The 72,089-nt window shown below is 41.6% G+C and overlaps 1 protein-coding gene across 1 annotated transcript; it reads left to right on the top strand.

Annotated features, from left to right (window-relative positions):
• Positions 1-40,631: 40,631 nt before the first annotated feature.
• ZDBF2 (zinc finger DBF-type containing 2) lies at positions 40,632-60,517 on the top strand. Its single transcript, XM_028112176.2, has 3 exons — positions 40,632-40,691; positions 47,193-47,320; positions 53,260-60,517. The coding sequence occupies exons 1-3, from the start codon at positions 40,632-40,634 to the stop codon at positions 60,515-60,517; spliced, it is 7,446 nt and encodes a 2,481-aa protein (XP_027967977.2).
• Positions 60,518-72,089: the final 11,572 nt, after the last annotated feature.

Raw genomic sequence — 72,089 nt, 5'->3', positions numbered from 1 at the left:
ATTCTTTACCTCAGTATACTTTATTCAGGTTTCTAAAACCTCACTAGGGCTCATGTGTGCACTTGTTTGTAAATCGAGTATGAGAGAACCCTGATATATGATTTTCTTCCAAACGTCCTATCTGAGCACCCTGGGTATGCAATCAGGATCCTCATTTCTCCCCATGTCCTAGGTGACATTTGGTCACCCCCTTCTGTCTTCAGCAAGACTCACGTTAGATGGGTTTAGCCAGAAACCCCCTTACCCTGATGTTCCCTCTTAGTAATATCCATGCACAGTCCACACGGCTCCTTGTCTCCAAATGCACACTTGCCCTGCTGTATCCGGAGGTGGGCCAGTCATTCCCGCACTGAGAAGCGCCAGTTGGAGGGGTCCCTGTACGTAGTGCCAAGGTCCTGAAGAAAGCCTGCATTCCCTTGTTTAACAAGGTCAAGGAATACTCCTTTCCTTTACCAGGGTCAATGTGATGCGCTGCTGCTAGACTCCAGGGCGATGTCGCTCCTCCGAAACTCTGTGCGACTTCGTGGGCAGCATGATACGCAGCCCTACATGTGCGCCCCTAAGTGGTTCTGAGGCGGCATCGTACCTCGGGACCAGAAGTCAGTACCCTGCCTCAGGATCTTACTGCAGCTGTACCTCTGCCCGATACCTCTCACCGCACTTCCAGGCCTTTCCAGGTGCTGTTTGGTGAGGACAATTCTTGGTTCACCCTACTGGGTCAGGCAACTGAACCATCTCTTAGACTCTGTGCACTTCCTTGTCAAATCGAGTTTAAACTCTCACCTTGCTAAGTCTGTTGAGCCAGAACCAGCACCCTCCACTTCTGATCACTTGGATATGTGATTGGGTTTGTCAATCTTACCATCTGCCACTCTTACCTAATCACCTGGACCTGTCTTCCACAAGAATCCTCAGTGGAGGCTCATCCAGAACCCTCTTTTTTTTTCTGATATTTTTTTTAGGATTTGATTTATTTGACAGAGCGAGAGAGAGGGAACAAAAGCAGGGGGACCTGTAGAGGGAGAAGGAGAAGCAGGCTCCCCACTGAGTAGGGAGCCTGATGCAGGACTTGATCCCAGGACCCTGAGATCATGACCTGAGCTGAAGGCAGGTGCTCAAAGACTGAGCCACTCAGGTGCCCCATCCAAACCCTTTTTATCCTTGATGTTTCCTGTTAGGATATTCGATCAACCCACTACCTCTAGTCCTCTCTCCTGCCCCTGGCTACAATTGCACACAAAGGCAATAAAAAAAAAAAATCACTGAAACAATTGCACATTTGTTCTTGCTATAGTCAGAGTGAGTCCTGCCTCTCCCTGCATGTAAAGTCCCATCGCAGAGGTCCCTATACTATTGCAGTGCTCCTGAGTGAAAGCTGCATTACCATTTTTAACAAGTGTCATGAATGTATTTTCTCTTTAACCATGGCACCGTATGGGAAACCGCATCGCGGTACCACCGTACCGTGGCGCTCCTCCCTACACTGGCCAAGTTACCAGTAGTACCATTGTTTAAAAGAAGTGGGGCAAACAGATTTATCCCTCTTGTGACTGTGTTGTTTTATTGAATGAAATATCCTTGATGTGCATTCATGCCATAGTATCTGAAAAGTTTGTTGTTGTTGTTGTTGTTTTCCTGAAGGCAGCAGAATATTGCTTTGTATGTATGCACCCCATTTTCTCTCTACATTCTTCTGGCGATTTCTTTTGGGATACTCCATCTCTTGCCTATTTGAACAATTTTGAAATGTACATGGGGGTCCAAATGTGTTTCTAACACTACTTTCAGTAGTTCTGGTTATTACCACAAGTGGGATTCCTGTATCATGTGATAATCTCAATTTTCATAATCTTGAGTAACCTCTATACTGTTTTTATCAAGGGGGGGTATACAATTCACGTTCACACATAGAGCATCTTGTGTTCTTAACTCAATTCCATCCCCCCCAGCAATAGTCATTTTTTTTTGTTCTTTTGATAGTGGCCATCCCGATACTGAACGATAAGATATCATTGTGGTTTTGATATGCATTTCCCTGATGATTAGTGATGCTGGGTGTCATTCATATGCTAGTTGACAATTTGTATACCTTCTTTAGAGAAATGTCTATTGAATCTTCTGCCCATATCAATGGGGCTATTTTTTTTATTCTTGTTGAGTTGCATAAGTTCCTGCCTTATGCTGGATAGGAAACTGTTTTCCAGATATTTGATTTGTAATTATGTTCTACTTTCCTCTAATTTGCCACACACTCCGTTGATGCTTACACTCGAGTGCAAAAGTCTTAAAGGTTGATATAGTATCCTAGGTCAATTTTTAAAAATTTCTAAGGGCAATATTTGTTTATTGCTTGTGTAATAAATATAACAATTGATTTCTAATTGATTACTGTAATTTTTTTATTACTCTGTTGTGGCACAAACTCACTGGCTAAAGGAAACTCATGTAACTTGATGTATCAAGTTCTGTAGTCACAATTGCCCAGGCTGTATTTAGAACTGAGCCAGTCCCTCCCCAAATCAGGAATCCCAAAGTAAGAGTTCCCTATATAGTGCTGAGGTCCCTTATAAAGCCTGTGTCACTATCTGAATGAGTGTCAGTGACTATTTGTTCTCTATAAGTGGCACTGTGTGCGACACAGTACCGCCGCTGTGCACGGTCACTAACTTTTGCATAGTGCGCACAATACAGGGGACCATGTGCCACTCTGTACGTGGTGTCCTACGTGCACAGCGACCCTTAGCTCCCTGAAACTTTGTGCTGTGCACCGTACGTGGGTCTCCTCTGTGACAACGTTTTTGCTTTCCCATACCTCAGTCAGGCTCCTGAACTTTATCCGAGGGTCATCTGTGCACTTCCTTGTAAACTGAGCTTTAGGAAGAACTCTGCTAGGTGAGCTTTGGCCAGAACCCCGTCTTTCCATCTCGGTACACCCTAGATATCTCCTCAGGATGGCCATCCTTCCCCAGATGCTGCCAGATCCCTCTGGGCTGTCCTTAGCAAGAACCCTGTGTGGCCGCCTTAACCAGAACTCCCGTTCATTTCCTCTCAGTATTTTTGATCCACTGTCAACTTTAGAAATTATTCCCACTTGCCCGTGTTGTAGTTGGAGTGCAGGGCACTCTCTCCCTGAAGTGAATCCCAGTAGGAGGGTTCCCTCTATCTATTGCTATGATGAGAGTCATACCTGCCTTACCATCCTAACAGGCGTCATGGAATATTCTTTATCCCTGTGGACTTTTTCTTGGCAACAGCGAACCACTGGAGTGCACTGAGATGCGGTGCTCAGCCCCATCAGCGCTCCTCGGTGGCCCCCTCGTGGCACCGCACACAGCCGAGTTAGGGGCTCGTCTGGGTCCCCTGCGGGGCTCTGCAGGGGTTGGTGCTCCTCACCGCACTCTTTGAGGTCGCTTAGGGGGACCCCACTTTCTAGGGACCTGCTGCTGTTGAGTCCCTTCCATGAGCCCAGCCGTCCAGGGTGTGTGTCCTCGGCTCTGTGTGGGCATCCCCGTGCCTACAGCCCCCTTGTCCGACCTACATGGCCTGTCGTTGTTTTGGGCAGAAAGAGAGAGGAACACAGGCAGGAAAACGATTGCCCTGAAGGAAGAGGTTCGTATTCTGTTCACGGTCCCCTAAAACAGGTGGCAGGGTGGGCAGGGACAGCGGGGAAGCAGCGTGCAAGGTCAGCGGGCAGAGGAGGACAGGGCACTGCGGGACCGAGCCTGGAGGGAGGATTTGTCGGGAAGGAGTGAGCAAAGCAAGGTCAAGGAGACGCACCAACTGAGGATCTAACTGCTTCTTCCAGGCTGTCCTGTTGTGGGCATGGAATTGTCGTACTAACCCTAACTTTGTCCTTCTCTGAGAGGAGGTGAAGTGTCCCCTCTTCGTTCCACATTGTACTAATTGGAGTCCTCCCTCGTTTTGTCTTCGTCAGTCTAACAGAAATTGTGAATTTCGTTTATCTTTGGTCAAGGCAGCCCTTATCCGTTGGTCTTTCTATTGTGCTTCTATCTATACATCCTCGAATTTTGCTCCGTCCATATTATTTCCTTCCTAAGGCTAATTGTTTTTTAAGATTTTGTTTATTTATTCATGAGAGACAAAGAGAGAGAGAGAGAGAGAGAGAGGCAGAGGGAGAAGCAGGCTCCCAAGGAGCAGGGAGCCCGATGCGGGACTCGATTCCAGGACCCTGGGATCATGACCTGAGCCGAAAACAGACGCTTAACCATCTGAGCCACCCAGGCGCCCAAGGCTAATTTTTAATTTAGTAGTTGTTCTCACTAATCTTCACAGAGACTAAAGTTAGGTTGTTTCTTGGGGGATTTTTTTATTCTTAGCATAGTAGTTTTCAGTACAAATGTCCTCTGAGAATTGCTTTTGATGATCTCAAAACTGTTATAATGCGTTTTCATTTAGTGTGTTTGTGTGTGTTCATGAGTGATTGTGTCAAGATAAATTGTGTTCCATTTGGTTAACAAGTTTCATCTGTTGGTTGTACTGGAGTTGTACAATTTCCATGAGTTTGTGAAGTTTTCCCTTTTTGTCCCCATGGGAATTTGTCCCTTCAGACCAGTGTGGCCAGAAAAGAACGCAATATGATTCCAGATGTGTCTCTGTAGCCTACCGGGTACCGTTGGGGGCTCTCTGTGTGGCATGGGAGGAGTCACTGTTCTGGGATCCTCGCGTGTGGCTCTCTGTATGACTATATGACCGCTCAGCAAACACTGGACTTTTCAGTCTCCCCATTTTTAGGCTGAGGAATCACGGCGATACCTGGGAAAAAGCAAGAGAACGCAACTGCCAACAGGCAGCCAGCCCGCCAACCAGCAGCGGCACCCCTCAGGTGGTGGCCGTGGTGTTGGGTCAGTGAGGAGCACCAGCCAGCAGCGGCACCCCTCAGGTGGTGGCCGTGGTGTTGTGTCAGTGAGGAGCACCAGCCGCCCATGGGTGTAGCCCGTGCAGCCGGCGTCAACCAAGCTGCTCATCGCACCAAATGCTCTGAAAATGTACCCTGGACTTGTTTGTGCAGATACAAAGATAGAGACACAAACATGCTGCCATGAGGCACAAACTTTTTGAAAACTCAAAGCCCCCACACCCATTGGCCGCAGAGCCCAGAAATGTCACTGGGGAAGGGGCTGCATGGTCAGTGGGACAGGGCAAGTGTGCGAAACAATGGGCAGCAGTCTTATGTTACTAAGCAGGATCCACACCCAACGTGAGCCTTCAACTCATGGAAATAACGCTGTGATGAAGATGGGGGTCCACGTATCTCTTTAGGATCCTACTTTGAGTAGTGTTGGATGAACACCGCTGGTGGAATTGCAGAATCTTTGGCATGCTCTCTTTTTATATCTTTCAGTCACCCCCATCCTGGGGGTGTTTTCCATCCTGGGGCACTGTTTACACCCACAGCAAGGGCTCTGGTGTTGCACTTTCTCCATTTCCCCCCAACACTTGTCAGTTTCAGCTCCTTGATAATGGCCATTGTCATCCACGTGAGGCATTCGTTCATTGCGGTTTTGATGTGCATTTCCCTGTGGATCAGGGAAGTTGACCATCTTTTTATCCATGTGTTGGCCATATTTATACCCTTTTTGGAGAAATGGTTACCCAGTTTGCTGCCCATATTTTACTCAGGTGATTTGTTTCCTTCTGGTGGAGCAGTGGATGATCCTGACATGTGCTGGATGGGCAACCGCCCATCAGCTGCCTGAGCAGCAATTATTACCTCCTATTCTGTGGGTCACTTTTACTCAGGTGATTGCTTCCTTGGACATGCAGATGTTTAAAATTTGTTGTGGTCACAATTGTCTATTTTTCAAATTTTATAATTTCAAATTTATGTATTGCTTGTGTAATGAATATACTAATTGATTTCACGTTGATTACTGTAAATGATTTCTATTACTGGGTAACAAATTGCCACACACTCAGTGGTGAACAAACCTATGTATTTGTTCAAGATATGTGGTCAGAAAAGCAGGATCTATTTGGAAGTGACCCCAGTCTCCTCCCCAGTTTCAAATCCCACTGGCACAGGTCCCTATATATATTGCAAAGGACCTGAACAAAGTTTTTCTTACCATCTTAACGTGTGCCATTACATTTTTTGTTTCTCATTGAGTTCCGTGCATAACAAGTAGCTCTTTAATGCACTGCAGCTCTGAAACCACGCTCTTGACCAGGCATTACCTGGGTGCCTTATCTGGCTCCATCCCTAAGCTCTGCACTGTCCCCTACTCAGCACCACACCTCAGTTCCATAGGTCCCACAAAATCCAGATGGTTTCCTTACCATACCGTAGCTCTATACCAGGTAGTCTTTGGTGACAGAGATTCCTTACCTCAGTACACTTTATTCATATATCTAAATCCTCACAAGGCTCATGTGTGTACTGTTTGTAATTTGAGTATAAGAGAACCCTGATATATGATTTTCTCCAAAACATCCATATCTGAGCACCCTGGGTATGCAATCAGGATCCTCATTTCTCCTTACCTCTTAGGTGACATTTTGTCACCCCCTTCTGTCTTCAGCAAGACTCATGTTGGATGGGTTTAGCCAGAAACACCCTTACCGTGACGTTCCATCTTAATAATATCCATGCACAGTCCACACGGGCTCCTTGTCTCCAAATGCGCACTTGCCCTGCTGTATTCGGAGGTGGGCCAGTCATTCCCGCACTGAGAAGCGCCAGTTGGAGGGGTCCCTGTACCTAGTGCCAAGGTCCTGAAGGAAGCCTGCAATTCCCTTGTTTAACAAGGTCATTGAATACTCCTTTCCTTTACCAGGGTCAATGTGATGCGCTGCTGCTGAACTCTGGGGTGACGTCTCTCCTCTGAAACTCTGTGCAACTTCGTGAGCAGCATGGTATGCAGCCCGGCACGTGCGCCCCTAAGTGGTTCTGAGGCGGCATCGTACCTCGGGACCAGAAGTCAGTACCCTGCCTCGGCACCTTACTGCAGCTGTACCTCTGCCCGATACCTCTCACCGCACTTCCAGGCCTTTCCAGGTGCTGTTTGGTGAGGACAATTCTTGATTCACCCTACTGGGTCAGGCAACTGAACCATCTCTTAGACTCTGTGCACTTCCTTGTCAAATCGAGTTTAAACTCCCACCTTGCTAAGTCTGTTGAGCCAGAACCAGCACCCTCCACTTCTGATCACTTGGATATGTGATCGGGTTTGTCATCCTTATCATTGCCACTGATGTCTCATCACCTTGACCTGTCTTCTTCAAGAATGCACCGGGGAGGCTCATCCAGAACCCTCTTTATCCTCAACATTTCCTGTTAGGATTTTGATCAACCTACTACCTCTAGTCTCTCCTGTGTTTGGGTAAAATTGCTCACATGGTCAAATAAAAAATCACTGAAACAATTGCACATTTGTTCTTGCTATATTCAGAGAAAGTCCTGTCTCTCCCCCAGGGTAAAGCCCAATTGCAGAGGTCCCCATACGAATTGCAGTTCTCCTATGTGAAAGCTGCATTACCATTTTTAACAAGTGTCATGAATGTATTTTTTAAAGATTTTATTTATTTATTTGACAGAGGGAGACACAGCAAGAGAGGGAACACAAACAGGGGGAAGTGGTAGAGGGAGAAGAAGGCTTCCCGTGGAACAGGGAGCCTGGTGCAGGGCTGACCTGAGCCGAAGGCAGATGCTGGACGATTGAGCCACCCAGGCGCCTCAGCATTACCATTTTTAACAAGTGTCAAGAACGTACTTTCACTTTAACTCTGGCATCATATAGGAAACCGCATCGCGGTACCACCGTACCGTGGCGCTCCACCCCACACTGGCCAAGTTACCAGTAGCACCATGCTTTAAGGAAGTGGGGCGAACAGATTTATCTTTCTTGTGACTGCGTTATTTTACTGAATGAAATGTCCTTGATTTGCATTCATGCCGTAGTGTCCGAAAGGTTTTTGTTGTTGTTGTTTTCCTGAAGGCCACAGAGTATTGCATTGTACGTATGCACCCCATTTTCTCTCTTCCTTCTTCTAGCGATTGACTTTTGGGATAGCTCCATCTCTTGGCAACTTTGAACAATTTTGCGATGAATGTGGAGGTCCAAATGTGTTTCAAACACGGCATTGAGGAGTTCTGGTTAATACCACAAGTGGGATTCCTGGATCATGTGATATTCTCTCTTTTCATATTTTTGAGTAACCTCTATACTGTTTTTATCAAGGAGGGGTTACACAATTCACATTCACACATAGAGCGTCTTGTGTTCTTAACTCTCAATTCCATCCCCCCCCCAGCAATAGTCATTTTTTGGTTCTTTTGATAGTGGCCATATAGATACGGTATGATAAGATATCACTGTAGTTTTGATATGCATTTCCCTGATGATTAGTGATGTTGAGTGTCATTCATATGCTAGTTGACAATTTGTCTTCTTTAGAGAAATGTCTATTGAATCTTCTGCGCATATCAATGGGGCTATTTGTTTTGATCTTGTTGAGTTGTAGAAGTTCCGGCAATATGCTGGATTAGGAAGTCTTTACATATATTTGATTTGCAATTATCATCTTTTTTTGTACGTTGCCCCTTACTCTGTTGATTCTTGCAATGAAGTGCAAAAGTATTAAAGGTTGATATAGTATCATAGGTCAATTTTTAAAAAAAATTTGTAAGGGCAATATTTGTGTATTGCTTGTGTTTTAATATAACGATTGATATCAAATCGATTACTGTAATTTTTTTATTGCTGTGATAGAAATTGGCACAAACTCAGCGGCTAAAGGAAACTCATGTATTAGTTCAAGTTTTGTAGTCACATCTGCCCATGTTGTATTTAGAGCTGAGCCAGTGTCTCCCCAAATCAGGAATCCCAAAGTCAGAGTTTCCTATACTTATTGCCGAGGTCCCTGATAAAACTTGTCTCACCATAAAATAGTATCAGTGACTATTTGTTTTCTGTAAAGTGGCACTGTATGAGACACAGTACCGCCGCTGTGCACGCGTCACTAACTTGTGCATTGTGCACAGAGTACAGGGGACATGAACTTTCTCCGAGAATCATCTGTGCACCTCCTTGTAAACTGAGGTTTAGGAAGAACTCTGCTAGGTGAGCTTTGGCTAGAACCCCATCTTTCCATCTCAGTACACCCTAGATATCTCCTTAGGATGGCCATCCGTCCCCAGATGCTGTTTGATCCATCTGGGCTGTCCTCAGCAAGAATCCTGTGTGGTCGCCTTAACCAGAATCCCCATTCGTTTCCTCTGACTTTTTTTGATCCACTGTCCACTTTAGAAATTATTCCCCTTGCCTGTGCTGTAGTTGGAGTGCAGGGCGTTCTCTCCCCAAAGTGAAGTCTTAGTTGGAGGAGTCCCTGTATCTATTGGTATGATCTGAGTCATACCTGCCTTACCATCCTAACAGGCGTCATGGAATATTCTTTATCCCTGCGGAGGCTCATCTTGGCAACAGCGAGCCGCCCGAGTGCATCCCGATGCTGTGCTCAGCCCCATCAGCGCTCCTCAGCAGTCCCTGTTAGGACTAGATGTACCTCTAGTCCTCTCTCCTGCTCTTTGTCTACAATTGCACACATTGCAAAAAAAAAAAAAAATCACCGAAACAATTGCACACATGGTCTTGCTATATTCAGTGAGTCCTGTCTCTCCCCACATGTAAAGCCCAATTGCAGAGGTTCCTATAGCTATTGCAGTGCTCCTGACTGAACATTGCATTACCATTTTTAACAAGTGTCATGGAATGTACTTTGGTTTTTACCATGGTGCCCTGTAGGAAACCACATCGCGGTACCAACCGTACTGTGGCGCCATTGTCCGCACTGGCGAATCTACGAGTAGTACCATGCTTTAAGGAAGTGGGGCAAACAGATTTATCTTTCTTGTGCCTGGGTTATTTTACTGAATAAAATGTCCTTGATGTGCATTCATGTCATAGTATCTGAAAAGGTTTGAGGTTGTTTTTCTGAAGCCGGCAGATTATTGCATTGTACAATGCACCGCATTTGGTCTCTCCATTCTTCTAGCGATTGACTTTTGGGATAGCTCCATCTCTTGTCTATTTTGAATAATTTCACGATGAACATGAGGGTCCAAATGTGTTTCTAACACTACTTCCTGTCTTCTCAGTGACAAAGTTTTCTGGTTTGCCATACCCTAATCAGGCTCCTGTACTTTCCTTAGGTTCATCTGTGCACCTCCTTGTAAAATCCAGTTTTAACAAGAACCAGGCTATGTCAGCTTTTACCAGAACCCACACGTTTCACAACTGATCTCCCTGTCCTATTTCTAGCAAGAGTCCTTTTCAGTTGCTTTAAACAGAATCCTGCTTAAATACCTCTTAGTATTTTTCATCAACTGTCCCTGACCTTCCTCTTTAGCCATAATTCTCATTTGCCCCTGCTGTAGTTAGAGTGAAGGGCGCTGTCTCCAAAGTGAGGTCCCAGTTGGAGGGGTCTCTGTACCTCTTGCTATGATCCCAGTCATACCTGCCTTACCATCCTAACAGGCATCATGGAATATTCTTTATCCCTGTGGAGGCTCGTCTTGGCAACAGTGACCGCCTGAGGACGCCACAATGTTGTGCTCAGCCCCATTAGCACTCCTCAACCACACTGCATGTGGCCACTTTAGGGGCTCATCTCGGTCCCCTTCAGGGCTCTGTGGGGCTTGGCGCTCCTCACCGCACTCTTTGAGGCAGCTTAGGGGAACCCCACTTTCTAGGAGGTGCCCGCCTCCTTTGGGTCCCGTCTGTGAGCCCAGCCATCCAGGGTGTGTGTCCTCGGCTCTGTGTGGGCATCCCTGTGCCTGCAGACCCCTTGTCCGACCTACATGGCCTGCTGTTGTTTTGGGCAGGAAGAGAGAGAGAACACAGGCAGGAAAACGATTGCCCTGAAGGAAGAGGTTCGTATTCTGCTCGCGGTCCCCTAAAACAGGAGAGGCGGCAGGGCGGGCTGGGCCAGCGGGGAAGCAGCCTGCAAGGTCAGCGGGCAGAGGAGGGGACAGGGCACTGCGGGACCGAGCCTGGAGGGAGGATTTGTCGGGAAGGAGTGAGCAAAGCAAGGTCAAGGAGACGCACCAACTGAGGATCTAACTGCTTCTTCCAGGCTGTCCTGTTGTGGGCATGGAATTGTCGTACTAACCCTAAATTTGTCCTTCTCTGGGAAGAGTAGAAGTGTGCCCTCTTCGTTCCACATTGTACTAATTGGAGTCCTCCCTCATTTTGTCTTGGTCAGTCTAATGGAAATTGTGAATTTCGTTTATCTTTGTTCAAGGAACTCATCCGTTGGTCTTTCTATTGTGCTTCTATCTATACATCCTCGAATTTTCTCCATCCATATTATTTCCTTCCTAAGGCTAATTTTTGATTAGGTTGTTTTTGCTATTCACGGAGACTAAAGTTAGGTTGTTTTTTTGAGGGATTTCTTCATTCTTAGCATAGTAGTTTTCAGTACAAATGTCCTCTGAGAATTGCCTTTGCTGATCTCAAAACGGTTATGATGCATTTTCATTTAGTGTGTGTGTATATGTTAATGAGTGATTGTGTCAAGATAAATTGTGTTCCATTTGATTAACAAGTTTCATCCATTGGTTGTACTGGAGTTGTACAATTTCCATGAGTATGTGAAGTTTTCCCTTTTTCTCCCCATAGGAATTTGTCCCTTCAGACCAGTGTGGCCAGAAAAGAACACGATGTGATTCCAGACATGTCCCTCTAGCCTACAGGGTACCTTTGGGGGCTCTCTGTATGGCGCGGGAGGCGTCACTGTTCTGGGGTCTTCGCGTGTGGCTCTCTGTATGACTATATGACCGCTCAGCAAACACTGGACATTTCAAGCTCCCCATTTTTAGGCTGAGGAATCACGGCAATACCTGGGAAAAAGCAACAGAATGCAGCTGCCATCAGACAGCCAGCCCGCCAGCCAGCAGCGGCGCCCCTCAGGTGGTGGCCGTGGTGTTGGGTCAGTGAGGAGCACCAGCCGCCCATGGGTGTAGCCCGTGCAGCCGGCGTCAACCAAGCTGCTCATCACACCAAATGCTCTGAAAATGTACCCTGGACTTGTTTGTGCAGATACAAAAATAAAAATGGACAGAAACATGTTGCCCTGAGGGGTAACTTTTGAAAACTCAAAGCCCCCCAGAAACATTGGCTGCAGAGCCCAGAAACATCACTGGGAAAGGGGCTGCATGGTCAGCGGGACAGGGGAAGTGTGGGAAACAATGGGCAACAATCTTATTTTACTAAATAGGATCCACACCCAACATGGGGCTTCCATTCATGGAAATAATGCTGTGATGAAGATGGGGGTCCACGTATCTCTTTAGGATCTTCTTTGAGTAGTGCTGGGTGAACACCGCTGGTGGAATTTCAAGATCTTAGGGCATGCTTTTTTTATATCTTTCAGTCACCCCCATACTGTTTTCCATCCTGGGGCACTGTTTACACCCACAGCAAGGGCTCTGGTGTTGCACTTTCTCCATTTCCCCCCAACACTTGCCAGTTTCTGCTCCTTTGGTAAGGGCCATTGTCATCCACGTGAGGGGCATTGCGGTTTTGATGTGCATTTCCCTGAGGGTCGGGGAAGTTGACCATCTTTTTATCCATGTGTTGGCCATATTTATACCCTTTTTAGAGAAATGGTTACCCAGTTTGCTGCCCATATTTTACTCAGGTGATTTGTTTCCTTCTGGTGGAGCAGTGGATGATCCTGACATGTGCTGGATGGGCAACCGCCCATCAGCTGCCTGAGCAGCAATTATTACATCCTATTCTGTGGGTGGCCTTTACTTAGGTGATTGCTTCTTTGGACATGCAGATGTTTAAAATTTGTTGTGGTCAGGGCGCCTGGATGGCTCAGTCGTTAAGCGTCTGCCTTTGGCTCAGGTCATGATCCCAGGGTCAAGGGATTGAGCCCTGCATCGGGCTCCCTGCTCTGTTGGAAACCTGCTTCTCCCTCTTCCACTCCCCTTGCTTGTGCTCCCTCTCTCGCTGTGTCTCTCTCTGTCAAATAAATAAATAAAATCTTTAAAAAATTGTTGCGGTCACATTTGTCTATTTTTTAAAATTCGTAAGTGCAGTATTTGTGTATTGCTTGTGTAATGAATATATTAATTGATTTCACATTGATTACTGTAAATGATTTCTATTACTGGGTTACAAATTGCCACACACTCAGTGGCCTCAATGAAACCCTTGTATTTGTTCACGGTATGTGGTCAGAAAAGCAGGATGTATTTGGAGGTGAGCCCAGTCTCTTCCCCAGTTTCAAATCCCAGTGGCACAGGTTCCTATATGTTTTGCAAAGGACCTGAACAAAGCCTTTCTTACCATCTTAACATGTGTCACTACACTTTTTTTTTTTCCTCATCGAGTGGTCTGCATGAGGAAAAGCTCTTTAGTGCACTGCAGCTCTGAAACCAGGCTCTTGACCTGGCATTACCTGGGCACCTTATCTGGCTCCATCCCTCAGGTCTGCACTGTCCCCTACTCAGCACCACACCTCGGTTCCATAGGACACATGAATCTGCGTGGTTTTCCTTACCATATCGCAGCTCTATACCAAGGTAGTCTTTGGTGAAAGAGATTCTTTACCTCAGTACACTTTATTCAGGTTTCTAAATCCTCACTAGGGCTCATGTGTGCACTTGTTTGTAATTCGAGTATAAGAGAACCCTGATACACGATTTTTTCCAGAACATCCATATCTGAGCACCCTGGGTATGCAATCGGGATCCTCATTTCTCCTTACCTCTTAGGTGACATTTGGTCACCCCCTTCTGTCTTCAGCAAGACTCATGTTAGATGGGTTTAGCCAGAAACCCCCTTACCGTGACGTTCCATCTTAATAATATCCACGCACAGTCCACACGGGCTCCTTGTCTCCAAATGCACACTCGCCCTGCTGTATTCGGAGGTGGGCCAGTCATTCCCGCACTGAGAAGCGCCAGTTGGAGGGGTCCCTGTACGTAGTGCCAAGGTCCTGAAGGAAGCCTGCAATTCCCTTGTTTAACAAGGTCATTGAATACTCCTTTCCTTTACCAGGGTCAATGTGATGTGCTGCTGCTGAACTCTGGGGTGACGTCTCTCCTCTGAAACTCTGTGCAACTTCGTGAGCAGCATGGTACGCAGCCCGGCACGTGCGCCCCTAAGTGGTTCTGAGGCGGCATCGTACCTCGGGACCAGAAGTCAGTACCCTGCCTCTGCACCTTACTGCAGCTGTACCTCTGCCCGATACCTCTCACCGCACTTCCAGGCCTTTCCAGGTGCTGTTTGGTTCTTGATTCACCCTACTGGGTCAGGCAACTGAACTATCTCTTAGACTCTGTGCACTTCCCTTGTCAAATCGAGTTTAAACTCCCACCTTGCTAAGTCTGTTGAGCCAGAACCAGCACCCTCCACTTCTGATCACTTGGATATGTGATCGGGTTTGTCATCCTTATCATTGCCACTGATGTCTCATCACCTTGACCTGTCTTCTTTTTTTTTTTTTTTAAGATTTTATTTATTTATTTGGCAGAGAGAGACACAGGGAGAGAGGGAACACAAGCAGGGGGGAGTGGGAGAGGGAGAAGCGGCTTCCCGCAGAGCAGGGAGCCCGATGCGGGGCTCGATCCCAGGACCGCGGAATCATGAACTGAGCTGAAAGCAGACGCTTAACACTGAGCCATCCAGGCGCCCCTTGACTGTCTTCTTCAGGAATGCACCAGGGAGGGTCATCCAGAACCGTCTTTATCCTCGACATTTCCTGTTAGGATTTTTGATCAACCCACTACCTCTAGTCCTCTCTCTTGGTCTTCGGCTACAATCGCACACTTGGTCAAATTAAAAAAATCACCAAAACAATTACACGTTTGTTCTTGCTATATTCAGAGTGAGTCCTGTCTCTCCCCCAGTGTAAAGCCCAATAGCAGAGGTCCCTATATGTATTGCAGTGTCCTGAGTGAAAGCTGCATTACCATTTTTAACAGGCGTCATCGAATATACATTGGTTTTTACCATGGTGTGGTGTAGGAAAGCACATCCTACCATAGTGCCATTCCCTGCACTGGCGAACCTACCAGTAGTAGTATACTTCAACGAAGTGGGGCAAACAGATTTATCTTTCTTGTGACTGGGTTATTTTACTGAATGAAATATCCTTTTTTTTTTTAAAGATTTTATTTATTTATATTTGACAGGGAGAGACACAACGAAAGAGGGAACACAAGCAGGGGGAGTGGGAGAGGGAGAAGCAGGCTTCCTGCGGAGCAGGGAGCCCGATGTGGAGCTCGATCCCAGGACCCCGGGATCATGACCTGAGCCAAATGCAGATGCTTAACGACTGAGCCACCCAGGAGCCCCTGAATGAAATATCCTTGATGTGCATTCATGCCATAGTATCTGAAAAGTTTGTTGTTGTTGTTGTTTTCCTGAAGGCAGCAGAATATTGCTTTGTACGTGTGCACTCCATTTTCTCTCTACATTCTTCTGGCGATTTCTTTTGGGATACTCAATCTATTGCCTTTTTAAACAATTTTGAAATGTACATGGGGGTCCAAATGTGTTTCTAACACTATTTTCAGTAGTTCTGGTTAATACCACAAGTGGGATTCCTGGATCATGTGATAATCTCAATTTTTATATTCTTGAGTAACCTCTATACTGTTTTTATCAAGGAGGGGTACAGAATTCACATTCACACCAGCAGCATCTTGTGTTTTTAGCTCTCAATTCATCCCTCCTAGCAATAGTCATTTTTTGTTCTTTTGATAGTGGCCATCCAGATACTGAACGATAAGATATCATTGTGGTTTTGATATGCATTTCCCTGATGATTAGTGATGTTGGGTGTCATTCATATGCTAGTTGGCAATTTGTATACCTTCTTTAGAGAAATGTCTATTGAATCTGCTGCCTATATTAATGGGGCTATTTCTTTTGATCTTGTTGAGTTGCATAAGTTCTTGCAATATGCTGGATAGGAAACTGTTTTCCAGATATTTGATTTGTAATTATGTTCTACTGTCCTCTAATTTCCCCCTTACTCTGTTGATTCTTGCAATGAATTGCAAAAGTCTTAAAGGTTGATATCGTATCCTAGGTCAATTTTTTAAAAAATTGTGAGGGCAATATTTGTGTATTTCTTGTGTTATAAATATAACAATTGATTTTGAATTGATTACTCTAATTTTTTTTATTGCTTTGATAGAAATTGGCACAAACTCACTGGCTAAAGGAAACTCATGTTTTAGTGCCCAGGTTGTATTTAGAGCTGAGCCAGTCTCTCCCCAAATCAGGAATCACAAAGTCAGAGTTCCCTATACTTATTGCCGAAATTCCTTATAAAGCCTGTGTCATTATCTGAATGAGTGTCAGTGACTATTTGTTCTCCGTAAGTGGCACTGTGTGCGACATAGTACCGCCGCTGTGCACGGTCACTAACTTTTGCATAGTGCGCACAGTACAGGGGACATATGCTACTCTGTACGTGGTGTCCTACGTGCACAGCGACCCTTAGCTCCCTGAAACTTTGTGCTGTGCACCGTACGTGGGTCTCCTCCGTGACAATGTTTTTGCTTTCCTATACCTCAGTCAGGCTCCTGAACTTTCTCCGAGGGTCATCTGTGCACCTCCTTGTAAATTGAGCTTTAGGAAGAACTCTGCTAGGTGAGCTGTGGCCAGAACCCCATCTTTCCATCTCGGTACACCCTAGATATCTCCTCAGGATGGCCATCCTTCCCCAGATGCTGCCAGATCCCTCTGAGCTGTCCTCAGCAAGAACCCTGTGTGCTCGCCTTAACCAGAACCCCTGTTCGTTTCTTCTGAGTATTTTTGATCCACTGTCCGCTTTGGAAATTCTTCCCACTTGCCTGTGCTGTAGTTGGAGTGCAGGGCGCTCTCTCCCCGAAGTGAATCCCAGTAGGAGGGGTCCCTCTGTCTATTGCTCTGATGAGAGTCAAGCCTGCCTTCCCATCCTAACAGGCGTCATGGAATATTCTTTATCTCTGCGAACGTTTGTCTTGGCAAAAGAGAGCCACCTGAGCGCACCGCGACGCTGTGCTCAGCCCCATCAGCGCTCCTCGGCGGTCCCCTCGGGGCACGGGCACCGCACACGGCCGAGTTAGGGGCTCGTCTGGGTCCCCTGCGGGGCTCTGCGGGGCTTGGTGCTCCTCACCGCACTCTTTGAGGCAGCTTAGGGGGGCCCCACTTTCTAGGGACGTGCTGCTGTTGAGTCCCTTCTGTGAGCCCAGCCATCCAGGGTGTGTGTCCTTGGCTCTGTGGGGGGATCCACGTGCCTGCAGGCCCCTTGTCTGACCTACATGGCCTGCCGTTGTTTTGGGCAGAAAGAGAGAGGAACACAGGCAGGAAAACGATTGCCCTGAAGGAAGAGGTTTGTATTCTGCTCGCGGTCCCCTAAAACAGGAGAGTCGGCAGGGTGGGCAGGGCCAGCGGGATATTTGTATGGTCAGAGTTGTAATGTCTCTTCTTTTGTTTCTGATCTTGTTAATTGGATTCCTCCCTCTTTCTGTGTGTTTAGTCTAAACAAAACATGTCAATTTTGTTTGTCTTTAAAAAAGGGAAGTCTTATTTTGTGGTGCCTTCGTGGCATAGTCCAGTAAGCGATCTCCTCTTGGTTTTTCACCATCTCATGAGATGGTGGTGAGATCTGTCTTTGCACTCATCGCGAGGTTTCCTTAGGACTCTTTTCCCCTCTGGGTCTGTCCCTTCCCTTGCTCGGGCTCTTTCTGTAAAATAAATAAATCTTAAGAAAATAAAGAAATAAAACAGATCTCTTATTTCATTGATCTTTCTTTTTTTTAAGATTTTATTTATTGATTTGACAAAGACACAGCGAGAGAGGGAACACAAGCAGGGGGAGTGGGAGAGGGAGAAGCAGGCTTCCCGTGGAGCAGGGAGCCCAATGCGGGGCTCGATCCCAGGACCCTGGGATCATGACTGGAGCTGAAGGCAGATGCTTAACAACTGAGCCACCCAGGCGCCCCTTTTGTTAATCTTTCTATTGTCCTTCTATCTATTGTTCATTTCTGCTCCATCCATATTATTTCCTCCTACAGCTAATTTTTGATTTAGTAGCTTGTTCTCACTCTTCTTCCCTGAGGTTAAAATTAGGTTGTTATTTGAGATCTTTCTCTATACTTCATGTAATGTGCTTAGTATAAATGTCCTCTGATAACTGACTTTGCTGCATCTCAAACTTTCTTATATATTGTTTTCACTTTTTTCTGTTCAAGATTATTTTTTAGTTCCCTTCGATTTCCTTGGTTGACACATTGATTGTTCTTGTGTTGTGTTTCAATTTCCACAGGTTTGTGAATTTTTCTCTATTTCTCTTGCTATCCATTTCCCTGTTTACCCTAGTGTGGGCCAAAAAGAACTTGATCAGATTCCAGCCTTGACAGTCTAACATGCCAGGCACCCTTGGGGCACTCTGTGTGGGGTAGTCCGTTAAAAGCTCTTACAGAGGCGTGGGGCTTGGCTCTGAAGGCTGCCCTGTGTATGACTGTTCTTGCAGGGAGCACAGATTTTAGGCTGAGAAATCTTGGCCGTATTGTACAAAAACAACAGAATGAAGTAGCAGTCAAGCAGCAAGCGTGCCAACACGCAGCAGTGTCCCTTAGGTGGTTGCCATGTTTGCTGGGTCTGGTTGATGAGCGCAAGCAGCGTCTTCTTGGGAATCATCCCTGCTGTCTGCACCAATTGTTCTAATAAGATACCCTGGACTTAGTTTTGCAGATACTTACACGCACAGACACAAAAATGATTGTTATAAAGAAAAATACTTTTTCATACTCAAGGTGTCCTAGAATCATTTGACACAGGTAACCAGAAGGGCCCCTGTGGTAACAATGTGTATGATCAACAGGTGCTCTGGGTCAGGGGAGTGAAGGTGGGCAGAAAGTGTGGGCGAGAGTATAATTGGATGTTTCCTCAGGCAGAATGGGTTAAACAAGGGGGTGCCTGGCTGGCTCCATTGGTAGAGCATGCGACTCTTGATTTCGGGGTACTGAGTTCAAGCCTCACGTTGGTGTAGAGCTTACCTAAAAGACCAAAAAAAAAAAAAAGTGGGCTAAGCAAGGTAACCAAGGGGGTACAAACTATGGTGAGTTTGAACAGTGTGGACACTCAGCAGGGTAGAGCGATGGTTCCCAGCCATGGTCTCCAAGAGTGTAAGGATCTTTTAGTCAGTCCTGAATCTTAGGACAGCGAGCTATTTGCTTAATTGTTGCTTCTCCCAGACGATGAACCAAGGCTCAGAGCTCAACATACAGACCCTTCAAGTTACTTTTCCCTCTGACCTGTATCATTTATGCCATTAAGGGTGTAAAAAATATTTTCCTAACGATTATCTTAGCCGTTTTTGAGTGTATAATTAGTGTTCAGTGTGTTCACTTTGTGTTGAACATTTCCTTAAGTCTTTTTTATCTTACAGTTTTGAAATTGTATAACCAATACACTAATGTCTCCTTTCTCTTTCCCCTAGCCTTTGGGAACTGTGATTCTACTTTTGTTTCTATGACTTTTGAGTAATTTAGATAGTTCAAACAAGCGGGATCATATAGTATTTGTCATTTTTGAGATTGGCCTATTTCTCTTAGTACAATATTATTGAGGTCCATTCATGCAGTCACATGTGAAAGGATTTTTTTTTTCTTAAGGCTGTGGAGTATTCCATTGTATGTATATACCCTATTTTCTCCATCCATTCATCTAGCAGTGAACATGTGGATTAGTTCTACCACAGGGCAACAGTGAATAATGTTGTGATGAAAATGGGGGTCCAACTATCTCTTTAAGATTCTCCTCTGAGTAATTTTGGATGAATATCACAAGTGGGATTACTGGATCATATGGTATCCTCTTTTTATATTTTTGAGTAATTCCTTACTGTTTTCTATTTGCATGGGTAAAGTATTTGGGTGTACTATTTACATTCACACCAATAGCTTTCGTGTTCCAACTGCTTGATCTCCCCCCACTCCTGCCCTGCAGCGAATTGTCATTTTCTGTTCCTTTGCTGAGAGCCATTAGATATGTGTGAGGCATTATATCATCGTGGTGGTGATATACATTTCCCTGATGATTAGTGATGTGGAACATTTTTCATATACTTGTTAATCATATTTATTCCCTTTTTGGAGAGCTGTGTGTTGAATTCTGTGCCCTTATTTAATTGGGTTATTTGTTTTTCTCTTGTTGAGTTGTAGAATTTCCTGAAATATGCTGGATAGAAATTCCCTAATCAGTGTATGATTTGCAATTTTGTCTCTTTCTATAAGTTGCCTTTTACTCTGTGGATTTCTGCATTGAGTTATAGAAGTTTTAAAGTTTGATGTAGTCCCATAGATCACTTTTTCAAATATTTATAATGACCATATATTTCTGTATTTTATGCAATAAATATAATAATTGATTTCACATTGATTACTGTATTAGTTTTCATTGCTGTGTGTGTAACAAATTGCCACAATCTCAGCTGCTAAAGGAAACTAATTTACTAGTTCCAATTCTGTAGTCACAATTGCTGAGATTCGATTTTGAGCTGAGCCCAGTCTCTCCTCCAGTCACAAATCCCAGTGGCAGAGGTCCTGAATAACATCTTCTTATGGTCTTAACAAGTTTCATTACATTTTTTTTACAGTGGTCTGTGCCTGATACTATACCCTGTATCCCACTGCAGCCCTGAACTGGGGCTCCTGACCTCGCAGTACCTGGGCGCCTTACCTGGCTCCATCCCTCAGCTCTGCACTGTCCCCTACTGTCCCCTACTCTGCACCACACCTCGGTTGTGTAGTTCTGTAGGGATGCTTCTCCTTACCATACCGTAGCCTTGTATCGAGGTAGTCCTTGGTGACAAAGATTCTTTACCTCTCTACAATTTATTCAGCTTCCTAAAACTTCAACTAGGGCTCATCTGTGCACTTCTTTATAAATTGAGTATGTGGGAACCCTGCTAAATGATTTTCACCAAAATGTCCATATCTGAGCCCCTGGGTATGCAGTCCAGATCCTCATGCCTCCCACCTCTCAGGTGATATTTGGGCATCCCCTTCTGTCTTCTGCAGGGCTAGAGTTAGATGGGTTTAGCTGAAACCCCTCTTACCCTGATGTTCCCTCTTAGTAATTTCCATGCATGGTCCGCATGGGCTTCTTGTCTCCAAATGTGCACTTGCCATGTTGTATTTGGAGTTGGTCCCAGGCTGTTCCCCACTGGGAAGTCCCAGTCGGAGGGGTCCCTGTACCTAGTGCTGAGGTCCTGAAGAAAGACTGCATTCCCTTGTTTAACAAGGTCATTGAATACTCCTTTCCTTTACCAGGGTCAATGTGATGCGCTGCTGCTGGACACTGTGGGCGACGTCGTCCCTCCCATACTCTGCGTGCCTTCGTGAGCAGCATGGTACGCAGGCCCACACGTGCGCCCCTAAGCGGTTCTGAGGCGGCATCGTACCTCGGGACCAGAAGTCAGTACCCTGCCTCGGCACCTTACTGCCGCTGTACCTCTGCCCGGTACCTCTCACCGCACTTCCAGGCCTTTCCAGGCGCTGTTTGGTGAGGACAATTCTTTCTTCACCATACTAGGTCAGGCTCCTGAACGGCCTCTTAGACTCTGTGCACTTCCTTGTCAAATCGAGTTTAAACTCCCACCTTGCTAAGTCTATTGGCCCAGAACCAGCACCCTCCACTTCTGATCACTTGGATATGTGATCGGGTTTGTCATCCTTATCATTGTCACTGATGCCTCCTCACCTCGAGAATCCTGAGAGGAGACTTATCTGGAACCCTCTTTATCCTTGACATTTCCTTGTAGGATTTTCCTTTTTTTCTTTTAAGATTTTATTTATTAATTGTCAGCGGGAATGAGTGATTGAGCACAAGCAGGGGGAGGGGCAGCAGGAGAGGGAGAAGCAGGCTCCCCGCTGAGCAAGGAGTCCGATGCAGGACTCGATCCCAGGACCCTGGGGTCAGGACCTGAGCCAAAGGCAAACACCTAACCAACTGAGCCACCCGGGCGTCCCTCCCTGTAGGATTTTGGATCGATCCAGTCCCATACTGCTCCTTAGCTATAATTGCACACTTGCTCTTGCTATATTTAGAATGAGTCCTGTCTCTCTCCCAGTGTAAATAAAGCCCAATAGCAGAGGTCCTACTACCTACAGCAGTGCTCCTGAGTGAAAGCTGAATTACCATCTTTAATAAGTGTCATTGAATTAACTTCCCCTTTAACACTGGCTCCCTGTGGGAAATCATACCGAGGTACCACCATACCTTGGCGCTGTTCCCTGCACTGGCGAGCCTACCAATAGCACGATACTTTATAGAAGTGGGACAAACAGATTTATCTTTCTTGTGACTGCGTTATTTTGCTGAGCATAATGTCCTTGATGTGCATTCATGCCATAGTATCTGAAAAGGTTGCTTTTCCTGAAGTTGCATAGTATTGTATTGTATGTATACACCCCATTTTCTCTCTCCTTTCACCTAGTGATAGACATTTGGGATAGCTCCATCTCTTGGCGATTGTGAACAATGTTGCAATGAACATGGGGGTCGAAAGATGTTTTAGACACTGCTTTTAGGAGTTCTGGATAATACTACAGGTGGGATTCCTGGATGATGTGATATTCTCTGTTTTCATATTTTTGAGTAATTTTTATACTGTGTTCTATCAGGGAGGGGTACAAAGTTCACACACCAACAGTGGTCTTGCGTTCTTAGGTCTCAATTCCACCCCCCCAACAATTGTCATTTTTTTGTTCTTTTGATAGTGGCCATCCTGATACTGTACGATATCATTGTGGTTTTGATATGCATTTCCCTTTTGATTAGTGATGTTAGGCGTCATTCATATGCTTGTTGGCAATTTGTGTACCTTTTTTAGAGAAATGTATTTTGAACCTTCTGCCCATATTAATGGGGTTATTTGTTTATCTTGTTGTAGAAGTTCCTGCAATATGCTGGATAGGAAACTCTTTACAGATAGAGGATTTTTAATTATGTTCTCCTTTTCTGTAAGTTGCCCTTTACTCTGTTGATTCTTGCATTGAAGTGCCGAAGTTTTAAAGTTTGATATAATATCATATGTCAATTTTTAAAAATTTGTAAAGACAACATTTTTGTATTGCTTGTGTAATAAATATAATAATTGATTTCATATTGATTACCGTAATTTGTTTATCGCTGTGTTAGAAATTTCTATGAACTCAGTGGTTAAAGGAATATCATTTTTTAAAAAAGATTTTGTTTATTCATTTGACAGAGAGAGAGAGAGAGAGAACAAGCAGTGGGAGCGGCAGGCAGAGGGAGAGGGAGAAGCAGGCTCCCCACTGAGCAGGGAGCCTGAGGTGGGTCTCAGGGCTCGGGACTTGATCCCCGGACCCTGGGATCATGACCTGAGCTGAAGGCAGACGCTTAACTGATGGAGCCACCCAGGCGTCCCAGGAATATCATTTTTAGTTCATGTTCTGTAGACACACCGGCTAGACTGTATTTGAAGCTGAGCCAGTCTATCCCCCAATCATGAATGCCAATGGCAGAGAGGTCCCTATACCTATTGCTGAGGTCCCAGTAATCTGTCTCACCATCTGAATGAGTGTCAGTATTTTTTTCTATAATGTGGCATCGTATGCGACACTGTACCTCTGCTCCGCACGCAGCACCTACCTCTGCATGGTATTCAGGAGTAGTGGGGGACCATGCGCCACACTGACTGTGGTGTCCTACCTGCTCAGCGGCCCTTAGCCCCTTGGCGCACCATTCTGTGCACCTTACCTCTGCCTCCTCGGTGACAAAGTTTTCTGGTTTGCCATACCCTAATCAGGCTCCTGTATTTTCCTTAGGTTCATCTGTGCACCTCCTTGTAAAATCCAGTTTTAACAAGAACCCTGCTGGGTCAGCTTTAACCAGAACCCACACGTTTCACAACTGATCTTCCTGTCCTATTTCTAGCAAGAGTCCTTTTCGGTTGCTTTAACCAGAATCCTGCTAAGTTACCTCTTAGTATTTTTCATCAACTGTCCCTGACCATCCTCTTTAGCCATAATTCTCACTTGACCCTGCTGTAGTTGGAGTGAAGGGCGCTCTCTCCAAAGTGAAGTCCCAGTTGGAGGGGTCTCTGTATCTACTATTGCTATGATCCCAGTCATACCTGCCTTACCATCCTAACAGGCATCATGGAATATTCTTTATCCCTGCGGAGGCTCGTCTTGGCAAAAGCGAGCCGCCCGAGGGCACCGCAGCGCGGTGCTCAGCCGCATCAGCGCTCCTCGGCGGTCCCCTCGCGGCACCGCATGCGGCCGAGTTAGGGGCTCATCTGGGTCCCCTGCGGGGCTCTGTGGGGCTTGGCGCTCCTCACCGCATTCTTTGAGGCAGCTTAGGGGGACCCCACTTTCTAGGAGGTGCCCGCTGCCGTTGGGTTCCGTCTGTGAGCCCAGCCGTCCAGGGTGTGTGTCCTCAGCTCTGTGTGGGAATCCCCGTGCCTGCAGACCCCTTGTCCGACCTACATGGCCTGTCGTTGTTTTGGGCAGGAAGAGAGAGAGAACACAGGCAGGAAAACGATTGCCCTGAAGGAAGAGGTTCGTATTCTGCTCGCGGTCCCCTAAAACAGGAGAGGCGGCAGGGCGGGCTGGGCCGGCGGGGAAGCAGCCTGCAAGGTCAGCGGGCGGGCGGGGGTGGGGGGGTGGCAGGGGGGCAGGGCATTGCGGGACCGAGTCTGGAGGGAGGATTTGTCCGGAAGGAGTGAGCAAAGCAAGGTCAAGGAGACGCACCAACTGAGGATCTAACTGCTTCTTCCAGGCTGTCCTGTTGTGGGCATGGAATTGATAGAGTCGTCTCTTCTGCCGCTTTGTCCTTCTGTGGTGGGAGTTGCAGTGTCCCTCTTTCGTTCCTGATGGTACTAATTGGAGTCCTCCCTCATTTTGTCTTGGTCAGTCTATTAAAACTTGTCAATTTTCTTTATCTTTATTAAAGGGAACCCTTTATCACTGATCTTTTCTTTTGTCTTTCCATTGTGTATTTCTTTGATTTCTGCTGGCTTTACTATTTTCTACCTACCTGTTAATTTTCGGTGACGGTGGTCGTTCTCTCTATTGTTCCCTGTGGTTCATGTTCGATTGTTATATGAGATCTTTCTGCATTCTTAGTGTAATTTTTCAGTGAAACATTACTCTGAGCACCGCTTTTGCTTTACCTTATAACTTTGTTGTGTTTGTTTCAAGGGACTTTTTGGTTTCCATTTTGATTTCCTCTTCCATTCATTAGTTGTTCTGGTGTTGTGGTTTGATTCCACATGTTTGTGAATTTTCCAAAATTCTCCTGCTAATGAGTTTTATGTTCATACCACTGTGGTCAGAACAAAGAACATGATACGATTTCAGACCTGTCAGCCTAGTCTAATGGGTACTCTCAGGGGTGCTCTGTGTGGAGCGGTAGGAGATGCTCTGCGGCAGAGGCTTCGTGAGCACCTGTGCAAATGACTCTCGACATGATAGCTCAGGGAGCACTCAGCTCTTTGAGCTCTCCAGTTTTAGGCTGGGAAATCATGGCAATACCCGATAAAAAGAACACAGTTCAATAGCCATCAAGCAGCAAGTGTGTCAACAGCCGGCGGTGCCCTTTAGGCAGTGAGCGTGGCTGCTGAGTTTAGTTAGTGAGCCCAAGCAGTTCAGGAGGATAGCATCTCTTTCTGGTGTGAAACGATGCTGCTGTCTGCACCAATTGTTCTAATAATGTTCACTGGACTTGTTTTGAGGAGAAACTCTAAGAGACAGGGACATGAAAGTGATTGCCATGAATGAAAATATTTTCATTATACTGACGATCCCTTAGAAACAGTTGGCAGGTCTGCTAGGAAGGCCACTGGGGAAGGAGTTTGCCTGATTAGCAGAGAGAGGGGGTAGGGAGAGGGCAGGCGGGAGCCTTAATGGAGATTTTCTTGGGAAGGAAGGCTAAGGAAGGTAAGCAAGGCATACAAACTCTAACTGGAGAGTTTGAATAGTTTCTGTGGACTCTGGCTATAGGATGGTCTCCAGTTCTCTGGTACTTTGCCCAGTAGTGATTAGGGCAGGGAATCGAGTCCTGGGGTGTTGAGGTCCGATGAATGGATCCAGGTCGGGGGTATGGACTCCTGGATTGGTTCGCTTGCATATCAAAGCTTTGCTAGTAAGCAAGTTGTTATCTCTTGGATTTCGTTAATCCTGGGTGGGTGGTTTCCCCTGGGGTCGAAAGTCTCCAAATTCCACAGTGTGGAGATTACATAAATAAGAAAATATAGTTAATACTATTGGCCCTGTGGTACTTGGGCATCTCAAGGTGCTTTGGTGGAATTATGGGAGATATGTTAGCCCTAGTAGATCTGCAAGATGAGTATCTTCTATAGATCTGCTGTGCAACATTGTGTTCAGAGACAATAATACTATATTATACACTACCTGTTAAGAGGGTAAATCTCATGTTAAGTGTTCTTACCACAATAAAATAAAATATAATATGTATAATAGTAGGGAACTGCATTATTGCAATATTTTAAGAGGCAAATAAGGAGGAAACTGATCACTAACATTCCTATTAGTAAAATTAAGCTAATTTGGAAGCTGGTTCCTAGCCAGCCATGAAAATAAGTTAGGGATTTGCAGAATGCAGGCCAAAGAATCTTGACCCATGTTTCATAGGTGTAATGCCTCAAATTTTTAGGCAAAATTAGATAGTCTTAGATATTCGTTGATAGTTCTGTGTGACTTGATTTTGTCTGTTGTTGGCAGTGACCCCGGTTGAAAAGCCTGCAACTCCCAACGATATGACCTATTCCACATAATAGGAAACAACAATAGGGTCACGTCAATCAATGCCTTTGCCAAAGTGAAGCTGAAGGGAATGATGCTTGAGACTGATATATAGTCATGGGAAGCCCCGGTGTGAGCAAGACTGAATGGGAATCCAATTTCTATAGGGCAACACCAGGTACAGGTGACACTGATTTTTGTTAATAGGGTCATAAGAAAAGCCCAATCCCAAAGTACATGGCCTCAGGCAAAATTGGGATCCTAAGCATAAATTTTTGTAGGTTTTTGTGAGCTGTATGAACGCCAAAATCACGCCTGTTAGGATGGAGCAAAAAATGCCAATAACGTTTAGCAGTGAGGGTTGGTACAAATCCTACCCAGAGGATCCCCTTAATTAGTACAGTTTTTTGAAATCTCGGGAGCTTGGTGTAATGGGAGTGTTGAAGTGAATTGGACTGTATCTTGGCTGGTTAGCCTTCACCAGTAAGGGAACTCAGAGCTACGTCGGTCGGTAGGATATGCAAATAGCAGGAGGATTGTGGAAGGTAAATGGACGGCAGGCCCCACAATTGCAGACATTTTAAACTCTGTGCTGCCATGTCAGAGTTGAATGTAAATATTGCTTGTATCAGAATGGTTTTGTGGAAGACAGGTTGCTTGGCCTTTGGCTTTAAACGTGTGGGTCGAAAGGTTAATAGGCAAAGAATGAGTGGTGGGTGGGGGCTGTGAAAATTCTTGCGATGAAGTAGCTTCAGCAAGCTGAGTTGGTTAAGGCGTGTGATGAGGAATGCCTGGTAGCAGTCAGGAGCTAACAAGAATCAGCGGAGATCTGTAGCACTACACATAGAAGGGGCCAATCTTGCAAATGGAAAGTTGAACATAGTGTAGTAGTATTACGGGGTATATTTCAAGTGATAGCCGCGAAGATAGATTTTTTTTTTATGATCCCAGGGGCATGGTTTTTGTGTGTTTCGCTTCCCTCCGTGAACATCATCCTTGTTCTTCTCTGTCTAAACAGATCCTACCCATCGCTCCAGGCGGAGCTCAAGTTTTCGCTTAACCATTGTATTAGAGGGTGAATTTTGAGAGATATCGTTAAGATACGGGTTTATGATCCCGTTGTTTATCTTAATGATCCCATGTTTACTAGCATCGCTTTGCAATCACGGGGCTTGTATACTTTGAGTTTGAAGGCAGGATAGGATACAGCAGGGTCCTAGGTGAAGCGAACTGCCAGCTCCCAGAAATAGACATTCGGTGGCTGATACTGTTGCAAACAATCGGGGAGAAGTTCAGGGTTAGGAGTCCGGGAGGATGGCATAAGTGTGGAGCGAGGCAACTGGGCTGAGTCCAAGGGATATTATTGAATAAGAGCTTGAGCAGGAGGTGAGGTCACTTTGAGCTGCTCACTCGTGTGCCGGCGGGGGCCATCCTCCTGCAGTGAGGTCCTCTCCAGCAGCGAGGCAAAATTCTTTCCGAGAAGTCAGTAAGTCCTCTGTAGCCTGGCTCATCTATTTTGATGCGAGGAAGCCACCACGCAGGGCTGTCAGGTGGCGGATGGTCTCTCTGTTCTCAGGCCTGTGATGGCTTGAAGTAAAATTGTTTAGGCGGACCCAGTTTCAGGTGGCAAGCAGCCCTTCAGATTTTGAAGGAAAAAAAACGACTCCAGTTTTGACTTCAGTTTGCTTCTCACTGTATAGTCACCCAGAAGGGATCCTGAAGTCCGTTTAGTTGCAAACAGTGTAGATGGTGTTTCTGATGATACAGACTTCCTCCGTGCACCTTCTTCTCCGTGTCTTCGGGCTGGGGTCCTGCTCCAGAGCCCGTCATCCAAACTTTGTTTCTCCCCTGTCTAATGTCTCTCAGTCTGAATTTTTATCTAGCTGCTATTTTAAGTGGAAAAAATTCAGAAGACTCATAAACCATAACATGATAAGTACACGGTGACAAATGTCACTCTCCCCACCTTCACCCTCCCGTTTCTCACCTCCTCGTTTTTGCCATAACTGATTATTTCCTGAGTTTCATTTCAGAGTTTTTTTGTGGAAATATAATTATAAATTTGTATCCCAAGTTCTCCCTTTCTTACACAAAAATGTATTATGCTTTGCTGTTTTCACCTAATATATTCCAGAGCTCTTTCTAAATAATGTCTGAGTGTCATCAATTAAGTTTTAAAAACAGGGTCTATGGAATTCATATTAGCTCCTACATTTGTCCTTATAGCAACTATATTTAAATGGAATAGTTCTGTATTGTTGCAAGTTGACCAATGAAAACAATTGGGAGGGTTTTTTTAAGATTTTATTCGAGAGAGAGAGAGAGAGAGAGAGAGAGAGAGAGAGCACACAAGCAGGGAGGGGCAGAGCGAGGGGGAGAAGCAGACTCCCTTCTGAGCAGGGAACCCGATATGGGGCTCCATCCCAGGACCCTGAGATCGTGACCCGGGGCAAAGGCAAATGCTTAACTGACTGAGCCACACAGGTGTCCCAACAATTGGGAGTTTAAATAGAGGGAAAGGCTCAAAAATATAGTTCTCATCTTATAAAGACCGATACTAATTATTTTTATAATATTTTTAGTAAATAAATAATAATTTTTTTTTATAATAATCAGTTGAGCGGCTGACTCTTGGTTTCAGTTCAGGTCATGATCTTGTGGTTGTGAGATGGAGCCCCTGAGTCAGGCTCTGTGCTCCACAGGGAGTCTGCTTCATATTCTCTCTCTCTCTCAAATGAATAAATAAAATCTTAAAAATAATAAAATAAATAAAAAAAGAAAAAGCTGTGTCAAACTCTGCCCTATTGATGTCTTTACGTAAAGATGTATTCAGGTGTACCCACAGAACGTAAAAGTGGGAAGGAGTTGGTTTGATTAGATTGAAGCAAGAATAGAATGGGAAGAGTATAACAAAGAAGTTCGATCTCATTGCACATAATTTTAAGTTGATGTGGGGGAATCCGTGACGATATTGGAGCTGTGGTCACCTGTCCTGCTGCCACTCCTTTGCTCCTGACAAACAGAAGCAACTATTAAAAAATGTTTTATTGTCTTTAGTTCTGGTGGATCATCTGTATGTTTAGTTAGAAATAGACACATATCGGGATGCCTGGGTGGTGCAGTCGGTTGGGCATCTGACGCTTGGTTTCGGCTCAGGTCGTGAACTCAGGGTCATGAGATGCAGCCCTGTGTCGGGCTCATGCTCAGCACAGAGTTCGGAGCACGAGCCTAATACAGGGTTCGATTTCACGAGAGTTCGCTTGGGATTCTCTCTTTCTGTCGCTCCTGCTTGTGTTCTCTCTCTCAAATAAATAAATAAATCTTAAAAAAAGAGGCTTATATTGCTCTGTAGTGTTTTGCCGATTTCAGCCATTATTAAATTCTTGTATGATGGTTGAGGATTAAACTCATCTATCTGCACGATCTCTTCCTGCACTCTTCTCCCCACACTGAGATCCACCACCAGGCTCCGTGTGTCCACCATATATCCCTGCAAATCTAAGCTACACACTTTCACTTGTATTCCTTTTTCAAGAACCTCTTTGTTCCTTCTTGTTCTAACTTCCATCCTGCCTTCTACCTTTCAAATGAAATTTTTGTCAAAGATGGGGACTATCTTACAGGGAAGAATCAAGAACAAGACAAAATGAATAGAGATATTTTGTGATCATTCTTACTAATTTTAAAATTATGATTTGGAAGGGGCATATGAGTGAATCCTTTTCTATAAAAGATGACATCATACTCTTTATATACTTTTTATAAAAAATTCCAGCCTAGGGGCGCCCAGCTGGCTTAGTTGGGAGAGCAGGAGACTCGATCTCAGGGTGGTGAGCTCAAGCCCCAGGCTGGGGGTGGAGCCTACTTAAAAAAAAAAAAAGCCAGGCTAATGATGGGTAAAAGCTTCATAATGGTATCACCTGACTATAAATAGGTAGATGTGCACTGAGAGAAATTTTGGGAAAAATAAACCAAACTCTAAACTGATAGAATCTAAATTCTTTTATGATCAGGAATGAGATCTAGGTTTTCCCTTTTTCCTTAAGACATTAGCCTAATGTTAGCTTAAACAGCTTACAAAACACAGGCACTATCGGAATGATTTCTGACATGAAATAACAGTTTTTATTCATCCTTTTAAGAAAGAATGTGAAAGAGCACGTATATAGGATCCTTTTTCTCCCTGGAGAAGGAATGGGGTACCTACAAACCCAACCTTGATTTTTAGTGTCTTCATTATTTACTTATTTATTTATTTATAAGATTTTATTTATTTGACAGAGAGAGCACAAGCAGGGGGAGCAGCAGAGGGAGAGGGAGAAGCAGGCTCCCCACCCAGCAGGGAACCCGATGCGAGCGCAATCCCAGGACCCTGAGATCATGACTGCTTAACCGACTGAGCCACCCAAGCACCCCTTTAGTGTCCTTTAAATAAGTATTTGCTGATCGGGTTTAGATCTATAATGGGTTAATAAAAGATTGTGGGGAACTGAACAATTTTAAAGCTTAACCTTATAGATAATTAAGCTCTGCCAGAAAACTGCCCATTGCCAGTAACCAGAAATCTAGTCTGGAAGGACTGCTAATCTGATGTAGGATGATACTTCCTTGAATTTTATATGATAGTATCATGCTGAAAAAAAAATGCTGTCAACTAAAGCACGTTGATTTTTTATAATTTAGTATTTTTTATTTCCTATGTAGTGAAATAGCCCTTTCAGACTAATATTTGGTATGTACCAATCTTGCGCACGCATATAAAGGGAAATATAAGTAAGATTGGTTAAGGGATTTCAAAAACTTTACCTTCAGAGCCCAACTTTTTAAAATTTATTTTTATTTTTTTAGTAAAGATTTATTTATTTATTTGAGAGACGGAGAGAACACAAGCAGGGGGAGAGGCAGAGGGAAAGGGAAAAGCAGACTCTCTGCTGAGCAGGGAGCCCGATGCGGGACTCGATCCCAGGACTCCGGGACCATGACCTGAGCCGAAAGCAGCCGCTTAACCAACTGAGCCACCCAGGCGCCCCTGGAACCCAACTTTTCTAAGTCATTTTTTGAATCAGTTGTTGATGCCTGTGGTTTTCCATACAGTACTGTCTTCGGTGCCACCAGAAGTGTTGGTGATGCATCAAGTCTTAAAAGAGTGCTCTACTATTGAATCTAGGATTTTTTCCCCCAAGGAGCTGATCTTATTCCTCAGGTTTCAATGCTGGCATTTCCTGATCTAACCAGAAGAGGTCAATGGGTGGTTTCCCAGTAACACACAGGACTCACCTTCCTTCTTCCATGTTTTTTTTTTTTTTTTGACCAAAACTTATAGGGGTTGTAATTGACAAACCATACCATCAGAAATAATACTTAAGTCATTTCACTATGTGTGTGTGTGTGTGTGTGTGTGTGTGTGTGTGTGAGGCTTATTTAACTGTTCAGATGTAGGTTTCCAAAATGCATTAAGAACTAATGTACTTGGTGAGTAACTCAGGTCTCTCAGAAGTCTAAGCTCTTTTTGGCCTGTCCCATCTCTTTTTTATGTGCTGAAGGAAATCTCTTTTGTAGGAAAGTCTGTTCTTTTTTCCTAGGAAAAGCTCTCTTCAAGTTTAAGAGACTCCTATGCCTGTTAATTTCCTCCTTTTAGGGTTGTGGGTTTTATTAAACAATGCACTTAACTCAGTGGAAATAAGGACAATGTGAAAAGCTACATCCAAGTTTCTGCATGTGGAGGTGATGACAACTAGGTTGATACAGCCACCTGGCCAGTACTACTAAGAGACCAGTTTGGAAAATGCACCCTGATTTCTGAGATGTGAAAGTGTGAAAAATGTGTGTCTTCGTATCTGTGAAATACATTATGTCATGGTGGCTGGGTTGATGTATAATAGGTTTTCCTTCACCATTTCCAAGGCTGGGATTGGAAAGAGCTTGCCTTAGAAGAAATCAGTATTTTTTTGTTGTGTTAAAAAATCTAAATAGGGTTATAAACCAAATAGTTGCAATAGCCCAGGTTTAAAATCGCAGAGAGATGTCCTGGGCGAGGCAAGAGCGGAGTAATACACAAAGAATGGAAACTATGGCTGCAAAAGCAATGGAGAATTTTTAAAAACGGGACAAAGTCCCTAAGCTTATCAAAATAAAAAATGTAAGGATAATTACAACAATAGCCAAAGAACAAGGTAGCTCACTCTAAGATTATTTTTACCTAAAACAGAGGCTCTCCCATCGGAGGCTCCCTCCATTTGGGACGATTATTTGCCTTATCACAGATTTTAATCGATTCAGGTTTGTGTCGCCCATTACAGTCAGCTGATTTTGCACAGCACCATGTTCGAAGTGGGTGGTACAGAATACCACTGACTGAGGGGATTTTGGTTAACATTCGTAACCCTTTCATGTGCAGGGGAGGCCTTTCAATACCTAACCTCCTTAAGCCTCAGTTTTCTCCTTTGTCGAAAGGGAATAGTAGCATTTCTAGTCAGGTCCTCTAAAGGCTTGCCCCGACCATGAAGTGCAAGAACATAGACATAAACCTGAAACACAGTGCCTAGCACAAAGTAAGCGCTCATTAAACAGCAGCTTTTGTTAGCGGCAGCTCACTGCGGCAAACACAGGCGAACGGCGCAAACGCCGAGCCCTCGCAAACGCATTTTCTTTTCTCTGGTTCCTATGTTGCTGCGAATTGACAAGCAATGGCTCTCTGGGCCCTCAAATGCTAAAACCTCGGTGACTGTCTCGCGTCCCGAGTCCGCTGTGAGCCCAGTCATTTTGGTTGGTTAGAACAGGTTTGATTTTTACAAGCTCCCGAGTGGGGCCCTGACCCCGGAGGAAGTGTTCGTTTTAAAAGATCTCCCGGAGGGGAGGGTGGGGGCGGGAGGAAGGGGGCTCCGGCGCCGGGGGCGGGGGTGGGCAGGGGGCGGTGCGCGGCTCCTGCGTCAGAAGGGGCCCTGTTTTTCGCACCTTCCCTGACGTCAAAGCTCAATCAGGACTGCAGCGCTACGCTCCCGGTGGATGTCTACGTGGGCTGAGTCGTGACTCGGGGCCCGGGGCTTGCGAGTGACGCTCGCACTTCGCTTCTCCTCTCGCACCGGCGGGAGAAGCCGGGGGCTCCACTGTCTGGCTCCGCGGGCTGCGGGCGGCAGGCAGCTGGCGGCCGCGGGGCCCTGGACGGCCCGGGGGTCCGGGCACCGCCATGGAACCGGAATAGGAAGGGAGCGCGCCCACCGGTCCTCGGCCGGCGCCCAGGCCCGGAAAGAATCCGGGAGGCCTCCGCGGAGGTGAGAACCGCGCCGCAGAGCACCGCGGGGGGCGCGGGCGCGGGCGCGGGCGGGGGCGCGGACGCGGGCGCGGGCCGAGCCGAGTCGAGGCGGCGCGCAGCCGGGGCGACGCCCGCGGGCTCCGTGCGCGCGGCCGGGGGTGGGGCCTGCTCGCCTCGCGCCCCGGGCGCCTTCTTCCTCCCGAGGGACGGCCGGACCGTTCGCCCGGCTCCTGCATCCGCCTCGCAGGTCCTCCTCTGCGTCTCGTCTCCCCACTCCCTTTCTGCACCTCCTGCGGGAGCGGGGCCGGCGTCTCCAGGCCCGGATCGAGGTGGCTGGAGCGTGGGGTGGAGGTGGGGCGCAGGCTGCCTTGTGCTTCTGTCGGGGGCCCTGGGTCGGAGGTGCCCGCGGACGAGGCCTTGGGCTGGGCGATGGGGAGGGGGCTGCCCGCGGAGGTCGGATTTGGGGCTTTGTACCCGCGGGGACTTGCGGGGGCACCTGTGGGGCCGAGATCCGGAGCCACCTGTCCACAAATCCCCTTCCCCCCCATGCCCTGCGCTGTGTCCAGCTGTCCCCAGACCTAGGCCTTTATCAGTCTCTGGCGATTGGAATTTATTTTGGAAGCGTTAGATTTTTGTGTTAACGGTCGTTTTACCATTGTCGCGCAACAGTTGTGTAAATCTGGGCAGATTACGCCGTCGTTTTTACGTGCTCCCGAGAAGGCCCTTTGCAGCCCCTAACATTATCCGTCGCGATGATTTTGGCCCCGCAGGGAAGAAATGCGTAACGAGATGCTGGCTCTCAAGGAACTAAAACGTTTTTTATCCCCAGAATGGAATTGTATTTAATTTGTCTTACAGTAGTGATATACGATCAGAAAAAAAAAAAAAAAAACTGAAAAAGCCCATAGCAGTTTCATCCTCAAGGGCGTCAGTATTAACAATTTGGGGTACGTAAACGCATATTCGTGTTACATAAAGGGGGGTACTAATGTAATCTGCCTTTTTTGCTTAATGCGTTGTGGCTTTTTTCTGTATCAGTGCATAAACGTCTTTCCACTGCCTTCTTGCACTGATTTGGACCCAAAGCCTCGAAGGCAAGAATTTTCTTCTTCTCCCTGCACCTTGGCCAGTGGCCAACCTTAGTAAAACTCGTTAGAGATTTGACGAAGTATCACCGCAATGGCGAAGATACTGGATTAAAAAAAAGCTGAATTCAGGGTAACAGCCATCTTCTGTAAATATTGTTTGTTCTGCTGAATAATGTGAGGCAGTGTTTTTTTCAGATTGCAGTTTTCATCCATTAGTGAATTGTGAAATTAATTTTGTGGGTCATAGCTAGCACTTGAAATTAACCAAATAAGATGGCATAGAAAATACCAGAATGCATTACATGTAGCTAGGATATTTTGTAAGCTTTGTTTTAACTGCGTTTCTGTGTGTGTGTGGGGGGGAGGGCTGGTGCGTGTGTAGGGTGCATGCGTGTGAGGGTGGCGTTGCATGTGTGACTGCGTGTGTGTGCTGGGTTGTGATATAAAATGTATTGCTTCCTCTGTGCCATGCTAATTAAGTTTGAAAGTCCCTAATCCAAGGTACTGTCAGCACTCATCTCAGAATGGGAGCAATGATGCAATTAAGCTAAATGTTATCTTTACTCTTTTCTTTGGAATATGTGACAGTGTTTATTGCAGCAAATTAGATTCCTAATTATTTGTTTTCATGTAATATTAAAACAATCAATTAGTATTCTTGAAAATACAGAGATGAAGCGTTTTATGGAAGTTAAGAGGTTAAGAGCATAAACTGCTCAGATTGACCTAGGGTCAAATCCCTGCTACACAGTGTATTGGTGTGTGACCTGGAACAAGATACTGCTTCTCTCTAAACCTCAGTTTCCTGATTTGTAAGGTAGGAGTTCCTGGGACACCAATTTCATAAGGCTGTTTGCTGTTCAGAGGGGATAATGCGTATGAAACTGTTGACATAGTGCCTAGCCCAGTTTAAGTATTCACTAAAATTCAGCCATTATTATTTTATTAAGACTGAATGGAGGGTCCAGGATAATGCTTGCCACCAGATGCATAAGATGGATAATCCAAACAAGTGGGAAGTTGAAAATGAGTTAATGTTGTAAGGAAAGGGACCCTGAATTAAAAGGGTCTTTTTATTTCATTTGGCTGTTGTTTTGTAATTGCTCTCCAATTGTTTTCCTATTGCTAGACAGGTGATTTAGATGATCTTAATAAACCAAAAGGCTTTCTATTGTCTTTTTAAATTTAATATTAAGTTGGTGTCTCTCTTGTTAGGCGGTTGAAAAATATTTCCCATAGGGATTCTGGATTTTTGTTAGCTCTTACTTCAAAATACCGCAGTCAGCTTGGGAAACACACACTACAGTTCTGAACTCATTTCAGTAGTGTGTTTATCTTTGCAGTGGGTACAGATCTCAGGTGTGCAAGAAATAGTCCAAAAAGAAAAAAATAAATGCAATTTTGAGACATTTGTGTTGAAGTCACCTCAGGGAGTTCAGAGGTCTTTGTTCACGGCCCCTGATCGGTTTATGCAGCTTTAAGTGTTTCATAAACCAATGAAATAGAATGTAAGCATTGTCTTTTAGTATAGCATTATTATTTTTATAAAAAATAAATTAAATCCTTTGCACTAAAAAAAAAAACGCCATTGTTAAGAGTACTTAATTGGGTGTGACAACTGTAAAAGGTTGGGGGAAATCTTAAATGTTAATCATAATACTGCTCTCAGTTTTAGAAATGTCCTTAAGTTCTTGTTCTATTTTAGAGGAACCAAAGTGAAAACTCGTTGATGGTAAATTATGATGTGGTTTATGAAAATATGAAAAAAATATGACTGGGAACTCTAGCTGTCCTATCCGCAAAAAAACTAGTGAAACAAAAAAAGCTTAACTTGACCTTAAATCAAACATATATACATTTGTATATTTTAGGTTAGACAAAATATTGAAGATGTATGTATTTTTAAAATCCTCTAATTTTAAATAGTTAGCTCACCGACTGCTAGCTCTTATCTTGTCAGAAAAGAGGGCTTTTGTCTTACACGGGTAAAATACTATGCGATCATTAAAGATTCTGTTTTGGAATTATATATAATATCATGTAGAGGTTCTCTTCTCATTCGGTTAAGTGAGAGAAGAGGCTATAGAATAGACTGTATAGTACCATTCCATTTTTGTAAAAACATGTTTAGAACAAAGAATATCTGATGAATATTAGTGGTGGGTAGTGGGATTATGACTGATTTTTATGCTCTTTATTTTTATAATTGTACCATCAAAAATTTTTTCATAATAAAAATTAATAAAAGTAATTTTTAAAGAAAAAAATTAACGTGTGTTTTCCTAATTTGCAAGCATAAATGAGCCTAAGTCTTTGCTCTACTACTGATCCTTTGAATTTGGATAGTTTGGATATTAACTCATTCTCCAGTATTCTAGAAAATAGTGCTGAATATTTTAACTTACCCTGTGAAAAGCTCCTTTGAAGGGGGAAGAATCATTGTCCCAGAATTTTCTTAAATTCTGTTCCAGAATTTTCTTAAAGCTCTCTGCATATACTGCTTTCCATAAAAATATCCACACTGCCTAAATATGTAGTCTAAATTCTCAAGTTTTCTTTTAAATACAATCATGTTGAAACTGAATCTGCTTTTCTTTCTTTATTGCCCCATAAATTTTTAAATGAAATCTTAGCTCCAGCTGAACTTGTCAGTTTACTATCTCTAAATGTACCTTCGCTTTCTTGCTTGTGTGCTTTTGCTTCTTTGTTACTTGGAATATTTTTTCCTGATCTTTGTTTAAGCAAATCCTACCCATTTTCCAATGTCCGGTTAAAAAACCATATCCACTGTGACATTTTGGCACTTACTATTTGTACATTTCTCAGATACCACCTGGTGTTTTTGCATTCATTTCCTAATGCCATTTTAAACTTCTTGAGAGCAAGAAAGCTTGTCTATTTCTATCCTCTAAAGCTTCTAGCATGGAACTCTGCACAGGGTAGGCGCTAAATATTTATTTGATAATACAATGCTGTCACTGGCTCTTCTGAATCTAAGTGTTGGAATTTTTTGTTAACCAGAAACACACTGCCAACAACAATGTGGAGGAATTAAAAAAATGGATAATTTGACTTTATTGTCTTGATATAGAGAGATGATAAAGAATTGACAGTGTTTTTTCATTGAAACTAACATAGGAGCTGAGGGTTAGTCCAGGACCCAATGTTAATTTCATGTAAATATTTCTTTCAAACATTTCCCATGAACATTTCTCATGGGGGTTATAGCATCTTTGTTCTTAACCTTACCAGAGACCCAGTTTATTCTTTTGCAGCAGTTTGTTCCCGGACCCAGAGATGTGAAATATATGATGTTGGGTTATATGGGTTACTCTGCTCCAGAGCATCTTAGAAGGTCATGTGGGATTCAGTGAGTCATAGTATGTAAAGTCCTTTGTGTTCAAGAGTTAATCTTTTTTTCTCCCATTGAAACATAATTGAGTTATTTTTCAAACTTATCTATGACTGGGGGCTACTTACTTGGCCAATGGTAGATACTTAGGGGGCTTATCTTTTTTTTTAATTGCTTTAATTTACAGATGTTTGCCAAGACTAATACAGCTGATGTAATACCTACCCTTTCCTGCTCAAGGTAGGTGATTTGTTACCGAATGAAAATACCAGGTACCAGTAGAATTAAGAATTGGTATTAAAAGACCCATTGGGTCATGAAAAGTAATATAATCCCAGACCCCAAAGAAATGATCTCTTTAATAAGTAAGAATTTTATTAGTACATAAAAAATGACGACTTATGTAATTGCTTCAGCCTAGCTCAGAATCACCTTAGAGCATTTTAAATATGCATAATACGCATGTGCCTGGCTCCCCGCCAGGCGATTTGATTCAGTAGGTTTTTCAGGTGGGGTTCCTAGCATGCAAAGTTTTAAAAATGCCCATCGGGTGCTTCTGAGTCATTGTAGCTAATTGTCATAATGGGGCATGTATGTGACACAAGATGAGAGAAATGGCATAGAAATGTCGGATAATAATGCGGAATGGGAATGGGAAATAAAAATGGGAATTGAAGGCTGTAAGTATTGAAGATCAAAAAAATAAAGGAGTTCAATTTTTTGTGTGTGTGATATTAGACTCATACTTCAATTTTGCCTTTCATTCAATGATTGTTTTAAATATATTTTGAATTAAAGCATGAAGAAGTTTGTTATTTTATGATTTTCAAAGTTCAGGTTTAAGTGCTAGGGTTCTCTCAGCATGAAAATTGCCATATCTATAATACAACTAAAGCTTGTTTCATTTTGTTGCTTCAGGCTAATAAATGAAGTAAAATAATGGAAAAAAGACCAGAATTTAAGGAAGTCTTTTTTTTTTTTTAAATATATATTCTCTCTTTCAGAGGCTGGTTTAATTGATTTATTTTCCCCGTAAGTGTGGAAGTCAGAAAGTCAGAGTTTCTCATAATAAGACGTAACAGGTAAGTGAATGTTATGGTAGCATTTTGATTTACTGTTTTCATTGATTTCAAGGCTGTGATTTCATTTTAAAGGTTGATTTTAATGAGTAAACTTTTTGTGTGTTGCAGGATCATCTTACCAGAGATACTCAACACATTATAGGATCATTCTGTTACATATTCTCCAACAGACACGAATGTTAAAATAACTAGAATTAAAACTTGATGAAATTATTTCTTACAATTCTGTTCGTACTTTAACAAAACACAGCCAAAAAACTGAAATTGTATTGATTTATTATTTAAAATAATTGTTAATTGTAAACACTTTGTCTCAGTGAATAAATTGGCTGTGTATCAAAGTTACTTGGGGAATTAAAAAAAATTTGAATTCTAGGCTCTTTCTCAGCCCTGCTAAATCAGAATTTTGGGGAATGATTTTGATATTCAGCCTGGCTTGTGAACCACTGCAGTATGTAATGTTGAAGGATTATAGTTTTAAGGGGGTAGGAACTTGGAAACTTTTTTATTTGTAGAGAAATCTCATTTCACCAATTGGAAAAAATTCCTCATATTTAATTTGGTTTATGTGGTTGTCAGAAGAGAAGTGTCTTGTGTTTTAGACACGAATTAGTTGTTACTTTGATTTTTAGCAACTCTTTCAGATAATTTATTTTAAAATCTGCCCCTTTTTGGACTAAGCAGAAAGTACATGTGTTATCTTTGTTCTCATGACAGAATTAGACGTCAGGTGTAACACTGGAGTCTGCTGCTCCCTCTGCCGCTCCCACTGCTTGTGCTCGCGCGCTCTCTCTCTCTGTCAAATAAATAAAGAAATCTTAAAAAAAAAAAGAGAGAGAGAGAGAGAGAAGAAGATGCACAGCTCTCCTATCTACTCCAGGGTCACCGATGGATTCAGCAGCTCATGGCAGCCTTATCTAATTTCATAATTGTTAGAAAGAAGAGGGGGTCGGACTCAGGGATGCATTTCTGTTTTCTCATATTATCAAAGCTGTTTTCCTCATGGTAGTAAGGAATGATTGTGTTTTTACCATTTCTCTTTTTTTTTCAGTTTGAGTATTCCAGGACAGTAGCCGCTTGACTTTGGTTATTCACCATGCAGAACAGACAAGGATATTGCAGTTATTGCTGCGTGCGCTATAATAACCTGGAACAGGTGAGAGGGTCCTGCTAATGTGCTTATACCTCAGAAGCCGTCGTTTATTTAATAAATTAAATTCATTTATTCATCCACTGAACAGATCATGTTGTGAACCTTCTCGTTGGTAGACACTGTTTAAGGTTCTCAGGATATGACTATGAGCCAATCCAGGTCCCTCTTTTCATGAAGCTTACTTTGTAGTGTGGTAAGACGGAAAATAAATAGTCATATACATTTTAGTACAAGATATGTCAGATTGGGATAAATGTTATGAGGAAAATAAAAGAAGAGAGTGCAGTTTTAGATAGGGTGGCCGGGTGAGGTGAAGGAAGTGACATTTGAGTCGAGATTTGAACGAAGTGTGGGGTCCAGGCTTGCTTATCTCTGGGGGAGGAATTTCTAGGTAGCCGGAAGAGAGAACAAAGACAGAGGCCCCAAGGCGGAGGGGTGGTTAGCATGCTAACCAAAAGCCAGCAGCCAACGGGGCTTCGGGGCTTCGGGGCTTCGGGCTTCGGTGCTGGTCAGGTGGAGGGCAGGTGTTAAGTGAGAGGTGAAGAATTCAGAGGATTAGATTCTATAAGACATCATGGAATAAGGGAAGGACTTGGAAGTTTATGCTTTCACACACAAATCTTTTAAGTTTTGCTGTAGTTAAATGTAGCTTTTTCTCCCTCATATTGTTGCTTGTGTTTTTGGTGTCATAAAAGATTCCCTAATCCGAGGTCATGAAGATTTATGCCTCGTATTTTTCTCTAAGAATTTTATAGTTTTTGTTCTTACATTTAGATCTTTGGTTCATTTCCAGGTAGTTTTTTTTTTTTTAATATATTGTGATTTTAATTACCCCCTAAAAGCCCTGTCTCCCAAGACAGTCACATTGGGAGTTAGAACTTCAACGTATGAATTGGGGGGGGGGCACAATTCAGTCTGTAGCAATTAAATTGATTTGAGTTTTAGTTGTTAAACCAGTTTTGCATCCCTGGGCTAAATCCCACTTGGTCATGGTGTTTAATCCTTCTGTATGTTCCTGGATTTGGTTTGCCAGCATTTTGTGGAGGATTTTTACATCTATATTCATAAGGGATATTGTCTGTAGCTTTCTTTTCTTGTGATGTCTTTGGTTTTGGTATTGGAGCTTCATAGAATGAATTGAGTAGTGCTCCTTTTTGTTGGAAGAGTTTGTGAAGCATTGTATATGGACATTTTGAAATAAGTAATCATGGTAATAGTAGCTGTAGTCTTCTGACCGGGATTGTTAACTTGGAAGAGTCTCAAGGTTTTCTTCAGTGTCTAAGCTGAGAATTGTGTCATAGGTGAAGTAGTAATATAACGAAGCTCTGGTCCTGTTAGTGCTAAGCTGTTTTATCATAAGTGATATCCAAGACAAGTTGTAATACATAAAAATTCAGCTGTTTAGTAGTATTTGTTTAATTGTCAGCAGTCATCATTTAAATTCATACTAAGGAAAAGTTTTTATTGTTGTGATTTCTACATCTCTGCCTTTTTACAAAAAAAAATACTTTCTAATGCTGGTTATAAACATGAGGCAGCAGGTAATAAATCTCAAAGCTCTCTTTAGTGTTTCTGTCACGATTGATAAATTATAGCATCACGTGACTGGAAGATTATTTGCTGAACTTTTGATATTAATAAAACATACTAAATCTTTAACTACAAGCTCTATTCAGTAAGCATTCAGTCTAACTTTTTCTTAAGGTTTAAAATAATTTTTAGACATTTGGATACTCATGCATTAAACAGACATTAAAAAAGACTTTTTTTTTAAGATTTTATTTATTTATTTGACAGAGAGAGACACAGTGAGAGAGGGAACACAAGCAGGGGGAGTGGGAGAGGGAGAAGCAGGCTTCCCGCAGAGCAGGGAGCTTGATGCGGGGCTCGATCCCAGGATCCTGGGATCATGACCTGAGCCGAAGGGAGATGCTTAACGACTGAGCCACCCAGGTGCCCCTAAAAAAAGACTGTTGACAGTCAAAGTAATTTGTGCTAAGTATAAAGGCTTCAGTAAATAAAGAAATGGATAAGTTTCATGGCTTTGGAGAACTTTAAAGGCAATAGAGAAATACAGAGCCTAGATCTAGGTGAATATTCAACAGAAACAATGGAAGCCAAAAGGTAGAATACAACTACCAACTTATAATTCTATGCTTAAGAAATACATCCTTGAAAAAAAAGGTGAAATAGAAATATTTTCGGAAAACAAAAATTAAAGGAATTTGTTGGCAGCAGACCCTTACTGAAGGAAATCCTAAAAAGAGTTCTTCAGATAGAAGGAAGATGATTCCAGTTGGAAGCTCAGAGAGATGGGAAGGCATGAAGATCAATGGAAAGGTGGTAGGCAATCTAAATGAATAGTATCTTGTAGGAGGGAGTCACAACAGTGGCATAGAAACTGGAAAGAGAGTAAATCAAGTTAAGTCCTTGCTCAAGAAGAGAGTAAAGGTAATAAGTAATTTTAGATCTTGGTAGGTCAGGGCTGCTTGTTATAATGTTACCACTAATAGACTAGAAAAAGAGGCTAGCCTATAACTAACTGCCAAGTTAACAGAAAGGGGAAACTTGGAATAATAAAAAGCAATCCACAAGAAGGCAAAAAGAGGAGAAATAGGGACAATATTGGACAGGCAAGAACAATAAAACACAGATTTAAAAGTAAAAACAGATTAAATCCAAATATACCAGTAGAATATTAAGTGAAAATAGACTTGGTGCTATGAATTAAACTATATTTAATATTTTATTGGAGATTTAGCCAGGGGAATAAGGAAAGAAAAATTAAAACGACAAAGATTAGATAAAAAGAAACAAAACATTATTTGTACACAGTGTGATTGTGGACATAGAAAATTCTAAAGATCTCTGGGTAAACCGTTAGAATTGATAAGTGAGTTTATTTTTTGTTTTTTTATTTTTTAATTTTTTTTTTGGTGAGTTTAAAAAGTTTCTTGGGCCAACATAAAAAGAAATTGTATTTTTATTTCCAATGCCACACAGAAAATGAGATTTAAAAAAATGCTTACAACAGCATCAAAGAACATCAACTCTTCAGGAATAAATATAACAAAATATGTATAAGGTTTTTATATAGAAAAGTATAAACATCGAGAGAAATTTAAGAAAAATTAAATAATTGGTGTGATATACCGTGTTCATGGATTGAGAAAATCAGTATTATAAACATGTCATTTCTCCCCAAACATATATATTGATTCAGTGAAATTCCAAACAGAATTCCAGAAAAATTAAGTTTAATGAAAATTAAGCCTATTCTAAAAATATGTATGTACATGCAAAAGGCTAAGAAGAACCAGGATAATCTTGAAGAAGAAGAACAAAGTCAGAAGTAATAACTATCCAAATTTATTACTAAACTACAGTCTTTAAGACAATGGTGCAAAATTAGAAAGATTATGGAAATAAACCAGAAACTTCAGAAACAGACATGTGGATATTTGATTTGTGACAAATGTGGCACTAAAGAATGGTGAGGATGGGACGTTCTTCAGTAAATGCTACTGGGTCGATTGGCTAGCCATATGGAGAAAAAGAAATGAAACTCTATTACTAAATCATCCTGGATACAAAAGTCAGTTCCAGGTAGATAGATGGTAGATGTAAATATTTTAGGTAAAACAGTCAAGCTTCTAGAAATCAGTAGAAAATCTCCATGATTTTGAGGTAGGGAGAGATTCCTAAACTGGTAACAGAAAGCACCGACAAAAAAATTGGTAAATTGGACTTCAGTTAAGTTAGGAAGCAGTGAGAGATGATTAAAGTAGAAAAGTGCCTTGTAACTATTACTGGAAAACACACACACACACACACACACACACACAAATAAACTTTATGAACACCCCACCCAAAAAAAGTGAAAAGGTAAGCCACAGAGAATGATACTTGGAACATAAAATTGAAAGAAGAGCTCATGTTCAGAATAAATAATTTCTGTAGTTTATTAAAAAAAAAAACATGCACTTGACAGGAAGAGACTTGGACATGCTCTAAAAGAAGATATCCAGGTGGCCAGGAAAATGAAAAGCTATCACAAAAATTGCAAATTAAAGCAACAGTGATATAACATGAACCCCCCTCTTCAGTAGCTAAAATTAAAGAGACTGACAATGGCAAGTGTTGACGCGGAGAGAGAGGAATGGAAACTATGAAACATTGCTGGGGAGGGTACAAATTGGTACAGCAACTTTGGAAGACTAGTCAACAAGAGGGTACTAAAGCTGAGCATGTGCAAACCTTATGACCCAGAAGTTCCACCCTTAGTAATACACTCAATAAAAATGTATGCACGTGGGTGCCAAAAGTCACATAGAAGAAAGTTTTTTGCAGCATAATTTATGACAGCCATGAGCTGCGAATGATACAAATGTCCATCAGGAATGGAATGAATAAATAATATGCGGTATATTCATATGATGGGATACTATACAGAAATTAAAGCAAACAGACTACAGATGAGTATTACAGATGTGGAGTGAAAGAAGATGAATGTAAAAGAGCATATACATTGTATGACTACACTTAAATTTAGAAACTTTCAAACCTAATCTATATTGTTAAAATTTAGTAATAGTTAATTTGGGGGAAGAGGAAAGGAATATTTGATTGGTCTGGGACATTAGAAGGGTTCTGAGTGCTCATTAGTTTTTCATGGATAGATGGTTTTGGATGTGTTTATTGTGTGGTAATTTATTGAGCTATACATATGATTTGTGCACTTATCTTTATGTAAATGTCAACTAAGAAAATTTAAAGACACTGACACCTTCTGGGCTATATAGTGTGGTGTTTTCTGTGGTTTGTGTCAGTGTAAATTCTCCATTCATGTTGCCTTTTTAAAATTTTTACTGAGGCAGAGAGAGGATGAGGTTGGATTTTAATTGTTTGTTTCCTTGTACCTTTGTTCCCTTCATGAAACAGGTGGGCTAGGGTCCTGGACAATGGGGAGCTTTGAGGCCAGAGGATCTTGAGACTGTCATGATTCAGACTGTTACTGGGGCTAAGGCAGCATCAGAGTAGACCCCTGAAGTCAGCATGGAAGGAGAGAACTCCAGGAGTTGTAATAGTGATCAGGAGCTGGCAGCCCAGTTTAAGTTCTTTCGGCATCTTTACTATGGTCTTTGAAGTATGACTTTCCCCGGGTATTGTTAAATGAAAACATGTTACTAAATTGTCAGTAACTCATGTTGCAAATATGGCATTAGCAGTAGTGTGATATAGGGAGAGAAGATAAGCTTTAGAGGTAGATGCAGATCGAAATCCTGCCTTAATTGTTACTGGCTAGATACCCGGCTTGGGGCAATTTACTCCAAATCTTTGTGCTTTAATTTCTTTATATCAAAATGGGGACAAGATTCATACTCAGTAAAAATTCGATGAGATTACTGCGTCGTGAATGGAATAGCACTGTTTGATATGTTATAGGTGCTCAGTAGATGTTAGACTTCTTTCCCATCCCTTTTGATAGCTCACTAAATAATACTTGTGAACACAAACTGTTTCTGTGGAGAGAATTACAAAACAAAATTCTGTGTATTTATTCCAGAATTCTGTTTAAGTGAGGATTTGTAATCTCTGAAGAGAAATGATAGACTTTTTGTGTATTAATCTTCAACTTTTACAAATACAGTGATCCAACCCTCTTCTCTCTTTGAACAGATTTTTATTATAAAAATATTTGCTTGGTACAAATATAAGAATTTATAATAAAAAAATTAAAATTACTTTTTAAAAGATTTTTTAAAATTTATTTATTCATGAGAGACAGAGAGAGAGAGAGAGAGGCAGAGGGAGAAGCAGGCTTCCGGCTGAGCAGGGAGCCCGATGCGGGACTCGATCCCAGGACCCCGGGATCACGACCTGAGCCGAAGGCAAATGCTTAACCATCTGAACCACCCAGGCGCCCCCAAAAATTAAAATTACTTTTAAATGTACCTCACAGATGTAAATGCTTTTAAGATTTTGGTGTATTTTCTTCCATTGATTTGTCTGTACATTTCATTTTATTTTATTTTTGTTTGTATGTTTTAAAACCACAGTTTTAGGTAAGAGTATACATGTGATTTTTGCATCCCCCATTTTTCTCTTACTATCTAACATTTCTCCATGTTATGTAAAATTTTTTGTATTATTTTAGATAGTTTCATAGTATTACATCTTAGGTCATATTATAGATTTTCCTATTAGACACTTTGGAGATTTCCAGTTTTTTGTTGTTATGCTGTGATAAGCAGCATTTTTTGCATAAAGCATCCACATTTAGGATGATTTCCTTAGGGAGAGATTTAGAGAAATGTCATTACTATATCCAAGGGAAAGATACTTCTATGGTTTTTAGATACACATTCTAGAATTGTTTTGCAGAAAGACTCTATCAATTTATACTTCTACCAGGAATATCTAAATGAATCCATTTGTGAAACTCTCACTACTAATGAGTATTACCTGTTTAAAACTGTTTAGTGTGTTTTTTCTTTTTAATAGCATATGTCCAGTGCTCAGCATAGATACTTGACCACACAGAATCGACAGCGGATGGGCACCACTAGCTTGATGGAACGTTTCTTGCAGGACGTGCTCCGGCACCACCCATATCATTCTCAAGAAAGCAGGTAAAGTAGCTGAGTGGAATTCTGTTAGTACAGAGTTATTATATGTTATACTCGATGTTTGTGTGAACTCTCTAGTGCTTCTTAAAATGAATCTTTTCATTAAGGAATATGAAGTGAAATTTTACCTAGTAACTTCTCTGCTGCTATCTGAAAATTTTTCTAGCTTAAATAAGAAATTTCACTCACCACACCATGCTTTTTTCTAAAGAGAAGTCTTAGGTCAATAAATAGTTACACATCATTAAGATGTCCTACTAAGTATGTCATAAGATTAAGCAAGGGTAATGGTGGGGGCAAAAATAGCCTTTAAAAGATCAGGAACAGACCAGCTGGTGACTGTAGCAGAGTAAGTAAAAACTAAGTCAGTTCCACCTTAACTGAATTATTTGCTAACTGAATCGAAGAGATAGCAAATAGAATTGGCTTTTGAATGATCTGTCAGTGTCTTGATAGCTTTCTCTTGTATCAGTGTTTTGGTTGTTTTAATAAAAACAAATATTTTGATAATATTTAAGAGTTAGTGTCCTTTGTCAAAGAAAAACATTGGTAGAACATTAGTTTAACAACTATGTGCAAGTTTGCAGCTACAGCTGTATGAGATAAAGCAAAACAGATTACTAGCATATCTGTGCAGAATAGTTGAGATAAGCACCAGCAGTAGAAAAAGGATATTTTTGAATGCTTTGCTTTGCAAGTCACAACCCAGAATTTAGCAAATGGAGAAAAAGTTTAAATGGGGAAAAAGTTTAAAAAATGTTCTTTCTCAGCTGTTGGAAAGACAGATTATGTTGGGGTCAGTATAAATTTCCAGTTTATAGCTTGTGTAAGGAGTGCTTCAACAGACATATTTGTACATGCAGCTATTTCTGTGGTGTAGATTCCTAGAACTTGAACTTATGGGCTAAAGTTTCTGAGCCTTAAAAAATACTTTTTTATCTTTTAACCTTTCATTTTGGAATAATTTCAGGCTTACAGAAAAGTCGCAAAACTGGCACAAGAAATTCTTGTATAACTTTCCCCTGACCTCTTCAAATGTTAAATCTAAAATAATGACAGTACAATGATCAAATCCATGAAATTACATCGATGCCATACTATTTATAGACCTTAGTCAGATTCTGTCAGTTTTCTTACTAATGTCCTTTTTCTGGGACCAGGATTCAGTCCAGGATCACACATGGCATTTAGTTGCCCCATCTCCTCAGACACCCTTAATCAGGATCAGTTCCACAGTCTTTGCTTTCAAGCCTTAGACACTGCTGGCCAGTTATTTTCTAGGATGTCCCCAAATTGGAGTATGCCTGACATTTTCTCATGATTAAACTTAGGTTATGCATTTGAACAAGAATAAATTATAATTGGTGTTGTGCCCTTCTCAGTGTATTAAAGAGACCCATGTTGTTGTCATGTCTCATGGCTGGTGATGTTAACTTGGATCACTTAATTAAGGGGCTTCTCTACTATTATGTTACTCTTTTCCCCATTATAATTAGTAAGACTTGTGGAGAAGTACTTTGAGACTCTGTAAATAAATACGCTGTTTCTCATCTTATTTCCACCCGCTTATTGTAAGCATTAATTGATGATTGTTCCCTGAAACAGTTATTACGTGTATTAATTAGTCTTCATGAAGAAGAGCTTTCTTGTTCCCTCACTTATTAGAGTATCTATTTATATCATTATAAACTCATGGCTGTGTCTTCTGTGGGTTTTAATCCTTTACTCTTACTTATTTTCTTGCTCAAGCTGTGTGTGGAACTTTAAAATTCTTGAGACTCTTCCTTAGAAGGCTATGCCAATTTATATACAATTTATATAACATACATATACACCAGTAGTCTATGAGAGCGCTCATTTTTCTGTCACTCTTGCTAACACTGGGATTAGCAACTTCTTCCCTCCCCCCCCCCATAACATAATGGGCCAAAAAAGCGTATCCCTTCGTTAGCCTTTATTTACTTAAGAGTAAAATAGAACATCTCTTTATATATGTTTATTAGCCATATATTTATTTTATGGATTGTTGTAGATGTTATCTGTTTTTCTATTGAATTGTTTATATATTTTGGATTTGTATTCAATATTTGTAGATAATAGTCCTTTGTATTTTAAATATGTTATAATTATTTTCCCAACATCTGTCATATGTCTTTCATCTGTGTGTATTGTCTTTTACCATATAGAAATTAAACATTTTGACATAATATATGTAAGGGAATTTTCCTTTATGGCTTCTTTCATGTCTTTTTCTTCATGTCCTTATTTCTGCTTTTAAATATTTTTAATCTTCCTGGAATTTGTTATTATATGTGGTGTGAAGTAGGACTTCTTATTTTTTTGTGAAAGTATATTAATTATCTCCACTGATATAAAATATCACCTGTTAGGGCACCTGGCTGGCTCAGTGGGTAGAGCATGCAACTCTAGATCTCCTGGCTGTGGGTTTGAGCCTCATGTTGGTTGTGGAGATTACTTTAAAAACAAAAAAATGTCACCTGTAACATAAACTAAATTCCTCTATTTGTGTATCTGTATTTTCCCATCAGTATATCTGATTTTGAATTCCATTTTCTTACCTTGAGTTTTTTAATCCCTTGCTAACACATTATTTATATTTATAAACATTCTAAATTGTAGAGTTTATTTTTAAAAATTTCTTCCCTTCCCCCCCTTATCTAGACGTTGTAGGTTTTTGTATTATTTTAGCCTTCTTGAAAGTCAGCTCTTGCTTTATTTTTGTTTTCTGTTTATTGGTTTTTCTTTTTCCTAATTAATTTCCTCAAATTTCCTCGGTGGGGGGAATTTGATTATCTTTCTTCCTGAATTAAGTGCTCATTTAGTTAATTTGTGCCTACTAATTCTTTTTTTAGTGGAAGGTTTAAAAGTGTGAGGTTTCCATTTTGATCACATCTCATAGATTTGATATGTAGTTTTTAAATTTTACTTATAGATTTCAAAAATTTAGCACAAGAATTATATAAAAGAAAGGGTTTTTAATCTTTAATGGTTAGATTTTTAGAGGGCTTTTTTGTTGTGAAATTAGTTTAAAATGAATAGAAATATTGGGGCACCTGGGTGGCTCAGTTGTTAAGTGTCTGCCTTCGGCTCAGGTCATGATCTCAGGGTCCTAGGATTGAGCCCCCCATCGGGCTCCCTGCTCCGCGGGAAGCCTGCTTCTCCCTCTCCCACTCCCCCTGCTTGTGTTCCCACTCTCGCTGTGTCTCTCTGTCAAATAAATAAATAAAATCTTTAAAAAATAAAATGAGTAGAAATATAGATTGTGATTTCGTTGTTAATTTTAACCACATGCAAATACAGATGCAAATCAAAGCATCTAGATGGTGATTCCTAACTTTTTTGGGATTTTGCCTAATTTGGTTTATGAACCTGCCTTACTTCCTTTTCTTTGTGAAACATACAAGATTAATTTTGAGAATGTTGTGATAGCCTTTAAGACAAATAAATGGAGATGGTCTTCTTAGGGTTCTGAAAAACTAGGGTAAAGTGGTGATTGTACTGCAGTTTTATTGATTAGAGTTCAGAAGTATGAAACCTTCTGGAATTTTTTTGCCCTATCATATTATTCTGATATCTGGGTTAACTTTTTAATTTTACAAATACCAAAAAATGTTCTTTTAGTGTTAATTGTGATAAATTTTTATGGGAAAGAAATAATGATATTTATGACATCTTAAAAAAAGTTACATGTGGCTGACACATGTATATGTTTCTCTTAGATGATTGAAGCATCTCAAATTGAAAAATATATAATAAAGGTATTTTTAGGTGTTAATCTATTTTAAAATTATTTATTTTAAAACATTTATTTTTAAAGATTTTATTTATTTATTTGACAGAGAGAGAGAGACAGCAAGAGAGGGAACACAAGCAGGGGGAGTGGGAGAGGGAGAAGCAGGCTTCCCGCCGAGCAGGGAGCCCGAGCAGGACCCTGGGATCATGACCTGAGCCCAAAGCAGACGCTTAACGACTGAGCCACCCAGGCACCCCAAAAAACTTATTTTTAATAGACTACATTTTAGGACAGTTTTAGAGCAACAGAAAACTTGAGAAAGTAGTACAGAAGAGTTCCTATATACCCTCTCCACCTAGTTTCCCTGTTACTAACAACTTAGATTAGTATGGCACATTTGTTATAATTAATGAACCAATATTAATACATTAAGTTCTGTAGTTCATTCAGCTGTTCTTAGTTTTTAGCTAATGTCTTTTTCTGTTTCAGGGTCCCATCTGGGATAACCATGTTCCATTAGCTTGTCTCCTTAGACTCCTCTTGGCATTTAAAATTTTTTTCCGGGGGGGGAGGGGTAAAGGGAGAGGGGAGAGAGAATCTTAAGCAGACTCCACGCCCAGCACAGAATCTGATGCAGGGCTTGCTGTCATGACTGTGAGATCATGACCTGAACCGAAATCAAGAGTCAGATGCTTAACTGACTGAGCCACCCAGACGCCCCTGATTTTAGCCATCCTGACAGTGAGGTGTGAGGTGATATCTCATTGTAGTTTTGATTTGTACTCTCTGATGATGAGTGATGTTGAGCATCTTTTCATGTGTCTGTTGGCCATCTGTATGTTTTCTTTGGAAAAATGTCTATTCATGTCTCCTGCCCATTTTTAATTGGATTATTTGTTTTGGGGGTGTTGCGTTTTATAAGTTCTTTATATAATTGGATACTAACCCTTTATCTGATATGTCATTTGCAAATATCTTCTCCCATTTGGTAGGCTGCCTTTTAGTTTTGTTGATTGTTTTCTTCACTGTGCAGAAGCTTTTTATTTTGATGAAGTCCCAGTAGTTTATTTTTTCAGAGACATATCTAGGAAGAAGTTGCTGTGGCCGATGTCAAAGAGGTTACTGACTGTGTTCTCTAGGATTTTAATGGTTTCATGTGTCACCTTTAAGTCTTTAATCCATCTTGAATTTATTTTTGTGTATGGCAGCATTATCTACAATAGCCAAATTATGGAAACAGCCCAAATGTCCATTGACTGATAAATGGATAAAGAAAATGTGGCACACACGCACGTATGCACACTGGAATATTACTCAGCCATAAAAAAAATGAAATCTTGCCATTTGTAATGACGTGGATGGAGCTAGAGTATCACGCTAAGTGAAATAAGTCAGTCAGAAAGACAAATACTATATGATTACACTCGTGTGAAATTTAAGAAACAAAACAAATGAGCAAAGGGAAAAAGAGAGGCTAACCAAGAAACAGACTCTTAACTATAGAGAACAAACTGATGGTTACCAGAGGGGAGGTGGGTGGGGGGAATTGGTGAAATAGGTGATGGGGATTAAGGAGCTCATCATTTGTGATGAGCACAGGGCGTTGTATGGAAGTGTTTAATCACTAAATTGTACACCTGAAACTAATGTTACACTGTATGTTAACTAACTGGAATTTAAATAAAAACTTAAAAAACGCAACAGTGTGTTAAATAATAGCTAACATTTGTGGATGATTATATTTTCCAGGCTTTTAAAAAAATGCTCTTTACATATAACAACTAATTTACTCCTCAAAACTATCTCATGAAGGAAAGTAATATTCCGTTCTTTTTTGGGGAGAAAACTGAAGTCTAGAAGGTTATGTAACTTACATAACACTTTTTACTGTGTTTACCACTCTGATAACTGACAAATGATATATGGCTTCTTTTTTTTTTAACAGTTTTTTATGTTTAGGAGCCATTTGTGTTTATTAAGTAGCAATTGGTGGAGCTGCGTCCACCTTCTGTGCTGATTTCCCTGCCTGCAAATACGTACAGGGTACAGCCTCATGTGATTGCCTTGATTCTTTGTCCTCTAACAAGAGGGCCCAGGATAGAAAGAAAATAACATTATTGTGCCTTTATTGTAACATTTTAAATAGATATTAGAGTATTTTTATGGATTCTCCCCCCTTCCTTTTTAGATCAACCCAAAATGAGAGACTTCTTACGAATACTGCGTCACCTCCTGAAGTGGTTCCTGTTGATGATTCTGTTTCTGAAGGAGCGACTGAGGATGCTGCTGGAGTCAAAGGAGAGAGCTCCACCAAGGGTTTTGAACCTAGTAAAGAGTTGCATTCTAGACCCAGCAAATCTCAGGAATATATACAGGGTGTTTCAGTTAGACCATCAGTTATTCAAAAACTGGAGAAGGGACAACAGCAGCCCTTGGGGTTTGTTCAGAAAATTGGGAGTGGCATGAAAGAATTTAATCCAGTTGGTATTGGCCAAGCTACACATACTAGACCAAGCTTAATATGTCCGTCAGTGATTTCTAGTGCTCCTGCTAGTTGTTTAGCTGGAAGTTCCTTTGATAGACCAGTTACAACTAAAACTACTAGGTTACCAGCTGCAACCAGTTCAGATTCAGGCAGGAAATGTGACCCAAACACAGTTGACAGATATGTTGAACAGCCAGACAGGGGCTCTAGAAATCCTGTGCTGTCATCCAGTCTAGAAACTTCTTCAGTTTCCTATCAGAAACCTAAAGAACCAAATAGGAAATCATTAGGTACAAATTCAGATGAATTGATTATACAGGAAGATGAAAAATCTCCGTGTAAAACTTTGTCAGCTGGCGCTAAAGTCCGTGAATTTATGGGCACTGAAGGCTCCTTAAAATCTGAATCTCTTTCCAAATTAGCTGTCAACCAAGGAATCAACCTGAATAAAAGTGGCATGCCTTCTAATAAAGGAATCTTTGAAGATGCTACTGCAAAGCACCGTGGGAAATTCTTTTCTGATACGGATCATACCCAAGAGGAAAAGCGTTTGGTTTTTAATAAGTCAGCCTTTTTGGGACAGAAGAGCTCAGTGATTTCTGAAGTGAAGTTTGCTCGTGGCTCTCTTCAGTCAGTGTCTGATCAACCCGAAGAGGCTGCGCAAGACCTTTGGAAGGAGGAGCAGATTGACCAAGAAGATAAAAACTATGAATCAAGAGCTTCTGAGATGAGTTTTGACTGCAGTTCCCCTTTTCATTCACCGACTGACGAATCTAAGGTGACTGCCAAAGAAATAAACCTTTCAAAGGAAGCATATGCTGATTTGCAGTGTAAGAATAATAAATCTTTCATTTCTGAAATAAGTTCTGATCGTGACGGCTCTCTTCCGTTGGCTACCAACCGAACTCAAGTAATTGTTAAAGGTGTAAGGGTTCAGAAGGCAAAGCCTATTAGCCTGGTTGATGAAAGCTATGAATCTAGTGATTCTGAGATTAATTTTGAATGTGATGCCTTACTTCAGTCAACCAATGACTACCCCCAACAACCTGCAAAAGAAGTAAACCTTCCTAAGGAGGAACACATTGACTTGGTTGATAAGAACTATGGATCTAGTAGCTCCGAAGTAAGTACTGATTCTCCATTTCCTCTTCAGTCAGTGGGCGACCGACTCCCAGTGGCTGCCACAGAAGCAAAACTTCAGAAGGTTCACATTGGCTTGGTTGATAAGAACTATGGTTCAAGTTGTTCTGAAACAAGTATTGATAATGATGCTTCTCCTCAGTCAGTAGTTGAGCATCCCCACCTGGTTGTCAAAGAAAGAAACCTAAAGGATAGACAGGGCTACCTGAAAGATAAGAACCTTAAACCCAGCAGTGCTAAAGCCCATCTTGATTATGCAGTCTCCCTTGAGACAGTGACTGATGAATCTCAGAGGGCTGTTGAAGAAATACATCTTCTGGAGGAGAAGAATGAACCTGTGGATATGAACTATGATTCTCACGGTTCTGAAATGAGTTTTCACACTGATGCTCGATTAGTGGCTGGCCAATCCGGAGTAATAGTTAAAAAAGTGAACCCCCGAGAAGTAGCTGTTGACTTGGAGGATAAGAGCGTTAAATCTAGCAATTCTGATCAAAGTTCTGATTCTCGTGCTTCTCTTTATCAGTCAGCTAGTGATCAACGTGAAATAAGTCTGAAAGAGTTAAATGTTGACATGGAAGTTAAGAGCTATGGGTGCTCCAGTTCTGAGTTGACTTTTGAATCTGATCCCCCTGCCATGTCAGGTACTGAGCAGTCTGAGATGGACATGGAAGAAATAAGAAAAAGGCACATTAACTTGGAAGGTGAGCACTCTGGGTCAAATAGTTCTGCAATAACTTTTGATTCTGATATTCTTCTTCGCTCAGGAGTTGACCAGTCTCAAGTGGCTATTTATGTGGAGGAACCTAGTCCTCTGGAAAACAAGACTAATAAATCTTGTGTTGCTGAAATAACTTTAGATTCTGATATACCTGTTCATTCGGGGACTAATCAACCGGAACTGGCTGTTAAAGACATAATCATTCAGAAAGAAGAATATATACACGTAGGGAGGAAGAATGAAGAACCCAGTGGTTCTGAAATAAGTTTGGATTTTTATGTCCCTCCTCATTCAGTGACTGACCCTCCTGAAGTAGCTATGGAAAAGCTAAATCTTCAAAAAGAAGAGCAGATATACTTAGAAAATAAGGACAATGAACCTAGTGGTTCCAGATTAAGTTTGGATTATGGTATTTTTCATTCAATGACTGGACATTCTAAAGATCCCATTAAAGATATGAACCTTCAGGAAGAGCACATACACTTGGGAAATAAAGGTAATGTGCCTAGTGTTTCTGAAATCAGTTTGAAATCTGACATTTCTTATCATTTAATGACTGATCATCCTAACATAGCTGTTAAAGAGATAAGCCATCAGAAAGAACACATACACTTACAAGATAAGGATAATGCACTGAGTGTTTATGAAACAAGTTTGGATTCTGGTGTCCCTCTTCATCAGTCAGTGACTCACAAGCCCGAAACAGCTGTTAAAGAAATATGGCTTCAAAAAGAAAGACATGCTAAATTCAAAAGTAAAAGTGCTAAATTTAGTGGTTCTGAAACAGATTCTGACATCCCTCATTATTTAGTGACTGAACCTCAGATAGCTGTCAAAGAAATCAATGTTCAGAAAGAAGCACGTGTTCTAGAAAAAAAGAGTGATAACTATAACAGTTCTGGAATAATGTTTGGTTCTGATGTCCTTCCTCACTTAATGACTGAAACACCTCACATTGCTGTTTTGAAGGAGGACCATGTTGCCCCAGAAGGTAAAAGTACTGGCTCTAGAGGTTTTGCAGTAAATTTGGATATTGGTGCCCCTCTTCATTCAGTCATTGGCCAACCTCAGCTAACCCGCTTGAAGGAACAGAATGTTCATCTGGAAGATAAAAAGCGTGAATCTAGTCATTGTAAAATAAGATACGATTCTGGTGACCCTCTTCAGTTATTGACTGGACAATTTCAGGAAGTGGTTAAGAAAACAAACCTGAGGAAGGAAGGGAAAGTTGTAATGAAAAATAAAATGGTTCAAACTAAAGGTTCTAAATTAATACGTGCTTCTGGTGTTTCTCTTCAGTCTGTGGCTGATAAACCCGAAGGGGCTATTAAACGAGTAAACCTTGAGAATGAAGGTCATGTGAACGTGGAAGATAAGAACAGCCAATGTAGTGGTTCTGAAATGAGTTTGGATTCTGATTTCTTGGTTGAGTCAATAATTGATCAACCTCAAATAACTATTTTGGATCAGGACCATATTGAGCTAGAAGATAAGCACAGTCAATCTGGTGGTTCTGAAATGAGTTTTGACTCTGAGGATCCTCTTCAGTCAGTGGCTGAGCAGGTTAGAGAAACTGTTAAAGAAATAAGCCTTTGGAAGGATGAAGTTGATGTGGAAGATAAGAGGGATGAACCCAAGGGTTTTGAAATGGTGTATGATTCTAATGTCCTTTTTCAGTCAGTGGCTGCCCAAACTGAAGAAGTCGTTAAAGGGATGAACCTTTGGAAGGAGCATGTTGACTTGCAAGGGAAGATTGTGGAACCTAGTGATCCTAAAATAAATTTTGATTCTAATGAATCTCTTCAGTCTGTGGCTAATGAAATTCAAGATGCTATTGCAGAAATAAATCTTCTGAGGGAAGGACATGTTTGTCTGGACGATAAGGGCTATGAACCCAGTGATTCTGAAATAATTTATGTTTCAGATGTCCCTCTTCAATCAGTGGTTGAGCAACCACACCTTTTGGAAGGGGAACATGTCAATTTGGAAGATAAGAGCAATATCGCCTGTCCTGAAATAACTTTTATTTCTGATGATCATCTTCAGTCAGTGGCTGACCAGCTTCAAAAGTCTGTTAAAGAAGTCAGTCTTTGGAAGGAAGACCATATTTACCTGGAAGATAAGAGCTATAAACTAGGTGACTTCGAAGTAAGTTATGATTCTGATGTTCCTGTTCACTTCGTGACTGATCAGTCTCCTCTGGCTGTCAAAGAAATAAACTTGCAGAAGAGGGGTCATCATGACCTAGAAGATAAGAGCTGTGGACCCAGCGTTTCTGAAATAAAATGTGATTCTGGTATTCATTTTCAGTTAGAGGTTGACCAATCTCAAGTGGTGTGCAAAGAAATAGATCTTCCGAAGGAAGGGCATCTTGGCATGGAAATAAAGAGCAGTGAACCTAGTGATTCTGAATTAATGTGTGATTCTGATGTCCCTCTTGAAATAGTGGTTAATGAACTTCAAGTGTCAGTTAAAGAAGCAAATCTTCGAAAGATGCTATTTGTGGACCTGGTGACCAGTGATAGTGATTGTGAAGTGATTGCTGAGTCTGATATGCCTTTTCAGCCAGTGATTGACTCACCTCACATGACTGTCAAAGAAATCAATTGTATAAATACGGAAGGTTATGATCTAGAAGGTGAGTGCTGTGACTCTTGTGGTTCTGAAATAGGATATGTTTGTGAAGCCTCTCCTCAATCACTGGTACACCAATCCAAAGAGACTTTCAAAGTAGTAAACCAGAAGAAAGACTATATTATTCTGCAGGAGTCAAGCTGTGAGTCTTATGGTTCTGAAATAAATTTTCAAATAGATCCCCCAGATCGGTCTGTGACTCTCTCATCACAAGGGTCTGATAAAGAAATGGTCAAATATATTGACTCAGAAGAGAAGAGTTGTGGTTCTGATAGTCCTAAAACAAATTTCAAATGGGAAGATGATTCTCAGCCAATGGCTGACCAGCTTCAGGAAGAAGACAAAGGAATCAACATTTGTCAGAGGAAAGGTCTCGAAACTATTGGCCGAAAAGATAAGCACTGTGAATCTACTGTTTCTGCAGTGCGTTGTAATGCCTCTTCTGGGTCAGCAGTCCATCAAAGGGCTAGTAAAGGAAAATTACTGAAGCTAAAACATGCAGATCCAGAAAGTATGAGCTGTGAACCATGTGGTTCTGGAATGAGTTTTCAGTGTGATCTCTCTCTTCAGTCTGACAATGACCAGCCTCAAGAAGCTGTTAATAAAAAGGGACTGTATAAGAAGATGTCTCTGGACCTAGAAGAAACAAACCGCGATTCCCATTCAAGCTCTATTTTCGTGGTTGATCCTGTCAGGAACCTGGAAAAGGCAAAGGAGGTAATAGAAGAAAATCCGGATGAACCTGTTCTTGAAGCCTTGCCCCATGTCCCTCCTTCATTTGTAGGGAAAACATGGTCTCAAATAATGAGAGAAGATGACATGAAAATTAATGCTCTTGTCAAGGAGTTTAAGGAGGGTCGTTTCCACTGTTACTTTGATGATGACTGTGAGACCAGGAAAATAAAAAAAAAAAATTTGAATGAAGGAAAAAAGATTACCTGGACTGACCCGAGTCAGGACACTGCAGCAATTCAAGTTCTTTCAGATTGTGATGATAATGCAGGTGGCATTTCAGATACTGATGACTTTTCAGTGGCCTTAGATAAATCTAGCCATCATTCTACAGTAAAGAGGCCTTATTATGAACAATCATGGCGACTGGCTTCTCGATGTCAGGCTGTAAAAGTCAGCCATGGAACTCAAACCAATTTCACAAACCAGTCAGACACACAAGACAGTGGACAGGAGGACGACTCACCAACAGGGAAGCGTTCGCTTCTACAGGACAAAAAAACAAAAAAGAAAGTGAAAATTGGGACACTTGAATTTCCTGAAACATGTACTAAAGTTTTGAAGCCTTTGCAACCCAATGCCTTAGTCTACGTTATTTCTTCAAATATGAAATTTCAGGACAGTGAAACTGCCAACTTCTCTAAAAAATACCGCACCCCCAGAAGTCGAGATGTTAGCATAGAGTACAAATATAAACGGAGCTCCTTTAATTACTATGACCCATTGAATAAGAAAATTGTAATTAATCCTCCACTGAGCATAGATGTATCAGACCCTGACAGAACTAACTGGCTTCAAGCTCATCTTAGCGACCTGAGCTCCAGTTCGGGTGAGGAAGATGCTGAAGACTGTGACCCAACAGCTGTTTTGACCATAAGGGATGAATTACTGGCCTATCCGGGGGCCCCCGTTTCTCCTGAGCCAATGCCAAGACCAGGGACTTCGAGCGCTGGTGCAGCTCCAAAGGAAAGTAATTTCCAGGTAACGCTTGTCGACCGCGATGCCGCCGGGACCTCTTCAAAAGCAGTTACCCGTAAGTTCTTAGAAGGTAGAAAGAAAATTCACAGGCGGAGGATGACGACGAACGATAATAAGCCAGGTGTCCCCCAGAAGGTTTATAAACCAATTAGTCTCCACCCACAACCCAGAATCGCTTCAGAAAAACGGCCAATTTGGATTCAGACCAAACTAAATGATATAATTCGGAAGTATCTTTCAAAATACTCGGCCTTCTTGCGTCGCAAATATCAGTCCAGGAGCGCCTTTATTAGACTGCATCTGAAGAAGAAGAACCGCGACGTCACTAAGTTAAAGAAAGCGAAGAGCCCCACCCACATGGTTTTGAGGTCGTCGGTTTCGCGGGTTCCCTCGGGTCCGCCGGGTTCCTCCGTGCCGCCGGGTCCGCCGGGTCCGCCGGGTCCGCGGGGTCCGCCGGGTCCGCGGGGTCCGCCGGGTCCGCCGGGTCCGCCGGGTCCGCCGGGTCTGCGGGTGGCGGCTGCTGAGGAGCAGTTAATCGCTGCCCCCGGCTCTACTCCCAAGCAGCCTGGGCAGGGTTCTTGCCCCGCTGCAGGAAGAAAGAGGAATGGTGGTAAAAAACGCCCGAGGAAGAAAAGAAGAAAGCTTTCTCGACCTGTGAAGATATATGCTTTGAGAAGCTTATATTCTCAGGTACCATACTCTGATAGGATGAGGACTCGGCTATCAAACAAACCGCGGGCTAATGAGACCACCTAGAAGTGTTGAGGCTAGCTGAGGATTCAGTACTTCACTTGAAATATATTTGTGCACATAGCTTTCCCAGCTTTGGTGAAAAAAATGTACCTTCAACTATTTTGCTACAGACATTATTTTTCAGAACTTTTATAATTGATTTAAAATTAGTGTTTAAGGTCCTTTTTTTTTTTTTTTGAGAGTTAAACGCATCCTTCGTCCATTTGCCGTAGAAGAGCTTCATCTTAATTTATATCCATCATTTAGCACAGTGTATATACATTTTTTTCTCCCTCAAATCATGTCCCTCTTACTTATTTTTCATGATTGTATTTCATGTCAGCAGGTTATAATATTGCAAAAATGAATGTGGCAAACATTAAATGCTATCTTATTTTTCCTTTTTAAAAACTTAAACAAAGGAATATGTACTTCTGTGCGTTTCAGAGTGGCATTGTCAAAATCGTATTCTAACTGGATAATTAAAAAAAGAAGAAACTAGAATAAGTTATCTCCACTTTCGAGTGAGGTTGATTTAAGTAATCACAAAATATAATTGATCTTTCTTTTAAAAGCATCCAAGGAAACGAGATTCCATAATCTTTACTCCAGTTTTTAAAAACTGCCTAGCGATTTTATATACATAAACAAACTCCTTCTTCTTCATTTAAATTGGATTTGCAAGTCTCTGACTTTCCTTATTTGGACACATGCACATATACGATCTCTGTAGGTTTTTCTTTAGCATTATTAGATCTTAAGGGGAAAATGATCTTGCCAGTGTAATTATGTTTTCTACCACCTTTATTCCCCTCCACCCGAAGTGCTGGTGGTTTGATATGAAAATCTGGGTTGTCTTTATGGCCTTACCTCTTAAAAATGTTTCGGCCACTATCACATCATTTTCTGTTATTATTGAACTGAAATTGAACTGAAATTATTGGTTTGGTAATTTGGGCAGACCATTAATTGTCATTAACAAATTCTTTGTAAGCTTAATATTTCAAAAGATCTAATAAAACAGATAACCTACGTGGAGGCCAGTTTTGCAAGGGAAAAACTACATATTTGTATATTCGTTTGGCTTTCCTTAAACTTGCTAACTGATTTTAGTAGTTAAAACAAAAGACGCTAAGGTAAGCAGTTGGGTCTGAGATACTCAGAATATGTTAAAGATCCTTTATTCAGAGACACTGGTTGAGCTGGTACAGACACATCCAATTACCCTGTTAAGACAAGGATCCTGGATCCTTTTCTATCGTTAATGTTAAAGGAAATATGAATTTCAACTATCTTGTATAAACCACATTTTATTGAAACTAGATCAGTGTACCATGATTTCAGAGATAAAAATGTGTTACTTTAGAATTAATGAAATACAGTGTAACAGTTGGTGTCTAAATGTAGTTTTATTTCAGGGGCCGTTTTTAACCTGTGGGTATGTTATGATGGTGTTCTGTTGTAATTTCTTTACTTTTAATTTTAAAACAATAATCTGTTGAAAAACAAATGGGCAAATGTTTATATTTTTAGTTGCAAAGCAACTTCAACCTTGCCTCATATACAAACATTTTAATTCCCTTTCTTAAAATAGTACTATGGGGCACTAATTTAAAATAACCCTCCAATTTTAATTTAGAAAGAAAACTGTCCTACTGATTAGGAAGTAAACAAACAGTTAATATGTAAAAATGTTCTATTTGTGGATATTGGTGTCTTTTTTTTCCTGTAAAATAGACACGGTAATTTCCTTAAGTACTATTAGTAGGCATTCTGGATGCTTTAGGTTTAAGTTAAAAAGCAGGAGATCATCTGGAAATAATGTACTCAATGATTATGATGTGTCATATCTATGTGATTGCATCACGTAGAGAGGACAGTTCTTATAAGTCATATGATTAAAAGCAGTTAAAAAATTTTACTACTTTTTTCACATTGGAGACTTCTAAATACCATTTTTTTGAGAAAAAAGGTTTATATTTAAAATTTATATTACTAAAAATATCAAAGTATAATACAGTCCTGATTATTTTTTTTTTAACATTTTGGAATTGTTTATAAGTTCCTATAGTCATTACTTTAGACAAGCTTGAAAACTTGAAACTGGAAAAATTATAATTTAAATGAAATTAGAAATGAATTACTTTCAGAATTTGGTAGGATACAAGATGTGCCCCTTTGTCAAAATATGTTTTGGCTTCATTTGCTGATTAGATGAAACAGTTGGATGTTTTTTGTGTATTCAAGAGTGCATTAAATTCTTTTAATAGTGAAAAATCAAGTTATAACCACAATGAATATTTTATTAATCTTGTCCTTGTTCAGTATCTTGCATAAATTTTTATTATAATTGTCCCAAGTTATACAGTGTGTGGACAATATTGTGTGAAGTGTGTTTTGCATTTGTGCATTTAAATTATTTGTGTAATTAGGGCTCTGAGTGACACTTTTTGGTAAAGAGAAACTATATTTAAATATTCAAGCAAGTATATATTTCCATGTAAAGCTAATGTGAAGACTAATGTATTTTTTATAATGCAGTTTAAAGAGTAAATTTGTTTTCAAAGTTGCCAAGATAAAATTTATCAAATATTGAAATTTGTCTCTACTTTCTCCTCATGTTAGGAAGTTTTTCTGGGAATACTTAAGGAATCAGAGAATAATGAAAACAAGTTCATTTTATAAATGGTCTTAGAGATAATAAATAAGAGAATATAAATGTTGATGCTGGTGAGGAAATAGTTTAACCAAAGATATACAGGTATGTTCATGGAGTACTTATTTCAAAGGATTAAAATTAAACAACTATTTATTTCTCTGGTGGAGTAGCGGGTTAGCAACTTTTCACTTTGTATACCTGTATTGAAAGAGTCAGTGAACAGGACTGAGTTCAGGAGGCAGAAGCTACATCATTATTTGACACCTGCTGGGAAGAGAGAACTTCAGGGCCTCCAGTATCATAGTGTATGTTACAAAGGACAAGAAAACATGGAAAAGTATACATATGTCACTGAGGTTGGGGCCTTGGGCCTCAATAGTATTGATTTCTGGGTTTTTTTTGGTCCAGGATTATATTGCTGAGATGTAACAGCAGCCTACTCTCTGTGATTAAAAAATTACTAAAGTAAAAATATGTGATGGATGTCCATATTCACTAAAGGACTTTTATGTATAGAAATAAAATGTGGAACATACTGAAAAATCATGTAATTAGGGAATTAACACATCAAAATGTCAACTTGAGAAGATGAGAGGCTGAGGAAGAGTCTCAACATTTCCTTAAACTTTATTTAGACCCAAAATATTAGGGAAATGATATAGTAAGTTTCCTTTGTTCTTCTTATACTTTATATGTATATTTAAAAAGTTCTCCCAACATAGTTTAAACTGTTTACCTTGATTAAGGAATAGGTCTAGGATGAACTATAATTTGTTGCTGAATCTTTAAATAAGTATGAACTTATACTTTATTTACATTTATAATTTATTATATGCATGTTGTTTTTTTACATGCATTTTATTTTCTAAGTTTTTAAGCTGGACGTGTGTGTGTGTGTGTGTGTGTGTGTGTGTGCGCGCGCACGTGTGCGTGCGTGTCCATCTTGAGCCCTTACTTACTAAGTGCCGGGCATTGTTCTGAGCTTTTAACCTGTATTATCTCATTTGATCTTCAAAGAGCCCTATGAGTTAGGTACTGTGATTGTCACTAAATAGCTCTATGCCTCAATTTTGGGATTACAAATGAGTTGTTATTTACTGTATTCAGATGGGGATTACAGTCAGTCCCCAGTGCCAGGACACCACTAATCTACTGTCTGTATAGTTTAGCCTTTTCTGGACATTTCATGTAAATGGCATCATACAATATGTGGTGTTTGTGTCTGGCTTCTTTCATTTACTATAATGTGTTTGAGGGTCATTCATGTTGTGGCATGTTATCAGTATTTTGTTCTTTATTGCTGAATAGTATTTATAATTAGTTTTTAATGAAGCTGGTAACAGAATGCTGGTCTCCTGATAAATATGATAAAAAGCTGTTAGGCTTGAGGCTAGCTGTTCCTTTATGACTCGCATACCTGTTACCCTTGATTATTACCCCAATTCCAAGACCAACTGGATATCTGCCTTTTTAAGTGCCCTTATCCCATACTTGAATGCTTTATACTCCCTCTGTCTTTGATTCTTACTCCCTTTACTGCCCATCTTGGCATTCTTTTCACTGTGCTTTGTGAATTCTCATTTTCACTGTCAACACATTATCCTGTGTTTTCTCAATGTTTTCACAGTGGATTGCTTGAAGGTAGCTGAACTGAGAATCACATCCAAGTTAGCCATTCTCCTCTCCACGGGCTGGAGAGCCAGGCAGTGTTGGTGATGGTGCTGGTCATGGTGAACGTTCTTTACAATTACGCTTCTCCATAACTCCAGTACACACCATCAAAATCAAGAAATCAGCCTTGATATGGTATAACTCTACTCCACAGACCTCATTTGGATTTTTCAGATTGTTCTAAAATTTCCTCCAGAGGTCCAGGATTTGACCCAGGATCACACACTGTCATGACTGTTCAGTTTCCTTCTGTATGGAGCAGTTCCTCAGCCTTTCTTTGTATTTAATAACTTGACATTTTGAAGTGTACAAACCAGTTTCTTTGTGGAATGTCCCTCAGTTTGAGTTTGTCTGGTGTTTCTTTATAGTTAATGCTTTGCGGGGGGGGGGGCAGAAATTCTGTGGACTTTTCAATGTATCATAACTGCAGCCATGTGATGTCAGTTTGAATAAAAGTGGTGATTGAAAATATCCAGTCTTTGACTTTATCTTAGTGGAAGAACTTTTAATAATTGGAAATGGGGTAGTTGTGGGTAAGTTGAGATATCAACAGTTAGTTTTTTCACAGCTGAATTTTGAGACAGTTGGGACAGAAAATTTTGTTATTTATCATCCAACTCATACATAAGACAGGAGCTTATGTGTACACTTAACAAATACTACTCTCCATAACGTCAGCACCTCTGGTCCTATGCTAAGTCCTCTGGTGGGTGCCACGGATCCAAGCATCAAGCACACAAGCCTCTAGTTACTCACTTTCATTAACGGTTATGAATGGAAGAGAATTTCAGTAGTGGTAAGTTAGAGAACCTGCAGCATAATTAACACTTTTCAAAAGATCGCTAATAAACCTATATAGGTAACACAGGATACTGCTATCTGGCATGGAAAAATTTCTCAACTTTCTGCACTGAGACCATTTGCAAGGCATTGCTCATCATTATCTAGAAAGATTGCTTTCCTGTGTTTGCATTATTATGAATAGTCTCTCCTGTGTTGGTTTGATGCATCAAGATGAATCGTTACATAGACTCCCTTAGTTATTTGGGCACAGAAAAGACTTCCTAAGGACAAGTCGATATATTCATCAGCTGTTTAGGTTTTGAGTTGAGCTATTGTCAGCTCTTTTGAACTGGAAAAACTGAGGGTTTGTTAATTTTTTTGGAGAGTTGTTAATAGTGATCACAGATAATGAATACATGATATTATATCTGTTGAGCTGAAGTTATTTTATGAGATGAATGACCACTTGATTTACCATGATTATTTCACTGTACCAAATGGTGGTAGCCTCGTAACTGATTATTACTATAGCTTCACACAGTGTCCTTACATCTAGAATATATTTAAGTGAATATTTGGGGGGCATTGATGGCTCTCTAGAGTCAGAGAAGCCACTTGATCCTTGTAAGTCATAATTTTCAGGTTTTCATTCTGGGTATACCACTTCACATATCTATAACCTAGCAGAACTACAAAGTTCTTTTTTTCCTACAGAGAATCTCAAGTCCAATATGAAAAGTTGCATGACAATGTGTGACAGTCTTTTGAGAACAAACAGTAACCCCAAATTGCCCAGCATAATCAGTAGCGATTGCCAGGTAGCATTTGGAGCTAGGACTTTCTTCAACTCTGCTGAATGATCGTGTGAGGTGGCAGAACATGAGGGTAGTTTTAAGTGGCAGAGTGGAGGGGTGGTGTGTGTGTGTTGGGGGGGTGAAAAAAGGTGGCAGAATAAAAACAAAGCTAAATTTTATTTATATTTATTTATTTATATTTATTATATTATTTATAACCAAGTGGTCCTTTTAAAAGTTGATGATAGTGGGCGCTTGGGTGGTGCAGACGGTAAAGGGTCTGACTCTTGGTTCCGGCTCAGGTAACGATCTCGGGGTTGTGAGATGGAGCCCCATGACTGGCTCCTTCCTCAGCATGGAGTCTGCTTGAGATTCTCTCCTCCACCACTCTCTCTCTAAAGTAAATACATCTTTAAAAAAAAATTGATGATAGCTCGGCCATTTTTAATATGTTTGGATCACCTGATTAAATGACCTCACATTTTTTTTAAAGATTTTATTTATTTGACAGAGACACAGCGAGAGACGAACACAAGCAGGGGGAGTGGGAGAGGGAGAAGCAGACTCCCCGCTGAGCAGGGAGTCCGAAGCGGGGCTCGATCCCAGGACCCTGGGATCATGACCTGAGCCGAAGGCAGACGCTTAACGACTGAGCCACCCAGGCGTCCCTAACATTTTTTTAAATTTTATTTATTTATTAGAGAGTACGAGTGGGATGGGGAGGGGAAGAGGGAGAGGGAGAAGCAGGCCCCCCACTGAGCAGGGAGCCTGACGCAGGGCTGGATCCCAAGACCCCGGGATCATGACCTGAGTGGAAGGCTGAGGCTTAACCAACTGAGCCACCCAGGCGCCCCTAAATGACTTAACATTTAAAACATTTTTAAAATTTCTTTTTATTGTATTTTATATGACCATTTTATTGAAATAGCATTCATATGCCATAGAATTTACCCATTTAGAGTACAAGTCAATGGTTTTTAGTGTATTCACAGAGTTGTGTAGCCACCACCACAATCCATTTTAGAACATTTTCATCAAACCCCATGCACACCAGCAGTCAATAAATCGCATTTGAAACCAAAAAGAAACCCCATGCTTGTTAACAGTTGCCTTTCACTCCCTCAGCCTCTCCCTTTATCCCAACCTCCTGGCAGTCACTAATCTACTTTCTGTCTCTATGGATTTGCCTCTTCTGGCCATTTTGTAAAAAGAGGATCATATAATATGTGGCCTATTTGTGACTGGCTTCTTTCACCTTGCATAATGTTGTAGCATGGTTTGGTACTTCATTTCTTTTCATTGCCAAGTAACATTTCATTGTATGGATAGGTCACATTTAATTTATCCCCTCATCAGTTTTTTTCCATGCCAAATAGCAGTATCCTGCCAGCCCTGATTCTTTTTGCTTGTTTGTTTTTGTCTTTTTTTTTAATTTTATTTTATTATGTTATGTTAGTCACCATACATTACATCATTAGTTTTTGATGTGGTGATCCACGATCCATTGTTTTCGTGTAACACCCAGTGCTCCGTGCAGTACGTGCCCTCCTTGATACCCACCACCGGGCTACCCCATCCCCCCAGCCTCCTCCCCTCTAAAACCCTCAGTTTGGGGCGCCTGGGTGGCTCAGTCGTTAAGCGTCTGCCTTCAGCTCAGGTCATGATCCCAGGGTCCTGGGATCGAGCCCCACATCGGGCTCCCTGCTCAGCGGGAAGCCTGCTTCTCCCTCTCCCACTCCCCCTGTTTGTGTTCCCTCTCTCGCTGTGTCTCTCTCTGTCAAATAAACAAATGAAAAAAAAAAAAATAAAACCCTCAGTTTGTTTCTCAGAGTCCATAGTCTCTCATGGTTCGTCTCTCCCTCCGATTCCCCCCCTTCATGTTTCCCTTCCTTCTCCTAATGTCCTCCATGTTATTCCATATGTTCCACAAATAAGTGAAACCATGTGATAATTGACTTACTCTGTTTGACTTATTTCACTTAGCATAATCTCCAGTCCCATCCATGTTGGTGTAAAAGTTGGGCATTCATCCTTTCTGATGGCTGCGTAATATTCCATTGTATATATGGGCCACATCTTCTTTACCCATTTGTCTGTTGAAGGGCATCTCAGCTCTTTCCACAGTTTGGCTATTGTGGACATTTGCCAGCTCTGATTCTTAATGGCAGCTCTGGTCTCACCTCCTCCAGGCGGCCTTTCCTACTCACCTCTGTCACAGAACCGTGAACCTATCTTTTCTCGGTCTAACGCTCCACCACAACACTTTGAGGGCAGGAATGCGCCTTTCATTTCTGCATCCCTGCTACTTGGCAACTGGCCTAGCTTGGTGTTGCCCCCCTTCAGCTGTCCCTTCTGGGTGAATTTGGCACATCTGTATACCATCTATATTATTGTTTATATTGAGAGATTTATAAAATAAAGGAGAAAGCAAGAATATTTAATAAACATTCATGTTGCTTTCATCTAGATTACTAACATAGTGTTATATTTCTTTCAAGTCACTTTCTTTTTTACAAAAAAGGAATTGAAATTTTTTATAATTTTTTATTTCCTTTAATCATCAATTTTAGCCGTATTCCTTCCTCTCTTGCCTTCCTCTTTCTGAGGGAGAAAGTTTTTAAGGAAAAGTGGCAAGAGGGGTGCCTGGGTGGCTCAGCTGTTCCCTCTGTCTGCCATTCTGCCTTCTTGTGCTCGCTCTCTCTCTCTAATAAATAAACAAAAATTGAAAAAAATTAACAACAGTAACTAGTAATAAAATAGAACAATTCTAACAATACACTGTGATAAAAGTTATGTGAATGTGGTCTCTTGTAAAATACCTTACTGTAATGTTCTCACCCTTCTTGCATTGATGTGAGATGATAAAACACCCATGTGACGAGATGAAGTGTGGTGAATGGCGGAGGCTAACGAAGTTGAGTTAGGCTACAATTGACCTTCTGGTGATTTGCCAGCAGGCGGTCATCGGCTTCCAGACCAAGGTTGACCGCGGGGAACTGAACCTGCGGATGAGGTGAACTGTTGTAATCATTTGGTGTATTCTTGCCACTTTTTAGAAAGATCTATTTATTTATTTATTTGAGAGAGAGAGCAGAGGAGAGAGAGAGAGAACACAAGTGGGGGGAGGGGCAGAGGGAGAGGGAGAAGCAGGCTCCCTGCTGAGCGGGGAGCCCGATGCGGGGCTCGATCCCAGGACCCTGGGGTCATGACCCGAGCTGAAGGCAGATGCTTGACCGACTGAGCCACCCACTGTCCTAATTTATAAATTAAACTTTATCGTCAGTGTATATGTATAGGAAAAAACAATATATATAGAGTCTAGTACTATCCCTGGTTTCAGGCATCCGTGAGCAGTGTTGGAATGTATGCCCTGCAGATAAGGGGCAACTACTGTATTTCAAAGCAACCATCTCTGAAGGCTTTTCAACAAAAGCACAAAGCCCACACAGAGGAAGCCGCGGATGTGTCCCTGCAGGGCACTTACCCTAATTCAGACAAACATGCCTCTATTTGGAGATAATTTCTTTCAGAGAGAAAATGTATGAAGTTCCTGTTAAATGAAAGATGTTGATGAGGATTATTTTGAAGAAAAATGGCCACTTCATTTTAGGTGTTAATCAAGGATGACTAGCTTCTCCTCCAATAATGTTGATTATACTCTTTCCAAATGATGTGGCTTAAGTTACGTAAATTAAAACTCTCTGGAATAGGTATGTTCTACGTCCGTTTCAATCATGAAGCAGCTAATTTCGTTTGCCATCGGTGAGACTATGGGCAAAAATTCCTTTTAGTTATGTGCAGGTATATTGTGGCAACAGATCTTTTGTTTAACAGGCTAAGTCCTTAAAGTACTTTTGGTACAGATTCAGTGAGTTAAATTACTCTAAGGAATAACGATGAAGCCTGATATTCTTCCTCAACCCCTGTCCCACAGAAAAGCTTGTGATTGCATTTTCAATATGTGACCTTTCTCTCAGACATCCAGAAAAGTTTGTATTATATAGTACTTAGGGCTTAGCATTCAGGTCAAGGTAATTCTCTTTTCCTTCTGAACCACAACAAAACCGTGTGGAAATGGTTCAGGAAATATTTGCTTGAGAGGCAAGTGCTTGATGATAGCTAGAGGCACTGAGCACTCGTCCCGGGTAAGGAAAGAGGGCCCAGTGGTTAAGCAGGGTTCTCTCTGCCTGTGCATCACCCCAGCCTCTGAATGAACACGATGAGCCTGTGGGGTGGGTCATGGAGAATCACCCAGTAGGCTCGGGATCATCTCTGTCTCCTCACTTCTTTCTTGGCCACCATCTCCTAATACAAAGTTGTATTCAATATTTACTTACAGCTTCTCCCATCTCCTCTCCTGGGGCCACTAACCTAGTCTTGAACTTCTTCATCTTATGCCTAATGTATTCTGAAAGATGCCGGGGTCTCGGGAATGATGGAATGAAGACCTCTATACAGCCTTCCCTTCCATAAAAACAAGGGAAATACTGAGAAAATATGTCAAAATCAACTTTTCCAGAACTCGGGAAATAAATCGAAGGCTTGCAATACTCTGAGGAATGTTTATTCAGGAAAAACTGCTGAATCTCAGTAGGGAACAGTGGGCTTTGTGGCATTCGAACCTGTCCTGCTCGCATTACCCTTTCCCCAGCTCCACTGTCGTCATGGAAACCTGCAGCCTTGCAGCTCCTGGAGGGGCCAGAGCGTGTATGGAGCTCCTCAAAAAGTCCCATCTCCAGAACACTGACTCTATGTGACCTGCCCATCCTGCAGCTCCCTGGAAGAAAACCCATGAGGAGAGTGGTTTTCTTTTCTTTTCTTTTCTTTTTTTCTTTGTCCTGATTCGAGTATAATCTGCAGAAAAGCTCCTTCCTCAGGGCCCTTGTCGAAAACAAGGAGCGACCATTGTTTTCCACCACAGCTATGATACCAGCTGGGGCAAACAAGAGCCTGGCCCAAACTTTAAAAGTGTCCGTAGGAGGACTTGAAAAGCTCTGACATATTCCTGGGGTTCTAAAAGGCTCTGCAAACTTGCAAGACTGTGTGCATGCCCGGAAAAGACCCGAGAGGGCCCCCAGTCTCTCACCTCTGGCTGGCTGGAGCTGGCTGGAGGCCCTGCGCAAGGAGCTGACAGATAAGGCAGAATTATAAACAGCCTGAGAGTCGAGGTCATGCCCCAACATACCTACCCACAGAGCTTCTCACAAAAGGTTGCAATTCTTATTGGTTCAAGGCATTTCAGGAAATCTCTGGCCAATCATTAGCTGGCCACTAAGCTAACTGAACAGAGAATTCAGTGGCTGCACACTCTACAGAATAAAGAATTATAATAAAATTAGTCTCTACAGAAAGACCACTAGTGTAACAAACAACAGCCCCAACAACAATAAAACAACAGCAACAACAGGCACTGGGGTGGGGGAAGTCTGATTTTCAGAGTTGTCACATTTTTCTAAAATGTCTACTTTTAAAAAAAAGAATTAATTAAGTAATCTCTCCACCCAAATGGGGCTTGAACTCACAACCCTGAGAGCAAGAGTCACATAACCCCCTCACTGAGCCAGCCAGGCACCCCTAAAAATGTCCACTTTTCAATAAAAAATTTTTATATAGTTGCAAAAAAACAGGAAAGCATGGCTCATGCCCAGGAAAAAACAAAACAAAACAACACTCTTAGAAAACTATTCCT

This window comes from Eumetopias jubatus, unplaced genomic scaffold (genome assembly GCF_037043125.1).
Source record: "Eumetopias jubatus isolate StellerSeaLion01/CBP00866 unplaced genomic scaffold, mEumJub1_p1.0 scaffold_3, whole genome shotgun sequence".
In the NCBI taxonomy this organism is placed as follows: Eukaryota; Metazoa; Chordata; class Mammalia; order Carnivora; family Otariidae; genus Eumetopias; species Eumetopias jubatus.
This window is presented reverse-complemented; position numbering and strand designations above follow the sequence as displayed.

What these genes read in the sequence shown, in the direction of transcription:
- ZDBF2 (XM_028112176.2), top strand. Translation starts at nt 40,632, where the DNA reads ATGCAGAACAGACAAGGATATTGCAGTTATTGCTGCGTGCGCTATAAT. An exon ending in GCTATAATAACCTGGAACAG is followed by an intron (nt 40,692 to 47,192) that starts GTGAGAGGGTCC and finishes TCTTTTTAATAG; the next exon opens with CATATGTCCAGTGCTCAGCA. An exon ending in TATCATTCTCAAGAAAGCAG is followed by an intron (nt 47,321 to 53,259) that starts GTAAAGTAGCTG and finishes CTTCCTTTTTAG; the next exon opens with ATCAACCCAAAATGAGAGAC.